The sequence below is a fragment of the Myxocyprinus asiaticus genome, chromosome 13, assembly GCF_019703515.2.
Source record: "Myxocyprinus asiaticus isolate MX2 ecotype Aquarium Trade chromosome 13, UBuf_Myxa_2, whole genome shotgun sequence".
Classification (NCBI taxonomy): domain Eukaryota; kingdom Metazoa; phylum Chordata; class Actinopteri; order Cypriniformes; family Catostomidae; genus Myxocyprinus; species Myxocyprinus asiaticus.
The window spans coordinates 44,957,844-45,029,932 of NC_059356.1; the positions used below are offsets into that span (position 1 = coordinate 44,957,844).

At 38.6% G+C, this 72,089-nt stretch overlaps 2 protein-coding genes across 3 annotated transcripts; both read right to left on the minus strand.

Annotated features, from left to right (window-relative positions):
• Positions 1-8,566: 8,566 nt before the first annotated feature.
• Positions 8,567-24,227, minus strand: LOC127450238 (uncharacterized). The gene is made up of 2 exons (XM_051714176.1): positions 23,970-24,227; positions 8,567-12,649 (listed from the first exon to the last, which is right to left on the minus strand). The coding sequence occupies exon 2, from the start codon at positions 12,000-12,002 to the stop codon at positions 10,326-10,328; it is 1,677 nt and encodes a 558-aa protein (XP_051570136.1). The 5' UTR covers positions 12,003-12,649; positions 23,970-24,227; the 3' UTR covers positions 8,567-10,325.
• Positions 24,228-27,841: 3,614 nt separating this feature from the next.
• On the minus strand, positions 27,842-31,900 carry LOC127450255 (nuclear factor interleukin-3-regulated protein-like). Of its 2 annotated transcripts, none has more exons than XM_051714207.1 (2): positions 31,686-31,900; positions 27,842-29,998 (listed from the first exon to the last, which is right to left on the minus strand). In XM_051714207.1, exon 2 carries the CDS (start codon positions 29,869-29,871, stop codon positions 28,705-28,707), a length of 1,167 nt encoding a protein of 388 aa, XP_051570167.1. In that variant the 5' UTR covers positions 29,872-29,998; positions 31,686-31,900; the 3' UTR covers positions 27,842-28,704. The 2 variants fall into 2 exon arrangements, with proteins under 2 accessions (XP_051570167.1, XP_051570166.1); XM_051714206.1 differs by having other exon boundaries at positions 31,501-31,900.
• Between the last annotated feature and the right edge of the window lie 40,189 nt (positions 31,901-72,089).

Here is a 72,089-nt window from a genome sequence, read left to right on the forward strand (position 1 = left end):
TCGATTATGAAATTTGGCTGACGATGAACTGTCAAACAAATAATTGCGATTATCACGATTAATTGTCTGTTTTAGGGCTGTCTCGATTATGAAATCTGGCTGACGATTAACTGTCAAACAAATAATTGCGATTATCACGATTAATTGTCTGTTTTAGGGCTGTCTCATTTTTGAAATTTGAATGATGATTAACTGTCAAACAAATAATTGCGATTATCACAATTAATTGTCTGTTTTAGGGCTCTCAATTATGAAATTTGGCTGACGATTAACTGTCAAACAAATAACTGCGATTATCACGATTAATTGTCTGTTTTAGGGCTGTCTCATTTTTGAAATTTGAATAACGATTAACTGTCAAACAAATAATTGTGATTATCACAATTAATTGTCTGTTTTAGGGCTGTCTTGATTATGACATTTGGCTGATGATTAACTGTCAAACAAATAATTGCGATTATCACAATTAATTGTCTGTTTTAGGGCTGTCTCATTTATGAAATCTGGCTGACGATTAACTGTCAAACAAATAATTGCGATTATCACGATTAATTGTCTGTTTTAGGGCTGTCTCGATTATGAAATTTGACTGACGATTAACTGTCAAACAAATAATTGCGATTATCACGATTAATTGTTTGTTTTAGGGCTGTCTCGCTTATGAAATCTGGCTGACGATTAACTGTCAAACAAATAATTGAGATTATTATGATTAATTGTCTGTTTTAGGGCTGTATCATTTATGAAATATTAATATTCTTAATGTGGATGTGTGCTTCATACACCTTAAGAAGTCCATTTTTTTTACATATTTAACTTCAAATATATAAATCAATCAAATAATAAAATAGGGATATATGATTCCCTGGCAATACTTTTAAAACTGAGTATTTAAACGTAAAACAAATTGGTCCCCATTCACTCCATTGTAAGTGCCACACTGTAGCCCAAATTTTTGCTTTTTTTTTTTTGTAAGAAAAATAGGGACAAGTCTACCTTAATAAAAATACAGTTTTGTGGTAACTAATATTATGCAACAAATGCCCTCGAATGAGCTTAACTTGTATTGAACCCGGAATATTCCTTTAAGTTTTCAGTTTCCTAATGTCATTCCTTTTTCCAAGTATACGGTTATGGAAAGTGTTTTCGAAAGTCTATCAGGGTTGTAAAAAGTACTCAGAAATTATACTTAAGTGAAAGTATGGATACTGAGTGAAAATTTTACTCAATTAAAAGTCCAAATATCTAGCCAGAAACATACTTGAGTGAAAGTAAAAAAGTATTCACATTAAATATTACTTAAGTATTAAAAAAGTAAGAAGTAATTTGCTAGAATGAAATCAAGAGAGGAGATTGTGTGAGAGAGGATGTTGTTAAATTCGATTGGTTTGTTAAGTCGCCTTTTTACTGTCTGTGACGACTGTCATATTCCTCACCCAGTAGCATTTGCAACCTGGTCATAAAATTATTTTGAGAGAATGAGTTTTATGTGGCCTGATGTCCATAACACGGCAATTTCCTGGTGGAATGAACTCTACAGGCGCTAAAACAACAATGACTTTTATCCCCTTTCACTCAAATCATGAGCAAAATGGCAGATTAAATAAACTCTTTTCACTCTTTTCCTATTTTATGGCATATAAACACTTTTACTATTGCGCATGACTCATTTTAACATTTGCTTTACATTACCAACTACATTTACAAGCTTGTTCAAGTGTGATCAAATTGCACTGTAGCTCAGCTGATAGAATGTTGCATATGCGATGCAAAGGAATGAGGTATGAGTCCTGAAGAGCATACGAACTGCGATGTCAGAGCACCCAACCCCTTGAGACATAGAGAAAAAAAATTCAAAGTAAGCTTTGAAGAAAGTTAGTAATGTTGTTGGTTTTGTGAGTCATTCTCTGAGGTTTGCTACCAAACCTACCTGTTGAGCAGATGGAAGAATTCAATCAAATTCATAATTAATATTTACTCAGATTCCATTATTTTTATTATCATTATTATCCTCATTAACATTGCTGGTTTTATAGTTATTATTATAATTAATAGTTTCCTAAGAAACGTAATGGAATATCAGTGACCGATGAATGCTATAAGCTGCCTGGTTTTACTTATCAGGTGAATGGATCTCAAATGTTTGCAGCTGGAATTTCAATTTTGCCATAATGGAAAGTCAAAAAAATGCACAAAATATGATGCAGATGTGTCATTTTTAACACAGTATCTCCATGAACGTTTTACCCAGAAACATGTACAAGGCATCCTAGAGTAATGATTAAACAAATATGATTAATGATGACAGAGGATTGTTAGTAGTGGAGATTGTTAAATTTCATTGTTGGTAAAAATGTAAGGTCAACAGCCAAAGGGGTGGTAGGGGTGTTGTCTATCATCCGTATTCATAGAGACATGTTTATTTGCCTATATGTGTGGGTGGAGTGCACACTGCGGCAGGTGAAACGGTTCTGTTTTGTAGCTGCATAACAAGGTGTTAAGGTGTTGGTATATGAATGGTTCAACGGTTTCAACCAACAACATCACTCAAATTCAAAATACTGTATATCGGACAAAAGGATAACCTCACATTATAGGGATAGTTCACCCAAAAATTTAAATTCTCTCATCATTAATTCACCCTCATGCCATCTCAGTTGTGTATGACTTAATTTTCTGCAGCAGAACACAAACAAAGATTTTTTGAAAAATATTTCACCTCCATAGATCCATACAATGCAAGTGAATGGTGATCAGACATTTGTAGCTCAAAAATCACATAAAGGTAACATAAAAGTAATCCATAAGACACCAGTGGTTCAATTCATATCTTCAGAAGCAATATAATAAGTGTGGGTGAGAAACAGATCAAACTTTAAGTCCTTTTTTCCTCTAAATCTCCACTTTAACTTTCACGTTCAGATGTGAAAGTGAAAATGAAAGTGGAGATTTAGAGTAAAAAAAGGACTTAAATTTTTATCATTTTTGACCCACATCTATCATATTGCTTCTTAAGATATGGATTTAACCACTGGAGTCTTCTGGATTACTTTTATGCTGCCGTTATGTCCTTTTTGGATCTACAGAGCTGAGATATTCTTCTAAAAATCTTTGTTTGTGTTCTGCTGAAGAAAGAAAGTCATACACATCTGGGATGGCATGAGGTTGATGAAATTATGAGAGAATTTTCATTTTTGAGTGAACGATCCCTTTAAAAAAATAACTATTGTACTAGCTTGTAGAGGTGTGTTTCAGACGATTTTCACCTAGCGGACCATTAAATGGCCAGAAATCCAAAAGACCTACATTGCCATATATTGGGACCAGGATATCATATAGAAACTTGAGGGTGAGCTCTGTTTTGGGACAGTTAGCAACCACCTCACAACTACCTAGAGCACCCTAGCAAGCTCATAGCAACATGCTAAAAAACACTCAGAACACCTTGGGAATCACATAGTAATATCCTAGCATCATTGTATGGGCAAGCACCACTCACATTTACTTATTTCTTTATCAGAAAAAGTAAAAATATAGTTTTATTTACATTTGACTTTTTTTTATATTGCTGTTGCAGAGGGCAAATGGTGCTGCTGTTGCAAACCTGACCAAGTGGAGGAAAGCTTACAGGAGGCCAAAACGCAGAGCACAATATTTCCGCACTGCAATCACACAAACACCCGCAGCAGTGGCCTGATTCGCTGACCCCATACTCTTAGCAGTTAGAAATAAGCCAGGTAACACGAGAGGCTTGTTTTCCCTCAGCTTACCATGCCCTGTCTCTCTCTCCCCCTCTCTTTTGTTTTTCTCGCAATACTCAGTTCTTTGTCCATCAGCATCACTCTCTCTCTCTCTCTCTCTCTCTCTCTCCCTCCCCTCAGTGTTGACCTACTTTTCCACTGACCTGTTTATGCAAGCTTCCATGCTCTCCGATCTCATAAGGGGAAAGGGGAAGCAAAGCAGAATGCATAGGAGACTGTGCTACCATTACCTTTGTCAGGGGGAATATTACCTTTACCATCTCAAAACCCCCACAGTTACTAGGGCAACCATTATAGCGGTGTTCTGTAGCTCACAAAAGAGGTTATGACACTGACTACAAAAACACAGGCGAACAAAAGAAATGCTGTTACTTGTGTTTATTAATGTAGGCACGAGGCTGCAGTCATCAACCTAAGAAGGTGGTTGCATTGACTGGCACTTGCCACACTGATTAGGGCTGTTCACACTGTAAGCAGCGCATATTTATCTTGACGGCCATATTCAGACTACATGTATAAGCAGCATAAAGCTTAGCTTATTTAAATTATCTTGTAAAAATTAGCTCATTTTTGTTGTGCATAGAGCGGAGAAAAGATCGTTGAAATGTGTTATACATTATTTCTTTTGCAATATACACTTTAATTGAACAGCATAAAATAATGGAGTGAGTTACTCACCTGTTTGAAAAAAAAAATAGACATCTGTGGCAGTTTTAATGCAAAATTACCAGCCTTATGGTTGAGTTACCATCTCATGAAAATTGAGATAGGGTTGGAGAAATGACATTATGTGGTTCCTTACACATTTCACGGCCAGTTACATTTTCTCCCAAACAGATGAGGCTTTTGAGGTTTGCTTTATCGAGTTTTAAATTAACAAACCTACCTACCTACCCTAAACCTAGACCTAACCGATAATGTCATAAAAAGCAAATGTGAGATGAAAAACGCAATTGATGAAGCAACCACGTAATTTTGTGGTGCTTCTGTGACACTTTTGGCTCATATGCCGACTTGTGTGTTTTTCAGGACTTGTACCCCAGTCCTTTGTGCTCTATCAGTTGAGCTACCACACCACTTGATTGCACTTGAATAAGCTTGTTAATGCAGTTGGTTATATAATGCAAATTTTAAAATGTATCGCCTTACAAGTCATGCACTATAGTAAAAGTGTTTTGATGTTATAAGATAGCATTGTGTCAGGAACAGGGTGAAAAATGTTCATGAACTCATTATGGGCTGTTTTATTTGTGATTTGTGTGAAAGGTAATAAAAGAAGTCATTGTTGTTGTAGCACCCCTAGTGCTCATTTCATCAGGGATCTGCGGCGATATGTTTCAAAGAGCCACATAAAAATCAGATATAAAAAATGTAGGTAAAGGAACATGATTTTATGAGACCAAGTTGCAAGTTACATATGCACAGACAGTAAGTCTGACTGAATTCAGACAATTTTAGCAGTTTATAGCGAACACCTTTGGGTTTGTGTTCTATATAAACTAATAAGAATTTGGATGTAAATGAGATGTCGTTATGATCAAGTTGTATTCTGAATGGCTCACTCCTGCAGTGCATCTTATGCAAGCCTTATGAAATGACATACACCTTGTTTACACTGCAAGTGAGCAACGTAACTCAACAAAACTAGAGCATTTTACAAGCTCGTGTGTAAACTGCTTCATTGATTATAATGGGAATGATCTAGTTTTGAAGTGTTGTATTGCTCACTCTTACAATAGATGGGGTCAGGTCAGGGCCGACCCATGGGTTTGTGGGGCCCTAGGCGAAATCATGAAAATGGCCCCCTGGTGTGAAAATTATCATAACTTTAAAACATCCATAGAACCACTGCAAACGTGATGAGCAGATGTTTTGAATAGAAAGCACTAAAAAAGAAGGACTATACTTTATAGCTTGGTAGATGACAAATAACGTGCCCAGTAGCTTTTTTTCCCAACATGAAGATGTTTGGTTAACATGCATGCATAAGGGAATATGTGTATTTTAGGTGCTGTGACAAGTCACCATTTTATCGCCTTATTTTGATCACCTTTCAACTTTTTTCTAGAAGTACAAATAAACCAGTGTCTCAATTAATATGAGGTCAGGGAAACTGCAAATATGATAATTACTGGGTAACATTGTACAATAAGGTTTGCATTAGGCATCATTAACAATGTATAATACCATTTTCCAGCATTTATTCATCTTGGCTAATGTCAATTTATAAAAAATACAATTGTTTATTGTTATGTTAGTTCATATTGTATTAACTAATGTTAACTTTTACAACCGTTCGTGTTGCGCATTAAAGTTACATAAAGTAAGAAAATGCTGTTTAAAATAGTATTAGATAGATTTAATTGTACAGGACACTGCTGACAATGCTTGAAATTCAATTTCAACCCACATAACTATGTGTAAAAGTTTATTTAGAGCAACAAAATCAATGAAAACAAAAAGTTAGAATGTGTGCAAAAGTGAATAAAAGTTCAAACAATTACATATTTTAAATAGGGCCATTGAACACAACATCTCGAAATACATATTTGTAAACAAATGTAAAGAATAAACACATCCCTCTTAGAGAGCAGATTTCTTTGCAGATAGGATGGTTTTGTTATTTTCCAGATTAATTGCTCATATGTTTACTCTATGTGATTTTTATATGTTTATATCCATAGTGTCTGAATTCCTAACCCAGCAGATTATTCTTGACAAAACGTGAAAAGCCCTAATGATTTGACAAGCGCTGTTTCTGCTATCCTTTACATAAAATAAGCCTCAAAGACTCATATAGCCACAAAGCAAAATTTTTCATAACTTATTTCCTATGTTTCTGTCAGACGTACGCATTATTCAGCAAGGTGTGCGATCTGTGTCTAATAATACTGTTATAAGAAGCCGCGCTCCAGTTCCCAGCAATGCTTTGCATTATGAATAAATTATGTAGATTAGTGTGTACTGCTTAGCTTTACGTCTTGCCGATTTTAGATATACTGCTGTTATTTTATTTGTTGTAACTTTCAGTTATTGTCTTCTCGTGATTATTCAGAGCTCATTTTATACTTACTATGCTGTTTTTAGTTTTCACTGTTTTTGCGAATTGTTTGTTAAATGATCAGTTCCACACGTGACGATCGTGTTCGAATGTGCGCTTTAGAAACAAATGAACTGCAGAGAATCTCAAAATAAAAGTCATTAATATTCCCAAATTTAATGACTTCTGCATTTACTTTGCTCGTGTCTGCGGGGACCCCCATGCACGTCGGGGCCCTAGGCGGCTGCCTGTATCGCCTGTTGGACAGGCCGGCCATGGGTCAGGGTGTTTCCGATCAGACAGACACGCACAGGGTTCAGTGTGTCTCAGGAGATTTCTAAATCCCGACGACCCAGTCCTTCATATTCCCCTGAGTTATCTCTCTCTCTCTCTCTCTTATGTCAGCTCTGTGTTTGGGACCTATCTGTCTGCATCTGTCCTCACACAAAGATTGTGTAACACCCCTCCCTTGCTGAAGTGTAATCAGAACAAGGAGTTCAGTTTTTTATGAGGATAATGGATTCAAACAATGCAATTCATTTCAAAGGAACCAGTCCTGCCCAATGCTCCAGGCAGGGTAATCTTTAAATATGTTCATGTGCATTTGGCTGAACTAAATCTTATATTTCCAGCATGTTGACTACTGTTTCGCTTATGTTGTTTTAATTGTAAACTGTATACAGAGTGGTATTCCATAAGTACTAAGCTAGTATTCCATTTGAAGGAGTATACGAGTTTGAGGTAGTTGCATAAAATGGGAAAAGACTTTCTTCTTCTCCTGTCGGGACATTCCATGTTGATTTAACTCACCCTGGATTTTTGCAAGACCTCCTTGGCTGGTATTAAAACTAAAACACCTGCAAGATCTGCTGTCCTTTACATGTTCTCACCAGCAAGCCAAACTGTCATGTACCCTTGCATACTGAAAACATGAAGGAACAATAAAAATAAAGGTTTTGTTTGCACTTTATCAAACAAAAAGTGAGATACAGATTGCTTAATCCTGTTTGACTGCATTGTTTGTTTGTTTTATGCAGTGCTAATCTCAAATATGCACATTGCAAAATAAGCAATGCACATCAGCGCATCACTGTGTCAGTATCTCATGATAGGCCAGATCAAGATATTCAACACTTCTGCCCTTGCAATGTTAAACCAGATTATGAAAACAGAGGAAATAGGCGGTTCAGTGGTTTTATGCAGTCCTTGCATTCTTGCCTTTGTTTAATAATCCATTTCAACCTGAGTGGAATTGAGTTTTTCTATTAGAAAGGAGGTCAAAGCTTCTTCACAATTGAAAACTTTCAGTATGTTTGTAGTCTGGTGTCAAATTCAATAAGACTAAATTCAATGAAGTTTTAAATCTAGATCACTCTTTTTTACTACAACAGGTATTTGAGTTGAAATATGACACTTTCAACATCAAGATTTTAGCTTAATTTATATGAAAATATAAAGTTAATATTTTAGGTGCTGTATTTGTCACTCTTTCATGTTTTTCTAAACTTTTAGTCACCATTTTGCCTATTTATAATAATTCATTTTAAAATGGCCCTGCGGTGTGACTAAAGCATTTCAGGCAAATATTCCATGAAGTCACTGAATTAAGAGTTCATAAAATTGCATGCATAATAATTATTTTAAAAAACTACCAAAATGCTGTTTAAAATTGTTATTAGCATAGTACTTCATGACAGCTACACAATTACATAATGCAATATATAATTATATATCAAGATATAAATAATGAAAAACAAACAAGAAATGCAACATCTTTTATTTTTATTTTTTTTATTTTTGAAATGCACCCAACCCTAGCATTGAATATTAGTGTTTTTACAATATGCATCCATTTTAGAACAACAGATCAGCAGCGTCACTGTCAACACAAAAACAAAAAAATATATATATATATATTTTTTTTATACTTTTCATTTTGATAAAAACATAAGAAAAACAAAAAACGAACATCAAACATCACTCGTCTGAAACACACTGAAGGACAAAAGGATAGGTGACATCATGATGAACAATTACATAATCACAGTAAACAGGAAGTAGACACAGCTAGTGATAAAGGACAACACTCGGCCACCAAACAGATTGTTTAAAAAAGCACAATACAGTGTCATGAGAAAATATTTTACATTTATACACAAGTGCCATAAATTGACCTGACATGTAGACTTGTTTTGAAAAAATATAAAAGGGGGTTTGTGACGAAATTGAGGCAAATGCGAAAGACTTACAAGCAGTCTTCAGATGGTTAAAGGGCATTGGGTCAAAGATACTACTGCAATCATCCATTAATACTGATGCAAGCAGGTTAGAGCTCTCCTATAAACCCCAAACACTCCTTTCATGTGAATTGACATGTTTTTACATCAGTGGATTCATAAAGAAATAAATAGGGAGGCTACATATAAGGGCAAGTGAATTAGTAGTTTTTCATTCTTTTGAAAGACTAAACATTATCTGAGAAAGACTTAGTAGTGTTGCAAGACCAGACATATCAATGAGCTATAAATGCAATGAAAACTTGTTTTTAGTATCTTTGACGTCAAACTTACATCAGCCTGCTAATGTATTTGTAAAGGCTTTGGGGCATTTTGTCATTTTCCTGTAAAAGGACAGTAAAAAAAAAAAAAAAAAGCAAAAATAAAATCGTTTATATTAAGTGACGCTTCAAACAGCAAACACATTGAAATTGTACAGTATTTTGACAGACAAATCCATTCGCAATTCTCTCTTTCCCTATTTTTTATTTTAAGTCTTTTTATGTAATCTTTTTGTTTTCTTAAAATATTTTTATATATAATAAGTATATCACACTTATATACAAATCAAGTGCTTTGACAAATAAAATAAAAAAAATTGGTAGCAGGGTCGTTGAGCATGGGAAAAGAAATGGAGCACTAGTTAGAAAAACAGAGGTAGGGAGCAGATAGAGGCATGAATTTAAGCCATGTTTCTTTGGTCTAGGGAACTTTCCCTGAATCTTCTAGAGTTTGGTATGTTTAAAGATGATGAATAGCCACCTGTAGATATTTTTTAGGTGTGTAGAAGTGGCCAAAAACAATAAGGGGCACTTGAAGTTGCCTATTTACAAGTAAGAATCTATTACAATGCCTCCCAAATGGTAGATATTGCTGTTGAATTCCATATACATTGTTCCATTGACATCTTGCTGCAGCACTGGAAATATGGGCAAGTGTGATCAAAAGCATTTACTCCAATTTAATTTATTTGTAAAAGTGCTGCTTAGGAGGAGATTAAAAGAAACAAACAAACCAAACAAATAAGGTGAGTCTATACATAGTGTACAATTCATCTAGAGGTTCTGCCATGATGATGTCCAGCCCTCTTATCTCAAGGCATCCAAGTGCAGGGTAGAGGATCAAGGTAGGACCTCGAGATAAAGGGAAAATGGGTACATAAAAAGTCTCTCAGGGCTTTATAGATAGCCTAGCAGGCATCTAATGTCTTCATATTGCCCTCAGTGAGTCCCACAGTCTCCCTTTAACTCAGTTTTGTCTCTTGTTACGTTCACTGGATTCCTTCTTTCCACATTCGATCCTTCCTCCGTCTGTTGAGGTGGCCTGCTTGTAAAACCCTACACTTGACTGGCTGTCTTTCTCTGTGCCAACCTGTTGTTGCTGGACAGGTTGAGACAATGCCAAGTAAGGGTGTTGAGGTAATGGCTGGACGTTAGAAGGTGGTGTCACTGGTGAGTCTTGAGATGTTGCGCTGCCATTAGTCTGAGCTCTGTGCTTAAGTCGCAGTTTGTGGGGCAGCGCCGTGCCTTTGATTTCCACTTGGCCATCTTTGCATTGGCTTGGTGAGAAGGAGCTCTGGGTCATGAATATGTGATGGCTGTAGCTGCCTGTGTCAGAGCAAGAGGAAGAGGGGGACTCATCATCAGTGGAGCCCTCTTTATCAGAGCTTCGAGGATATCCATCACTTGAGGAAGTGTCTTTTCCTGAGTGAGCCTGATAGTACCTTTCATGTCTCATGTCTTCTTCATAGGTCAACACTGGTGGCTCATCGTCCTCTGGGATGCCATTAGAATGATGACACATGTGTGTTTCATCTTCCTCCTCTGGTCTTAGCAGAAGGTCTGGAGCAGTAACATTAACCCTCTGGGTCTGTTGCTGGGCCCTGTAAGCTTGTCTCTCGGCTACATCATCTGTATAGTCGTAAGGAGGAGAGTTCAAAGTTTTTCTCTCTAGCTGTTTTGTCACCTCTGCTAAGCTTTTGGACATTCCTGTAGGCTGGGGAAGGTTCTGATGTTGTTTTGGAATCATTTCCTGAGTCCCGTGACTTTCAACAGGATATGAGGCACTGCTAGAACGGTAAAGGATGACACTTCTTTGAGCGGATTGAGGGACCACAGGACTTACAATCTTCTCCTGGCAGTGTTGTTTCTGTTGGTTGCTGGAATATCCGGTTTCAAATGATTGCTGGTGTAGTACTGCAGGCAACCTTGAATGGATGTTGAACATGATCTGTGTGGTGGTGCTACTGAAGTCCATCTCTAGTCCCACGCCTTCCTGCTTGATGTCATAACTCATTGGCTCTGGGCTGTCCCGGGAGGAGCCATCAGACATATCTGAGAGGGAACCCCGTGGGGAGTATTTTGCTAATTTCACATGCCCCTCCCCTCGACCCGACTGATCAGTTTCAGAAGAATCAGAGTTCATCAACACCTGAGAAATATTGGAGTAACCACTGGGGTAGAAACGATTGGTGGTAGAGGAAGATATGGAGTTGTCTCCAGAAGTTCCATTGACTGATCCACCAATCTGCTGACTCTTTTCCATGTAGGAAGCTGTGCTAATGAGACCAAACCTAAGCTTAAGCTGTAAAAGCTCAGTTTTCAGGCGCACATTCTCGTTGTTTAGTGCCATAACTCTGTTCTCTAGGACCATGTCATTCTGGCGGCGTTTTTCCCGGGAACGCTTGGCTGCCTCATTGTTCTTGCGTCGCTTTTCCCAGTAGGACTCATCCTTTTTCTCATTTGAGATGAATTCACGCTTGCGGCGGCAGCTCATGTTTGGCTTTGGCTTGAGAAGGCGGTTCTGGCGAGGGTTGTTTTGAGGTGAATGAAGAAGGTCGCTGTAGCCTGGAAAGCTTTGCAGGTTCTCTAAGGCTTTGCACTTTACACTGGAATTTGTTGAGATTCGTAAGTTTAAACTTTCCATTGTTCCTCAATGGAAGCCAGTTTGGGATCTTGGCTCCACCACTGGTAATGGAAATGAATGAAAAACGAGGGATGGGGTAAAGGGGAAAGGTGCCTACAAGAATCCCTGTGAGATCTCCCTACGTACAGTAGACTTGTGAATTTTCGACTAAGTTGTAGGATCAGCAAAAACTTGAGGTATTGTAGCTCCTGGAAAGCTAAACCTCATTGATTTTGTTGATGTGATTCTCAAGTTATTAGTTAATATTCCTTGATTATCAAGTGTCCAGGTTGGCTGAGAAAAGCAAGAAGATGTGCACCTCTATATGAGTCTCCAGCATTTAACAAACCAACAAATTCTTCAATGAGTAAAATACTCTGCCTCTCTTGCACTTTGTGATTTTGTCAGAGTCAGTCAAATCCAATCCAGTGACAGAAAGAGGGGAAATGCAATCCTGAAGTATGGAGAAGGTGACAAATCTAAGAATTCTGACCCCCTTTTTTGTTATTGTTGTTGTATTCCTTTACACAACAAGGCTCTATCAAGCTGAAAGAAGTGTCCCAGTGCCTCAGGCGTGTTGGAGGATATAGGTCACTCAGTCTGCTCCAGCTTGTCAGCCTACTGAGGAGGGGTGTCGCTCTCTAAGCCTTCAGCTGGCTGTTCGATGACTGCAAACATAAAAAGAAAAGAGAGAGAAAGATTTGTTAATCCTCAAGTGCTAAAGCAATTCACAGTTTGTCTCTAGGTACTTAAATTCATTTAATTTGTATTTTTGCTTGCTTTATCTTGTTTTAAATTAAACTTCCCATGCTTTTCTGCATGGCTGTGTAATCAGAAGAGTTAGAAGAGGAATGTTCAGCTGTGTGTCTCATTTTCTCTTGCTTCATCTACTCGACCCTAGCAACCACTGAATGTTTTGTGCTGCCCAGCAACCACCATCTGACCTCTTAACCCTGCTATTGATTTGTCTGTCTGTGACCCTTAACCTCTACTCTCTGACTAGACATTGGCACATCTTACGATGCAACAGGAACAAGGTTAAGAACAGCAGTTATTACCCAAGTTACACTTTCAACTCCAGTTGTGAAGAAATAGCTAAAATAAAAAACAGAATTACTTGGAGATTTGTACTAATTTTTTTCCATTTTGACACCAGTTTAAGTTTAACATTACACTTTGTACAAAATTCGCTGGCAGGACAACAGTGTACTGCAATCATAATTGCATGTATGGTAAACATTAGCAATGAACACTGATTTGTTTGAACAGTTTGCAATATTAGCCCATATTACATCTGCACTCAGGGAACCAATTCAATTGAGGTTTTGGCTTTTGAAACATTAACATCAATGTTACAACAGGAGTTTGCATGTTCTCCCCGTGTTCGCATGGGTTTCCCAGACAAGTCCAAAAACATGCAGGTTAAGTGAATTGGAGACTCTAAAGTGCCCCGTAGGTGTGAGTGAGAGCCCCCCAGCCACTGGGGGTTGCATCAGGAAGGGCATCTGGCGTAAAACCTATGCCAAGTCAAATATGTGGATCACGGATGGTCTGCTGTGGCGACCCTTAACGGGAGCAGCCGAAAGAAGAAGAACATCAATGTTACAACACATCTCCTTTTGGATGTAGAACCCACCATTCTGGTGCCAATGCAATGGGGCCAGGGACCAAATTCCAAAGCATTACTCATTTCTTAGAGTAGTTATTCACTAAAAGGCTTCCAATGTGAACTTTTTAAGCAAGCATGCATGAGCTAAACAATGAAGCCAAGGAAACCTAATAATCAATCATGAGAGATACACCGAGGTCAGAAAAAAAAGTTTTATGATCTGAGGATAGAGGGCTTTGTAATATAGGTCAGGTCTTTTAGAATAAAGGGTAACAGGAGAACATTTCATGGACATGACTTTAGATGCAGGGGGTAGTACCTGCTTCAGCCATCTAAAAGTGTGCACTAATGGAGGGGCAGAGTAACAAGTGATGATTAACTCAGCAGCCACTTGGCAATTCCACATTCCTGTGAACCTATCGTCAGTTGGAACCTACTCTACATGTCAGTTTGGCTGCAAAGATATGGTCTCATTGCTGATACCCGGTAGGTGGGCTCAGGAGACAGATGGGGTCCCAGAAAAATTGAGTTTATTTATTTAATTTGGTACTCTCTATATTTAATATTTGTTCTCACAGTGGTCTAGAATTCTAGAAACCAGGAGTTTTCATCTTTTACAGACTCCCCACCCAGACTCTGGACCCTCAAAATCTAGATTTTATTTAAGAACATAAAATTACTACATAATTTAATTCTTCAAAGATTGCAAGTTACTGTTCATTCAAATAATGAGAAATCTCATGAACATTTTAAACCAACAATACATTACTGAATCAGATGGAGTCCATCAGAATATAATGTTTTGAGAGTAGAAGCATTTCTATAGGCATATTTGTCAGTATCCATTAATAATAAGTAGCATGCAATGCTCAAAACGTTACCAAAACATGAAATATCTAAAATAGCACATGACTGAAATCTGTACCAGAAATTTCCCAATGGTTCTAATTCTAATCTTTCATCCATGATCTGGGCAGCTGAAATGAGTCAGGATTCTATCCAGAGATGAATGCAATGTAATCCCATGATCTGGCAGCCCTTTTTCTGGGTTATGTTCTCCTCGTCCCAGACATCTGAGGGAAAATTATGTAATGACAGACAGCTTAACCCTTCTCTGATGTGTTCAGTCAACACTTTTTGGCCTGTTCTGGTTTAGTCTGGCAATGCATAATCAACCCTGACCAAAACGGCAATATTTTCCAAATATTTTTCAAAGATAAATTAATGTAGGGCAATGTTAATTGTAAAAAAATTTTTAAACGGGTACAAGCAGAGTTGAATGAACCGTCGGTCATTTCACTGAGGTACAAAATGGACAACAAAAAGACCCCCTTGCTGAATGACCCACTGACCCAGAAACTAGGCAGATAACAAGAAATCATGGCTCTCTTCCCTTGTGCTCAAATGTAGGTCAGTAGTGCACCAAGGATCACAAGAGAGAGATAGAGCACTGGAAAGGGCAAGGGAATTAAAGTGTTTGCTTAAAATAGGGAGGTAAGCGATGGTTTGAAGATAAATGGAATGAAGGAGAGAAAGATCCAATCAGTTTAGAGAATGCCAGCTTCACAAACACAGCTCTCTAACACATCCCCACATTGAAACAACCACACTAGCACCAGTTCTCTGGGAAATCTGATAAAGACTGAAATGTCTTTGTAAAAATTCAGACTGCACTTGAACTATTTTTAAAGACTTATCTGTTGTGACCTGGCTAAGCACTTTGACAATATTCGCCTGGTATTCACAGCTATCCTAGGATTTTAAATTATTTTTAGAGGTTCTCATCGACTTCAGTCCCAGCCTTTGCAATTAATTTGCGCTCCATTTAACTTCCTCCCCCATGAATGCTATGAGATACATGCATCTTTTATTTTGAAGACCCAATGAAAATAAAATTGGGGTTTTGTGGACTTTAGTCCATGTCTAATAGCTTTAAGGTAATCTATTACTCATATATATATATATATATATATATATATATATAAAATAATAATAATAATAATTAAAAAATGTTTAGCAGATATATACACATCTAAAATGTACATTTTTCAGACAAAGGGGGACAAATGTCATGCCTCAGCTTTATGCTTCAGTGGGCCATACATCAACACAGAAAAAAAAGACTGTGTTTGTCAAGCAATTTCATTGGATCTTTATAGTAACTTAAGCGAGAAAGAATATGCTAGCAGGATAAACAAAAATACCAATTTTAACAACTGCAAGAAAAGGACTGATGTCACTTCCTCTCTTCTGCGGCTTCTATCTTGACCTGAGAGTCCCTTCCTAATCATTCTTTTATACAAAAAACGGTTAAAGGAAGATGATTAATAAGAACAGTCAGTAGATTATTTATTTAGCCTTTCAACCACACCCATAATTCAATAAAATGTCTTTATATCCTTGTATTGTCTCCTAACAACAATACAACTAATGATCCGAGTCATCAACATCGAGACAGCAACAACGCAACCATCCTAAACACTTCAGACATGACACACCTGTTTGTCTGTTATTTAAATCTGCTGTTGATTATCATGTGACATATAGATTAATATAATTGGTTTTTACTAATTTGACTTCATTTGATGGCCTGTCATTACCAAAGCTCAAAATTGTAATGTGCCCATAAAGCTCACTTTCACTTGCCCTATTTAAAATTGGGGTATATTTATCCATGTGGGCTTTCACTAGGGAAGAAATAGCATGTCTGGCCCACTGTAGTCTTAACTTGGGCGAGGCCTGGAAACTAAAACTCAGCTCAAATATTTAATCTGTTGCTTTAGAGCCGTTTAAGTAATGGAAATAAAGGGAGAAGGCGGGAGCTGAATTTCATTGCGGCCATAGTGGGAGAGAAAGCTGAACCAAAAGTGTATAATCATGTAATCATTATAACCTCACATAACCCAATGAACTCATGCATAGCCTCATGTGACCCAGAATGAGTGGAGAACAGTGAAAAATGATAGAAGGAATGTAAAGGGGGTTGACTGCGTTAGAGGCGGGGAGTAACCCATGCATATCCGCCAACCCCCACTTTATTAAAATAGATACAAGAAGCTGACCAGCGATAGTGGGAAAACAATGCTGTGATTATGATGACGCAGACAGTTTTTAGAAATATGCCAATCTAAGAAAGCAACAATAAGAAAGAGGGGCAACTAGACTATAAAAGATGAAGCCCCATAGCCTCATTGCTCTCAACTCGGTGTATTTGGTATATTGGACCTAACTCTACAATAAACCTATATTCTGCATTTACTACTGAAGCCCCCTGAGTCTTTGATAATACTTTGGCTGATTCTTTGTGTCGACTGACCCACGACATCAATTGGTGACAACGAAGGGACAGGTGTCATCTTGCAGCGGAGCGGCGGGAAACAGGAAGGGCTCACCGGATCAGGCGGAGGAGCTCCAAATTAAAACAAAGGTAAGCATACACCTTTTATAAAGCTCTGCCCGCCTGATAATCCGGGGTGCCCGGAAAAGCTAGAACACTGACTCCTCACCGTGAGTGAAGCCTTGTAAATTGATAAGCATAAAATAAGTAAAGTTGGAGGTGAAAAGTGTATAAATGCATGAATAACACAAAAGTGTGAATATTATCAAAACGTAGTGGTGTATAGAGACACAGCCTAAGAAAAATGTAGGGGTGTAGAGACACAGCCTAAAAGAAAAACCACGTCAGGGGTACTAGGTGTACAGCCTAAGAGAATAAGGAGGTGAGAGTGTCACAGCTCAAGAATAAGCGCAGTGAAGGCATATATGCAAATGAATGGTGTGTGAATGTGAGTGCGACAAAGAGAGTAAACTAAGAAAAGAAAATAGGAGATCGAGAAACAGAAGAGATGAATAAAAGACAAGAAATAAAAGGTTTAAAAGTATTATTTTATTTTATTTTCACATTACGAATAAGAGACAAAAATAAAAGGTTCAAAAATATTGTCATTTTTTATTATTCTGCATTTTATATTACTAGGAGGGATAATATGGAGATTATGTAAATATAAGGCAAACTAATGTATGGAGATAGTAGAAGATAGAACTGGTGAGTTGCTTTCAGAGAAGGAAGTGCTGTTAAAAGGAACTAAAGGATAATGAACCCACTTTTGGGGAGAAAGAACATTTTTGCCAGTATTGGGAAGAGAGGAATGGCAAACTGAAGAGCAAATAAGACAAATGATCTGAACTAACAAAATTTCATAACAATCAATTTAGAAGCAAGATATCCTGAAGCAACCTTAACAGCAAGGACAAAAAGGCTGTGGTCTCCAGGGTTCCTGGATGGTATATTAAGCAAAATATTTGAAGGCCACTATAACAGTGAACATAAGATGATGGTGGGAGCAGAGCAAGTGGTGATCGAAGTTTTACCCTTAATAAAGGGACCAAACGAAGAACAATTCTTCAGGTGGAGGGGTGAATCATACCTAGAAGAGCTGAAAATAAAACTAACAGCCTATTTCAGAACAGTAGTTGGAAAAAGGAGGGCTAGCAGCGTTACAATCAGGAGTAGATTTCAGGAAAAGGAAAATAAAAATATGAGGACTGACCATTAAGAGATTAGAAGCAGAAATACTAGTGAAAGAAAAGAAACTGCAACCTGTGGGTATTAGACATCAAGGGTGTTTAATAAATTAAAGAATGGAACCAGATGAGGATGTTATTGCAGCGCACCCCAGAGACAAGAAAGAAATAATGAAATTGATGATAAAATGGAAAAAGGGAACGAAAAAAAAACAAAAAAACACAGCCACCATGGCCAGCAAAAGGACGCTACGATGAAGATAAAATAAAAAGAGTAAAAGCATTACAAAAAGCAAAAATGCTGAAGAAGGGAAGAAAAAGAGAATCAAAGTAAAAAGCATATGGATATAGCAAAACAGTTTGAACAAGGGAAACATAAAGAGAAGAAAGAGCTGAAAAAGTGAAAGTGAAACCAAGAGGAAGAGGGAAAACAAAAAAGTTATATACCAAGCTACCAACAGCGCCCCCTCCCCCGACAGCCCCACCAGCATATAGTAAAATGGAAGCTTGTTTACAATGCCCACTTACTGAAAAATGGACAAATATTGAAATGGAGGAGAGAATAAGGAAAGAACAGCAAACAGGCAGCAATAATGGTAAGGGCTGGACTAGGGAATGATGGAAGCAGCAGAACAAGAAAGAGAGTGGCAGGAAGAGCACGACAGAGATGAAGAGGAAAGAGATACGAGTGATGAAAGTGAACAAGACCACCAGGAAAGGAATAAAGACAAAGGGAAGAGACCAAAAAGAATGATGTGCCAAGTGAACGAAAGCACTCCACAACCTGGAACATCAAGAACACCTATAATACAAAAAACCCCAACAGTACCAAGAAGAGTGCAGTGGAGCCCTGAAGAAAGGGAATCATTTGAAAGACAAAGAAGAGAGTAAGAGGAAGATGATATGTGGGATACAAGTGTACAAAAGGATGCTGGCAGGCAATAAAGAGCAGAAGGGACATTAACCCTAACACCTGCATTACAAGTGAACAAGAATTAGAACAAGACTGAAGATAGAGCAATGAGAACTAAAGGAAAAGTTAGATAAGGCACTGCAACAAATTAACGAACAAATAAATGTGACAGAACAACTAATATACACAGTAGAAGGAAGAGAAATGCCCTCTACATCCAGGGGAAGCACACAGCACAAGGGAGTAATCCAAGCACCAATGATAACTAAGGGAGCACGAATGGTCATTTACGGATGTACAAGGACTAAAGGATGGATTACCGCCTCTGCATTGAGGAGCACAAAAATGGATAACAGCATTTGAAGAAAGAACAGCAGGACACCAGTTGGTAGTAGGAGATCTAAAATACATATTATCACTGACAGTTGGGCAGCGACAAACACGGGATACAACAAATCCACAATTGGATGATAGACCATTTGGGGCTTACAGAAATAAAATATGGAAAACCCTAAGAGAAGCATTCCCTCAAACTAGAGACCCAGCAAAACTGGAGGGAATGAAAATGGGAGAAGACAAAAGCGCATCTCGCTACATACATCGGTTCCAAATAAAGTAGCTTGAAGAAACAGGAAGCCCATGGGACATTAACAGCACAACAAAAGGACTGTTTAAGGTGATGCTGATAAAAACCCTTACCGAAGGACAGCACCAGACAGCAATGGAACCGTTACTTTAGTGAACTACTGGTGGCTGTGTGGAGATACAATATATTCCAGACTACCTGGAAAATGGTCAGGAATTTGTACAATGGTACAAGTAGATACAGATATAACAGCAATAATGACAAAAACAGATCACAGACACCTGGTGTCAAAAAGAAGCACCTGGGTGTCAGTGGACGAAATTGGGGAACATAGGATAACTAATTGGGGAGAACGATTTTTCTCGTCCTTGGTACCAGTTGTGGGAGTGTATCTCCAATGGAACTGGGTAGCTAAAATACACTTCGAATTAAACTCACAACTAAACTCCACCGAATTGGCATTAGAAGGAATTAGGGAAGAACTTGGGGCGATGAGAGAGGTTCTAGTGACCCAGAACAGAATAGTGTTGGATGCTCTGACAGTAGAGAACAAAATGTTGTACTTACATACCAGCAAATGATAATGAAACTGGAACAATAGGGCAGGCAATAGATCAACTAAAGAAACTTCAAAGAGAAATTAATATGGATGAAGTACATGGATACGGACCATGGCTCTGGGGATGGTTTTGGGAAATGGACAGTATTATTCCAAACTATATTACCAATAGTAATTATAGGAATAATTGCACTACGCATGGGACCATGCATATGCCAGTATATACAAAATCAGGTAGCAAAGGTGACAGTGGCACACGGACGATTTGTAATGGAGGGAAAAAGCTTACTGGTAAGTGATTAGGAAAATGAGGACTTTAGGATGAGGACTTTACTGAAAAAGATTAATAAGAGCTATGCTGTCATAAAACTACCATTTGAACTCAGACAACAGGAGCTGCATGGATTAGAACCCATGCAACCAGGAACATCAGTTACCTGGATACCGGAGACAATTAAGATAAATATACTCTAACATAAGATAATACAGTGTAAAACATATAATCATCCAATAATCATACATCAACTTGATTGTATATTTAGGGTGCAGGGGGACTTTAAGTTTGTTGCCACCGATCATAAAAGCACCTGATATAAAAATATGATTTTTGTGCAACCATGTATAATAACCAAAGTATTCATTTATAATGGGCTAATATGGACAACATTCATTATAGAAGATTATTATCTGCAGCAAAGTGGTAAAAGAGTGAGACTTTTCAAAGTCTCAAAGGAGGGAAATGTGGGAGAGAAAGCTGAACCAAAAGTGTATAATCACGTGATCATTATAACCTCACATAACCCAATGACCTCATGCATAGCCTAATGTGACCCAGAATGAGTGGAGAACAGTGAACAATGATAGAAGGAATGTAAAGGGGGTTGACTGCGTAAGAGGCGGGGAGTAACCCACGCACATCCACCAACCCCCACTTTATTAAAATAGATACAAGAAGCTGACCTACGATAATGGGAAAACAATGCTGTGATTATGATGCCACAGACAGTTTTTAGAAATACGTCAATCTAAGAAAGCAACAATAAGAAAGAGGGGCAACTAGACTATAAAAGATGAAGCCCCATAACCACAGTTCAGTTGGTCTCGAGACCATCTAGCTGTATTGTGGTATATTGGACCTAACTCTACAATAAACTTATATTCTGCATTTACTACTGAAGCCCCCTGAGTCTTTGATAATACTTTGGCGGATTCTTTGTGTCGACTGACCCACGAAACCACGTAATTGACCCTGAGGCAGAATGTAATATTCGGCATGTGGGCAGGTTTTATTTCCCTCCCTGGATTCCACGCCTGGGTTTATCTACTCCAGTAGGAGGAGGGCAGGCCTTGAACAGGCAGGCGGAGTTACAGACAAACTCCTTCTATAAATGCACTCATATCATCCTCTTTTGAAAAAAATAAACGCTTTGACCAAGTCCATGTGTTTCACCAGTCACATGCACTCTCCTGCCCCACAAAACTAAACTGTAATTCGCCTCTCCCTTTCAGCCACATCGACACAATTATGGCATGCCCTATCTTTCTAATCTTGAGAAATTCACAATGAATATATTGAATATGCACAGAGCACGATAGAATCGTAACCACTATTAAACACTTAAAAACAATGCAATTGAGAAGCATTTTTGTTACCCATACAAATTACAAACATCCATGTGCACAATCTAATAAGAAGGAATTATCACTATCAATGTTCTCATTAATCTTATGGTATTGTTGCTGATACAGACTTTGCTGCACGAATCTGTAAAACTGGCCGAATCTTAGATTCTCTTTCAAGCAGAATCACTTTTGGATAGTGGTGTGTTTTCTCGAGGTTTATGCTGCTCTGATCTGTTCTTCAAATGATTATGACTACATTCAACGCTGGCACACACAAGCAGTTCACCTGATGCCTCCTTATGCATTCAAGACCCTGCGTTTCTTTCATTTGCAACTTCTCATTTCTTACCATTATGCAACTCTTAACTGTACAATGTCAAAAGAAAACTGCAAAGCTACTAGCCATGCAATCTCACATCCACAAATGTCAGGCTGTTCATGCAACCCTAGGGAAGCTTGACTTGATTCGAGAAAGCCTTGTCTTCTGTTTTCTGTTGTACCCTACACCGCATTGCTACATACTACGCTGCAGCTTCAACATTTGCAAAACGTATCTGTACGTAAGAAGATAAAACAGCATATTACCTCTTTGCCCACAGATAAAACACTATCTCACATACTTTCCCTGCAACTGATAGAAAACACTACTCTTTAAAGCTCTATGAAAGACCTGTAGACTGTTTTCAGAGCAGTTTAAATAAGTTATGCTGAATATGCAACAAAGACAGAACTTGTACATATACAATGTCATGTTGCACTTTTAATGAACTTTGTATACCATTATGTATTCTATGCGCACTATGCATACTACACTGTACGTCATGGGGCATTTCCTTTCTTAAAATACATTTAGTAACATAAACTTATGATTATGGAAAGGTAGCCTGGTGAACTGGTGGCGATTGTCAAGACAATAGCCATGCATACTTCATTGACATATGTAATCATTATGTTTACAAACCTTCAATATCATAAGCACATTTTACACACACCTTCCCATTAAATGATCACATAATAGATCTATCAAAACATTGGCGTTGTTCATATAAAACTCCACGATGATGATGAGTGAAGACATCTGACTATATTTTGTTGCGTTTCAACCAAAATATATTTTGCATTAGGGAAATTACATTTAGTTGCAATTTTCTGCTGAATGTATACCAGGAAAGGGTTAAGGAGTCTGACTCGTCTAACGTAAACACCCGCGTTAACCTTTACAGAGCACGACTGCACGTGACAGCGAGAAGCGTGTCCGCCAAGCGAAAGAGATTTTCCCTTCACAAATATCCGCATTAACTTCCTAACCCAACTGGATTTAACACATTATAATAACTTTCATTAGTCAACCACTGACAAACATCATAAAACATGCTTACAGACTAGAAGCTTTCAAATATTAATTTTAAAATCAAGATATTTCTAATTAGGTCCATATGCTGCAGTGTAGCCTAATAATGTTTGTCAGTGTTTTTAATTAAAATTATGATAAAGTGTTACGACCAGCTGGATTCAAGGTAAGACACTTTTATTATTCATGCATAATATATATATATATATATATATATATATATATATATATATATATATATATATATATTATGCATGCATAATATTTACATATATATATATATATATATATATATATATATATTATGCATGCATAATATTTACATTTAATTATATTTTAATATATATTATTCATGCATAATTATATAATATATATATATATATATATATATATATATATATATATATATATATATATTTTTATGCATGAATATATATATATATATATATGTAAAAAAAAAAAAAATTCTTTTTTTTTTTTTTTTTTTGCATAAGTGCCTAAATATTTCTTAAGGAATTCCATAATGTCCTACCACCAGATGGGTCCTGGGCTGGCTGGCCTCGCCTTAACACTGCGAACATGCATATTTAGTAACATCCGAATCGTTATCACGATCATGCGTAAACCCACAAAAGATAAACCAGACAACCACTGCCCTTATCCGTAAGTGTGTTGAATCCACTGCATTGCAAATTAACATTCTCGATTGTATTATTTTCAATAATCGCATTAAACAACCCCGTAAACATTTCGCATGATCGAGGTTCCAAACAATGTGCGTTTGTGTACCTAAAAGTAGCCAAGCAATTGCAAAAAAACGTACCGTTTATGGATTTTGTGCGTGCATCCAATTTATTTGCCGTCCGTTGGTTGTCTCGCCTTTGCATAAGCCTCAGTGAACTGGATAAAAACGGCGAAGTGTGATCCACACGCGCTTCAAGCTCTGCGGTTGCTGTTCAGTACGCAGCCCGTGTGTTTTTGCCCTGGTTCCTTAATGTGTTGGCGAAGCGCACCAGTATCCTGCCACTCGCTGCTTCTGTTTAGAAATGTATGTTAGTAGGTCAGCAGTTGCATAACAGGACGCTTCGGGTGCCTCGTCACGTTTTGTTACTCTCTTTTGCCCCCACCTACATCCCCACCTACCGCCTCTGAAAAGCCTTTGGCGACGTGAGCAGCGAATAACTGGGAGGGATCAGGCAGCCAGCCAGACCCCTCTCTCTCTCTCTCTCAGATGTAGGACGGAGATATTCATAATAAGGTCGACATTTAGAAAACAGACTGTGGACGAGACGTTTTCAGAAGCTGTTAAGCTTGCTGCAGACTGCTTATATCATGAAATGGGCACAGTGACCCTTGCAACTATGTCACCACTTTTAATAAGATCAAGAGATGTATAAAATAAGATCAGTAAATTGTGCATAGCATTCTGACCTTAAAGGGGTCATTTTTTTATTTTTATTATTTTAATATGTTCCTTAAGATTCCCTTATAATATAAGTAAAGTTTTTCCTGCATAAAAAAGTCATATAACCTGCATTCTGACCCTCGGTCTGAAACGCTCGGTTTTGGTGCTGCTTCTCCTTTAAGACTTGACCGTAAACGGGGCCTGGGTAGCTCAGCGAGTATTGACACTGACTACCACCCCTGGAGTCGCGTGTTCGAATCCAGGGTGTGCTGAGTGACTCCAGCCAGGTCTCCTAAGCAACCAAATTGGCCTGATTGCTAGGGAGGGTAGAGTCACATGGAGTAACCTCTTCGCGGTCGCGATTAGTGGTTCTCGCTCTCAATGGGGCGCGTGGTAAATTGTGCGTGGGTCGCGGAGATTAGCATGAGCCTCCACATGCGGAGTCTCCGCGGTGTCATGCACAACGAGCCACGTGATAAGATGCGTGGATTGGCGGTCTCAGAAGTGGAGGCAACTGAGACATGTCCTCCGCCACCTGGATTGAGCTGAGTAACCGCGCCACCACGAGGACCTACTAAGTAGTGGGAATTGGGCATTCCAAAACTGGGAGAAAAGGGGATAAAAAAAAAAGAAAAGACTTGACTGTAAAGGGCCACTGTTATGATTGGCTCTCTGCTCCTGACTGACTTGCTCTCTCCTTGCCATCTCACTGGTTACCGCTGTGGGACTTCGGAAGTGATAAGGTAAAGGTGATGTGTTGTTGGGGAGGCGGTCAGATGCAAATGTCTACCACAGTGTGACATCACAATGTGGAGGAAGTAGAGAGTCGCTTTGGCAACTTCGCTTGGTTTCAACAAATGCTCTTTTCGCTGTGAGGAAGTTTTGAGTTCTGAAACGTACAGTATGTTTTTATACTAATGACCTCTTATATATCAAAAGACCAAGGAAAATTGTCATGACCTCTTTAAGCATCAATCCTCTAGATGAAGATATTCTAAAGCCAGATTTTCTAAATATTATCCCATGTACATATCCGAGACATCTGTTTAAGTGCGTTTCATCTGGAAAGCATCACATTTTAATTGACATCTGCTAAACATCTTAAAAAGATCCCTGATAGCACATGCACACGCACATCATCCAGATCAGACGTCTACTTGATGTGCGTGTTTACATCTGGAAGATGTATTTCTTAGGTTGTTTGCTCATCTGCAATACGTCTAAAAGAAGTTTCCTCTCGGATGTCAATTAGACATTCAGCAGATATCTTTGAGACGTTTATGATTTATAATGTTTGTAAATCTGATCTTTTTAAGATGTTTAGCTGATGTTAATTAAAATATGATGCTTTCCAGATGAAACAGACATCTGGGAGATGTACGTGTGCAATCTGGGATCAGATTTACAAACTTTCTAAATCTTAAACGTCTTAAAGACATCCGCTGAATGTCTTATTGACATCAGACAGGAAACATCTTACAGACATGTTGCAGATTTGCTAACAACCTAAAAAATATGTCTTCCAGATGTAAACAAACACATCAAATAGATGTCTGGGGTGTGAGTTGTCAGGGATTGAAGCCACCTCAGATGACTAGTTAATTTGTTTAATTGACTGGACTCACTCCATATTTAGATACTTTTTCCTCTTGTAAATAAAGTAGATTAACTGGGAAAAAAAATCTATATTTTTCCCATGTGCCACATATTTCATTTCCCCTCAGTTATGGAAATCACAAACACTAGTATTTTGATGTTGACTAGTAGCCAACTATCCCCTCCCCCGACTCCTCCTTGCCTTCAACTCCCAATCCCACCCGCCCAGCATCTTCTGGAAGGAGGTTCCCATGGCAACATGGCCAGCCTCCGAACTTAATCGGCGGGAGTCATGTGGATTACTTTGATGCTGACTAAGTGTGCTTTTTGGACCGTCAATAATTGGTGTCCATTCACTTCCAATGGATGAAGCTAAAAACCTGGGATACTTTCCTAAAAATCATAAATCCAGTTCTGATGAAGAAAGAAGGTCATGTATATCTTGGATGGCCTGAGGGTGAGTAAATTATCAGGAAATTTTCATTTTTGGGGGAACTATTCCTTTAATACCAGGTGGAAACAGGGTCAAAGAAGTCCACAGCAGCATCATTACAACAAATTGTTTTGGCTGAGCCATAATGGTTAAAAAGCAGGGATGTGTTGAAGTGGAGAGGGCCTTTAAATAAACACTGCATCTCAATAAAGTCTTTGTATCGTGTTTTAGAGATTCGCTCCTTCAATAGAACATTAAAGCTATTTTTATTCACTTACGTCACCAGAGAGCCCACAGGGAATTAAGTTCTCAGGGGATTTTAGCCAATGCTTGGTGTGAGACGTTTATTAATGATAATGAGATATGTTTAGGGAATATAAATGGAAATACCAAGGTTTAATCTGATCTGGAATCAGGTGATATTGCAGCACAAATCTTTGTGAGTCACTCAATCTGAATATTATTATCAATGTGGCTCACAAGTGTTCATGCTCTGAATGGCAATGAAACAAAAAATATTTGAAACTTTCATATTTGCTGCCCTCTTGTGGATTACGCTAGTATTACTACAACAAACGTGGATTATTTGACGTTGTGGTTGGTATACAAAATTCAGTGCATAACAGTTTATCAGTTGAATAGTAATACATAAATGAGATTGTATATAATTCAAATAGACAAACATCTTCGCTGCTTTTAATTTACTTCACCGTTTAACCAGCAAGACCAGTGTTCATATACCCAAATTGTTCTTAGTACCTCAAATTGACTCTAATTTACTGTTTTCAAATTACTGTGTAAGTTATTCACCTCACCTTAGTGTAAAGGAGTTTAATTTGTACTTTCACAAAGCAACAGTGCTTTTACTGGAGAATTGATCCAACTTTCTTATTAGTAACATATTTCAAGGCCCCTTACCTCTTGCATAACAATACTGTATAGGAATTCCCCATACAGTTTTAATTACTAATCTGCACTCTCCTAAAGAACATCTGACCTTGATTTGCTTGTGCCTGTTAGAACTTGTATACCAAGCACATTGCAATGCATGCATGATCATTATGTTCATCTAGGAGATTTGGGGTGTTTAGCTCAACTTTAGGTTCTTGCATTTTAATGTGAGACAATGCAACGTTTGAAAAGAATATTACACAGCAAACCACTGTTCTGGAAAGGTAGTGGTGGCCTTTCAAGACGATTAACTAAAAAGAGACATGTATGCATCTATAAACCTATTCTAATAATAACTGAGGCAAACAAATGCTGTTCAAAGATTTATTCACAAGAACAGTATGCATATTTACTGTACAAATACATGAGAACTCACAAGACAACAGAGATTTCACCATCAAAATACAAATAACAGTGTATGTCTTTTAGATATTATCCTTGTCTGGACAATGGCAGTGATCTGAATGGAAATAAAGTATGCAGTCGTTCACTGTCATTGTGTGAGTTGCTACTGGTTCATGGTGGTGACAATATACAAGATTATTTCTAACAAGGAGAACTGCCACTTTGAATAAACCATATGATGTTAACAGATGTGAGGAATCTGCCCGTCCCTGGTGTTGCTTGTTCTATGTTAATCTGTGGCATATGTTGCAAAAAATGATCCAAGAGCATCAAACAAATCTACAAATCTGTTAAGCTGCAGAAGAAACATTACTTGTAAAGACTATCAGCCCACATATCACATCTTGCTATCTGATAAGTCTTTAAAAAATGTAACAGTAGTGTTGGCACCTAATAGACTAGAGGAATGATGCTATGAAGGAGGATCTACACTTTATGACAGACACATGGTTTTCCAGGAGCTTGAGGCATTTCTGAGCAAGTTCACAGTGTTTGATGCAAAGGAGGAACTGAATGAATGGAGGTGAGGTGTTGCCGTTTACAACAATGCAGTGATATGTGTTCTGATACAGTTGGGATGCTCTTGACAACTTCTTGCATCTTCCTGAAAGTGGGTTTTCTCTTGAGTTCTGAGACATTAGTCTAGGCCCAATTTGGTTATGACCACAGTGATGAGGTAGTGATGCACGTTGATTTTTCCATCTCTCCTTCCATCAGGATTAAATCGAAGAAGTAATGTGATATAATTGTGGCTGTTTTAAAATGTCTTCAATTCGTTTTGGTGAGCAGCTGCTCGGAGAAGAGCTTTTTGAGCTGGGCCACCTCCTCGCTGAGAGAGCTGAGCTGAGATTTGAGCATATTGTTCTCAACATGGTATTGCGATTCATTGGGACTCATGTTGTGGCTGTACCCGCTGGCGGTATTGCAGTGCTGCTGTGGCATCACTTTTCTGGTTTCCTCTCCATCCTGTTGTGGCCAGAAACCTGACACTTCACTTGCACCAGACAGGCTGTGAACTCTAGTGCTCCCCACAGGCAGGACAGGACTTTGTCGGTCTCCAGGACTGTCACCTTCGCCACAGCCTGGAGATTTGAATCGCAGTTTGTGCGGAAGACTCCTCATACCCTCCACCGACTCCATCCGACTGGATGACATGGTTACGTGTCCCACTGCTAAGGCGCCATCTGTATTTGGGGAGTGATGGTACTCATAGCCAAGCTCATCTGCTCGGTGTGGGGACAGTTTGCCATGGTCACTCAGTCTGTCCTCAAAGAAGACAGGACTACCAACGCTGGACCCACCAGGAGTGGAGAACCCTGAATCTTCAGACATACTGCTTGTGTCTCTAATACCTCGCCCAGATTGGGCTCCACCCTGGGCAGGCGACTGGTGGGACATCGTTGGACCAGCATGGTGGGTTCCATCCCCACGTGGAAGGTAGTAATGTGTTGTCGAAGACTGTGGGATGCAGGTTCCTGTCGTGAGTGGAAGAATTGAAGCGTTGGAAGGATCTTTAATCAAGCCGAAGCGGAACTTAAGGGCGAGCAGTTCCGCTCTCAGCCTGGCATTCTCCTCAAGCAACGCGAGCACGCGGTTTTCCAGCACCATATCATTAACTCTGCGTTTTTCGCGCGAGCGCTTTGCGGCTTCGTTGTTTTTCTTGCGCTTGTCCCAGTAGCCCTCGTCCTTCTTTTCGTGAGGAATGAACTCCCGCTTCCGTCTTATGGTGGCATTTCCTTGAGCAGTTTCTTTGCACTTTACTGCTGTTGTTCGGCCAAGGAGTGACCGTGCCAGCAAACTACTTGAGGTAAGAATGGACACAGCCTCGTCTGTGAAGGACATGGTGCCACTGGAAGCTGCCACATTTAACCCCAGCAACCCTGTGGTGACTCCAGCATTCTGCTCTCTCAGCTCCTGAGATGACTCTTCGAACATTCTTGGAGGTATTTATGACTCACTTGTGATGTGAAAAGCTTGTTTGGTTGTTCAACTTCCAAGTCCCGTTTCTGTGCGTGTATTTATTGGGCCAATGTCAAGTATATTGATGTATCAATGGCTCCACCTGGTGGCAAAAAGAATAACACAATATTCAATAAGTTACATAAGAGGGGTTATAACACAATGTTATGTAATTTAATTACCACCCAATGGCAAAGCACAGTATGTTCGTGTTACACACAGCATAAAATCAGGTTAACAATGGATCAGTTAAACAAAGCGACTGTCATTTAGCCCATCAAGGTGGTTATAATGCATTTGAATTTCATTCTCACAGAAGAGTCGTTTTTAAACAACAGTAAGTGATTCGTGTCGAGTCAGAAACGCCTGTATGAATTCCTGAGATGACCTGTTTGCGAAACAGCTTGTTCGTGAGTGAGACTTATCTTCTTCCTGTCCCAGTGAGACACTTTCAATAAAGTCTGAGGCAATACAACATGCTCTCCTTGCCACATTATTACAGATGTTTTACATAAATACCTCGCGCAGCTGTATGTTTTATAGGCAAAGCTTCGTGTCCAGTTGTCCCTTTTTACAAATAAAATAAAACAGTCTAATAAGCTAAATAAAGGAATTAATTCAACTTAATTCTGTTGTCTACAATATTCAAACAGTATTATAATAATAATAATATAGCGCCTTTCCACAGCTCAAGGACTTCTTTATATATATATATATATATATATATATATATATATATATATATATATATATATATATATATAAAATGTATATAATAATGTATATGTGTGTGTGAGAGAGAAATAAATTAGGAAAAAAATTCTCTCTCTCTATATATAAATTAGGGAGAAAAAAATAAATAAATATATATATATTTTTCCCCTAATTTATATATACATATGTTTTTTTCTCCCATATATATATATATATTTTTTTCTCCCATATATATATATATATATATTTTTTTCTCCTATATATATATATATATATATATATATATATATATATATATATATATATATATATATTTCCCCTAATGTATATATACATGTTTTTTTCTCCCATATATATATATACATATATATATATATATATATATATATATATATATATATATATATATCTCCATATATATATATATATATATATATATATATATATATATATATATATATATTTTTTTTTTTCCTCCCATATATATATATATATATATATATATATATATATATATATATATATATATATATATATATATATATATATTTTTTTTTTTCTCCCATATATATATATATATATATATATATATATATATATATATATATATATATACACACACACACGATGTTACTGTTATCGTCCCGTTACCGGAATTTTATTTAATACTCAGTAATATCCCCGTACAATATCATTTCCCCAATGTAAACATTTAATTAAACCTGTACAATACAAAAGACTAAGCCTAATCAAGTTCAGCTCTATGTTTAGCTTTAATTGCATAAATATATATATAATGATATATTTAGACTTTTTACACACTTTTGCCCCTCAATGTCCTAAAACAACTGAAATGCAAACATTATTAAACAAGACAAACGCGATAATTACCATTATAAATCGCCGCGTAATTCGGTCCAAAAATCGTCCGCTTTTTCTGTCGAAGGAAGCCTTCGCGCGACAGGTCGGTTCAAGACTTGATGTTTTTGCACACGCACACACACACACACGCAAAATAAATAAAACGTTATTCAGTTTTTTTTTTTATCCCCCTTTAAAGTACAACAGACTGTTACCGGTCGCGTTCTGTCGCCGTTCAATCGTCCCGAGTCTGTTTCCTCTGGAATCACGCGCAGCCCCTATTTGTGTCTTTGCTCCGTCAAGTTCAGTCGGGGACGCTTCATAACCCCGTCTGAACCACATGGCTCTGTGTTAAGAGTGGATGAACGGACCGCCCACCTCCGTACGCAGGAGCCTCCTCTTACCACTAATCTGTTTTCGTCAGAATAATCTTTTCGAAAGCAATAAGTAATATTGCTCAACCTACAGCGCCGCCCTCTCTCTTCCCGTGTCCTGACAACCGACTGCTGTCCTCAATAAATGTACAAAAACTATATTTAGACTCCCTGCCAGCTCTAGTGAAGTGAGACCAGCTCTCCCGCACTGTGGTTACAAAATAAATGCCATAATTGTGATCACATCAGATTACAGTGCTGTTTTGATAAAATGCCTTTGCTGAGCATCTTGAAAGAAAAACTATGTGCACTCTCTTAACAGCATGTTATGAGCTGCTGTTGTACACAACCAAAAAGTGACATAGTAACCTATTCTCTAGTATTGAGGTACCATGCAAATGTGAATATGTCAATCATTATGTAACATGGTATATATCAAAGTATGGATTTTAAACTAAATAAAATAATCAATTTGTGTCAAGTTTTGTTGTTGTTGAGAAATTCTGCTTAAAGGAATATTCCGGGTTCAATACAAGTTAAGCTCATTCGACAGCATTTGTGGCATAATGTTGATTACCACAAAAAATAATTTCGTCTCGTCCCTCCTTTTCTTAAAAAAAAAAAGCAAAAATCTTGGTTCCAGTGAGGCACTTATAATAGAAGTGAATGGGGGCCAATCCCTAAACATTAAAATACTCATTGTTTCAAAAGTGTAGCCACAAGATGTAAACAATATGTGTGTTAACATGATTTTAGTGCGATAAAATCACATACTAACCTTTTCTGTGTAAAGTTATATTCAATTTTACAACTTTGTTGCCATGATGATGTAACGCTGTAAACCCTAAAAGCCTAAAATGACCATAAAAACAAAAATGTAATCAATTTTACAGCTTAAATAATAAAGTTTTAACGGAAGAATTAATGGAAGTTCTTTTATAAAATTATAAGCTTCACATATCTGCCTTTAAACCCTCCAAAAATTGGCCCCATTCACCTCCATTGTAAGTATCTCACTGTAACTCGATTTTTGCTTCTTTTGTTTTTAAAGAAAAGGAGGGACAAGACAATTTTTTTTTTTTTTTTTTTTTTTTTTGTGGTAATCAACATTATGCGCAAATGCTGTCGCTTAACTTGATCCTGGAATATTCCTTTAATGCAGAAGTTATATACTAGCTAGTGAGCAACATAATGTAATTATTTATAACTTGGTGTAAATAAAGTGTAACCGGTCCTGCTCAACCCGCTCCGAGCGGGATTCGAACAGGCGTTGCCGGTATGGGAGGTGGGCGTGCTAAAGAGGAGGCTAAAGGCTACAACCTCTAGCATCAGTCGCTAGTGCACCTCTTGAGGCCTGGGAAGTGAGGTTTAAACATACCACACAGCTATCATGAACTAGCTGGCTCCCATTACACTCACCCCACTAAACCTCACTCCCATCTGGGTCATGGCACCACTGTAACTGGTCCTGCTCATGGCACCACTGTAACTGGTCCTGCTCGACCCTCTCTGAGCGGTATTTGAACCGGCATCGCCGGCATGGGAGGTGAGCATGCTAAAGAGGAGGCTAAAGGCCACAGCCTCTAGCGTCAGTCGCTAGTGCACCTCTTGAGGCCAAGGGAGTGAGATTTACACATACCGCACAGCTATCACGTACCAGTTGACTCCCATTACACTCACCCCCCTAAACCTGTCTCCCATCCGGGTCACAGCACCACTGTAACTGGTCCTGCTCAACCCTCTCTGAGCGGGATTTGAACCGGCATCGCCGGCATGGGAGGTGGGCACGCTAAAGAATAGGCTAAAGGCTACAGTCTCTAGCGTCAGTCGCTAGTGCACCTCTTGAGGCCAAGGGAGTCCAATTTACACATACCGCACAGCTATCACGTACCAGCTGGCTTCCGTTACACTCACCCCCCCGAACCTCACTTTCATCCAGGTCACGGCACCACTGTAATTGCTCAACCTGCTCAGATCGGGATTTGAACCGGCATCGCCGACATGGGAGGTGGGCACGCTAAAGAGGAGGCTAAAGGCTACAGCCTCTAGCGTCAGTCGCTAGTGCGCCTCTTGAGGCCAGGGGAGTGAGATTTACACATACCGCACAGCTATAACATACCAGCTGGCTCCCGTTACACTCACCCCCCCAAACCTCCCTCCCATCCGGGTCATGGCACCACTGTAACTGGTCCTGCTCATCCCTCTCCGAGTGGGATTTGAACCTGTGTCTCTGGCATGGGAGGTGGGCGCGCTAAAGAGGAGGCTCAAGGCTACAGCCTCTAGCGTCAGTCGCTAGTGCGCCTCTTGAGGCCAGGGGAGTGAGGTTTACACATACCGCACAGCTATCCCATACCAGCTGGCTCCCTTTACATAAGCATGAAACTACCTTGATTGAAGGAATCTCTATTTGCATCATCTTTTTCACCCATCTTATCACAAAATGTTTTTTAATTTTACTATTTAGCCTATTTAACATTGCCATCTTAATTGTTTAGTATACTGTATATTAATTAGAAATAGAATTAGGGTCTTTAGAGAGGCACGTTCTCATCTAGACAGTTCAAAAACAGTTGCTACATGAATTAGGTGAAAGGTAAGATGATGTCATTGGGTAACAGTCTGTCCTTCATAATTTAGATTCCTTTGTAATACCAGTGATTATACAATGCTAGTAAAGATTAGATTTTTAACCACACATTCTCTAAAGCTTTTTACATCTTACAAAACAAAACTGCAACTGGTTGTTAAATTCATATATATATCTGTTTGTTTTCCTTACATATGAACTGTTTGGCTATGTAAAGTTAGTCAAGTTCTTGACAATGTGTGTTTACAGAACAAGCTGGTCATCTGTTATGTATTACGGAACTAATACATAATCTTAATGCCTAAATGTCACCCTGGAACAATGTCTCCACGCTTTGTGCACTACCGATCAGACACTCTGTGCTTATACAACAGTTCATCTAGTACTGAGAAACTAGAGAGAAAGTAACAGCATGTGTGTTTGGTTTGCCCACCATGAGGAACAGCAGTATTTTCATCTTGCTCATGCAAACAAATAAACAACCTCACTATTTATAGCATGGCCTGGTATTCAAAGATGTGCGTAACCTCATGCACTTTCTCTGTCAGAAGCCACGAGTGTTTTCAATCTAAATTTGACTGATCAGATTTTTGGGCCATCTGTTGCAGCAGCTGACACAACTTGAGGCAGATGATAGAGTCTCCATGAGAATTTATGGTACCGTAACTTGTACTTGACATGGATTGATATGGGCTCTCATGCTCTCCATTTCTTAGTGTTTATTATTGTAACAAGCTGAACACTTGACTCAGGCCATGACTAAGGCATTTCATTCTTGTAAATACGATTTTGGTATTAGAAAGGTACCCTAGGTTTCCAATCACTGACATCAGTCTGTCCAACTTGATCACACTGGAAGTTGGCTTGTTATTTCCGAGAGTTTTGGTACCCTAGGATCAGCCACATTATGCCGACCAACAAGCACCATATTCCATCAGACATTTTTACATCAGTGCCAGCTGTGGCACAACTGAAAGTGCGTTGTGTCACAAGCGTGGGAGACTAAGGTTCTGATCCTGTGCTGAAACCAGGAAGTAATCGTGATTGCATAATCAATGACAAGTGCAATTCACAGGTTGCATTTTTGCCTCTAATATTACTTTTTTACTCCGCTGATGGTTAGGTGTAGGTTTGGGGTTTGGGTTGTGGAATGCATATTTTATACAATTTATAAATATGCATTCCTCTTCACTGTATTAAAGCCTGTACAGCTGAAAACAACTCGCTTCACAACTCGCTTTTGGCGCCCCCCAGTGGACATTACATCCGAAAAAAGCCACTCACGTCTGTCCATACACCCAACAACACTTACCGCTTTGGCCAGTTTGGGCAGTGTTTCACGTCTTGGTAAGCACAGACCGATTTTAACTAAAGAAATGTCAACCTACTGTTTCCAATTTCACTGTGAGATCAGTCTGGTCTGTCTGTATGTACCTGTGTGCACAAAATGCACACAAAATTTAGCAGATTAACCAGGCTGCTCCACACAATTAAAGTGAATGATTAGCCTACTGCGACAGTCGAACTCAAATACTGACACAAACACATTATAAAAGTACCACATAATTGGTCCATTTGACCTGTGCGCTATACTCAAATTCTTCTGAAGCCACATGAAGACACTTTGTGTGAGGTGTAGCTTGAGTTTAAGTCAATATAAGTCAATATCTTCTGAAAATCTTCCATTCTGCCATAGCTCTCAAATCTCATTCAGGCTTGTGCACATTAAAAGAGGTGTCTCGACAGATCAGACGTCAAAAATAAATGTTTTTTTTTTTTTACGTTTCTCGTGAAAAAGAGGGCCCTTTCTCAGAACTTTGATGACTTTTCATCAATTATCATTGATGAAGTCTCAGCCTTTCCTCAGTCTGTCCACCTGCCTCATCTTCTTTTGCACCTGGACCTACAGTGACATCAGGGCTGGATGTCCTTGCTCTGTTTACACAAAGGCAGATCTTTAGCACCTGGAACAGTGGAACAACACTAGCTCATGACTGTGAGGCAGTGACTAGAAAAACAGCCCTGGTTTGGGATTCAAGTAGTGCAGCCAAAACCGTTCATGGTACTGTCAAATGTTCATAGAACGGAGACATGGTCACCTCAGCTAGGGAAGTAGATAACAAACTCATGCTATTGAAACTTTCAACTAACATAAGCTATGTCTCCATCCAATAATATCTGCAAAAACTATTTGTGAATAACGCAGCGTTTCCATCCCATGTGTTTAAAAGCAAATGCCTTATATCTATGAGCGAAAGCGTGTCACAGAGTTCTGGGAAGTAACTGTAACTCAATCATTTTGATGATGGGATTTGGCTCTGACATTTCAGAATAACCAGAGCAACATTTCATATGCTATGCAAGGATATTGATGATATTCTCTGTGTAAATTATGTAGTCACATGACTTATGGCACTTGACTATTTTGATGTGCATGTGTATATACATTTTATAGAAATATATTCAGTAAATGTGTTTCCATCTGTGCATGTCTTCTTATCGGAAATTATAATAATAATAATAATAATAATAATTTAAAATGCATGTTTTAGAGATTTTATTTGCATCTTGGTGTTTCTATTCAAAAAAAAAAAATTAATGCAATTTTTTATGGATAGAAACCCAGCCATAGAGACACTGACACATTTTAAATGAACACTTTGTTTTGTTTTATTTCCTGCACAAATAAATAAATCAATAATAAAAAAAATAAAAAAAATCAGTGCACGTACTTTCAATGTTTATATGTTTTATATTCAAAGTATGAATAAGTTTTCCATTTTGTACTCTTGATAGTTTACTGTTCCCTGAGTTGTGTCTGTCCCTATTGCCATGGTTTGCCGTCACCGCCCTAACCAACAACAACCCTGTTCAGGCGGAGAAACTGGGGAAAAGTTCATCTGTCTTTTCCAGAGGTACAGTTACAGCAATGCAGGAATTCCAGTATCCTTAAATAACTTTTAACCTTATTGCATTCAGATTTTTACAATGGTAATTCATTTCTAATCCTGTGTCTTCTATCCGTGGGATGTCTCAGAATCAAAGTTCTAACTTGAATATTGAATGAGAGATCATAGTGTACTTGTACATGGCAAGAAAGCTAAAAAAAAAAAAAAAAAAAAAACTTAAGCGGATTCACTTTTGTTTTGTTTCTCTCTATGTGTGTGTGTCTGCATGTTTGCGATGTAGCAGGTGCACTGAGTTAATCCACATCAGCTCAGCTCAGGTATTAACACATTGACACACTTAGCTGCTTCACCTCAGAATACCCTTTAAACAAACAGAGTTAACACAAGGGCAGGGTTATCACTGTGATGAAAGAGGTGCAGTGAGATATGGCAAACAGTTCTGCGTATGTGATGTTCCTCAATCATTCAGGTGATCGCAGAAATAGATCCAGTTGTAGCGACTGCATTTCACATTACATTTTTTTAAAAACAGAAGGCCACTGTTCAGGGTGAGCTCTTACCTTTTTAGTGTGTGGGTGCTGGGTGAGGTGCTAGCTCCAAAATTTGGATAAACCCCATTTAAAATAGCTGTAAATTGAAGGAAATGGCCTGAAAAAGTTTATAGCATGTTTATATATTTATTTAACGCTATTTATTTATTTCAGTATTCTATATATTCCAATGCCATTTACGTGTTGTAACCACAGCACCCAATAAAGCTCTGCTATATATTCTGTTTGTGTTTACATTAAAGTAATATACCTGACCATTTGTGTCGACTGATTTGACTGCTGAGGTTTCGTATCCTTATGCCTACAAGTTACTGCATGATTACATTTTCAAGAGTCAGTAGCATTCACTAGATTTGCTGCTCTTTTAGGTGATTTCAGGGCACTGAATTAAATCTGCAAGAATAACAAAAATGCATCCTCATTTGACCTCTCGCGTGTGTTTACCAGTTCATGCAAGGGAACAGCTTAGCCGCACTCCCCCTCCTCTCTCTCTATCTCTCTCCTTCTGTTCTCTATCAGCTTAAATTTCCAATTTAATGTGCTTTATTGGGCATGGCAAAAATTTTACATTTGTAGTCAAAAAGTGTTTGCAGCATAGCTGTGCACAAAGAGAAATCATGCAAAATCAGTCAATAAAATAGCAGTAGTCACACTAATTGAATAAGAATAGAATAGAAGCCTTTATTTTGGTCACACATTATACATACATTTTTTGCATATATACAGTGAAATTTATTTGTTTTCACATATCCCAGCTAAGCTGGAGTCAGAGTGCAGGGTCAGCCATGATATGGTGCCCCTGGAGCAGATAGGGTCAAGGGCCTTGCTCAAGGGCCCAACAGTGGCATCTTGGCAGTGCTGGGGCTTGAGCCCCTGACCTTCTAGTCAGTAACCCAGAGCCTTAACCGCTGAGCAACCACTGCCCCCCCCTAAAATAAGCAAGTAATATTATCAATTAATATTAAAAATATAAAGTGCAAATTAAAACACTATACTATAGCTTGCAAAGCAGCAAAAGAACAGTGGTAAAGTTTTAAGTAAAAATGATTAGAAACATTGCACACCCAAATCAGGTGCAGTACTGTGCAAAAGTCTTAGGCACTTAAGATGTTTCACAAAAGCATTTGCCTTAAGATGGTTATTTATATTTTCAGCTTTAGTGTGTCAATAGGAAATATAAATGTTAGACTCCCAAACATTACTTTTGCAAATAGAAAAGATTAGAATAGAAGAACAGGGAGCCCTGCAACAGATAGCATGGCCCCCACAGAACCCCCCACTGAACATCGAGTCAGTCTGAGAGTACATAAAGAGACATTGAAGCAATTGAGACAGCTGAAATAGATAGAAGAACTGTGGTGAAATCTCCAAGAAGCTTGGTACATCCTATCTGCCAACAACCAATAAAAACTGTGTCCAGGTGTTCCTAGGAGAATTGGTGCTGTTTTAAAGGCAAAGTTGGTCACATCAAATATTGATTTAGCTTTTCTATGTTTACTGGACTTTGTATAACATTAAGTGATAAATGAAAACTATTTATGGCATTATTTTTGAAGACATCCTCACTATGCAATATTTTTCACAAGTGCCTAAAACTTTTGCATAGTACTGAATGTACACGAGTTATTGATTATTCGAGTGCTTGCTCAGTTTTCAATATTCAACTAGTAAAAACACTACTTGAATATTGCAATTTGATTTTCCTTTGTGCCTTTTGCCTGCCGTGGGGAACAATGAAAATGCTTCTCTCACCATGCTGAGGATGCATGACGTTGTTAAAGGAATAGTTCCTAAAAGTAACATATTAATTATTAAAGAGACTCGGAATGTATGTTTCTATGTGAGAGTGCAAATGTTTTTGTTTTGTTTTGTTTTTTAATCTAAATGTTGTTTATACATAGTGCTCTTTGTTCAATAAGAAAAATGGGTTCAAAGGTTAAAGGTTGAACTAAAATTCAACATTTCAAGTAATCGATTACTTTTTGATGTGTTCGAGTACTTGATAATAAAATTACTCAAAATGCCCATCCCTTACCCAAATACAGATAAAGAGAGACAGAGATTAATAATAATAAGCAATGTAGATGGAACAAAAGATGTAAGAAAATAATAATGCATTACACAAATGCAGACTTTTTTTAAGTTTATATATATATATATACTGTATATAGTATACAAAAAAGTTTTGAAATATGGAAAATAGATAGCACGCATAAAAAGATCTCTGCAAAAGTGAATTATCAACAAACATAGTTTGAGCAGAATCTGTATGTTAATTATTTACTGAAATTTGTGGTGAAGACGACATAAAACAGAATGTTTGAGGAATATTAATACAGTGCTGCCTTGCAAGCACTGTACAATTACCCCTATGGGCAAATTACATAGGTCCTAATGATAACACTAAAGTCTCTCAGCATGCCTGGCTGTACAAACAAATTCACACAGAGCCGCCTGTACTGAGCTCTGCATTATCTCAGTTTATGTAACAGCTTAAAAACAATTTGTTTAATTCAGCTTGCCACTGAAAGGCAGTGTTAAGATCTATTGTTCTTCAAAGAAAGGATGAATCACTGATTTGTTTTCCTCCCTATTGTATTTCTCATTAGACACATTTACAACCATTAAATCAGCACATCTGCAGCTCAAAGATACCAGGGATCTGTCCTTTGAAATAAAGTTTCTCTTTACAAAGCTGCAATACTATGAATTAAAATGAAAACTACAGTCATTAGATCTGATTCGGAATTTGGACACTTATGACACACTTAAAAATGTTTGAATTTCATTGCATTGAAGAACAAAATATCAAACCAATGGGGAGTTTAGGACGAAAAACAATCTGAAGAGTTGAAATAACTTGGTGATGTGAAGCAGGAGATGTTAAACAGGTGAGGCAATCGTGTTATAGTACTGTATACAGTATAAGGAGCCTCCAAAATCAGCCTAGACCTTCAAGAGCAAAGATGGGTTGAGGCTCGCCAAATTGCCAACAGATGCCTCAGCAAATAATCCAGCGCTTTGAGAACAATGTTCCCCAAAGACAAATTGGAAATATTTTAGGCATTTCACCCTCTACAGTACACAATATAGTTAAAAGATTGAAGGAATCTGGTCAAATCTTGGTCGGTAATGGGCAAGGCCAAAAACTACTTCTGAATGCGATTGATCACCGATCCATCAGACGTCACTGTCTTAAAACCATCATGCATCTGTAATATCATGACATGGGCACAGGAATACTTAAATACGTAAACCTTTGTCAGTCAACACCATTCGCTGCTGCATCCACAGATGCAAGTTAAGGCTTTACTATGCAAAGTAGAAGATACAGTATACTGTTACTGTTAGAAATGCAAGTGGAACATGTCCATATGTGGTAAACTACTACTGAGAAAAATAGCTAAGAAAAGTAAAGTTTGTTCTGAGAAAATGCATTGATGCAGATGCCATTTAACTTTATATTTTTTATCTAATGCAGTGACATTCATACTGCACGTTTCTCAATGTGTTTCATGCATTCAAATGTTTTTGGGGCCACTGTATGTGTACATTATGTACAGAAATCTTATTTAAACATTTGCATTTACATTTATGCATTTGTCAGATGCTTTTATCCAAAGCGACTTATTCAACATATACAGGTGCATCTCAATAAATTAGAATGTCATGGAAAAGTTCATTGATTTCAGTAATTCAACTCAAATTGTGAAACTCGTGTATTAAATAAATTCAGTGCACACAGACTGAAGTAGTTTAAGTCTTTGGTTCTTTTAATTGTGATGATTTTGGCTCACAATTAACAAAAACCCACCAATTCACTATCTCAAAAAATTAGAATATGGTGACATGCCAATCAGCTAATCAACTCAAAACACCTGCAAAGGTTTCCTGAGCCTTCAAAATGGTCTCTCAGTTTGGTTCACTAGGCTACACAATCATGGAGAAGACTGCTGATCTGACAGTTGTCCAGAAGACAATCACTGACACCCTTCACAAGGAGGGTAAGCCACAAACATTCATTGCCAAAGAAGCTGGCTGTTCACAGAGTGCTGTATCCAAGCATGTTAACAGAAAGTTGAGTGGAAGGGAAAAGTGTGGAAGAAAAAGATGCACAACCAACTGAGAGAACCGCAGCCTTATGATTGTCAAGCAAAATTGATTCAAGAATTTGGGTGAACTTCACAAGGAATGGACTGAGGCTGGGGTCAAGGCATCAAGAGCCACCACACACAGACATGTCAAGGAATTTGGCTACAGTTGTCGTATTCCTCTTGTTAAGCCACTCCTGAACCACAGACAACGTCAGAGGCGTCTTACCTGGGCTAAGGAGAAGAAGAACTGGACTGTTGCCCAGTGGTCCAAAGTCCTCTTTTCAGATGAGAGCAAATTTTGTATTTCATTTGGAAACCAAGGTCCTAGAGTCTGGAGGAAGGGTGGAGAAGCTTATGGCCCAAGTTGCTTGAAGTCCAGTGTTAAGTTTCCACAGTCTGTGATGATTTGGGGTGCAATGTCATCTGCTGGTGTTGGTCCATTGTGTTTTTTGAAAACCAAAGTCACTGCACCCGTTTACCAAGAAATTTTGGAGCACTTCAGGCTTCCTTCTGCTGACCAGCTTTTTAAAGATGCTGATTTCATTTTCCAGCAGGATTTGGCACCTGCCCACACTGCCAAAAGCACCAAAAGTTGGTTAAATGACCATGGTGTTGGTGTGCTTGACTGGCCAGCAAACTCACCAGACCTGAACCCCATAGAGAATCTATGGGGTATTGTCAAGAGGAAAATGAGAAACAAGAGACCAAAAAATGCAGATGAGCTGAAGGCCACTGTCAAAGAAACCTGGGCTTCCATACCACCTCAGCAGTGCCACAAACTGATCACCTCCATGCCACGCCAAATTGAGGCAGTAATTAAAGCAAAAGGAGCCCCTACCAAGTATTGAGTACATATACAGTAAATGAACATACTTTCCAGAAGGCCAACAATTCACTAAAAATGTTTTTTTTATTGGTCTTATGATGTATTCTAATTTTTTGAGATAGTGAATTGGTGGGTTTTTGTTAAATGTGAGCCAAAATCATCACAATTAAAAGAACCAAAGACTTAAACTACTTCAGTCTGTGTGCACTGAATTTATTTAATACACGAGTTTCACAATTTGAGTTGAATTACTGAAATAAATGAACTTTTCCACGACATTCTAATTTATTGAGATGCACCTGTACATTTTTGCAGTTTGTGTGTTCCCTGGGAAACGAGCCCATGATCTTGGCGTTGCTAGCGCCCCCATACCAGTTGAGTTACAGCACCCTAGAGTTCCTGTAGAATTTAAAGAGTGAGTAGAGAGTTATATTTATAGCAACTTGTACCCTGTATATTTTCTTATTTATGACCGTTCTCTGCAGGGCTTGAGTTGCATTTCTCTACTATGAATAGAGTCTGACTCAATCTGTTGTGTTCAACTTGTAAAACAAGTTCTTATTGCTCCTCTCATGTTGTAGAGAGACAGTGTGTCCATGCACACAGACATGCCAAGACATTGAAATACTTTCGCTTTGCACCGTTCCATGATCTGTACATCTGTACTTGTTATATCATAATATACTTTAACATAATATCATCATACACACATGCACAATGCAAAAATGGCACACAATGCTCTAAAAAGCTATTTCTTCCTAGACATTTAATCAGGTTAAGTGTGGATACTGCACCCTAAATAAAAGAAAGTTTTCTACCCTGAGGAGTACACACGGCCTGGGATAACTTTTTTCCTATATCTTTCTATTTTTGGATCCCAAAATACGCCAACATGTTGCTGTGGTAACCATTACCAGTTGCTAGGAACAAGGAACGTGGAGCGTTATGAAATAATTATAAACAACTCAAAGGAGACATCAGTAACTGCGTGCATAAATTTAAGTGGAACTAATAAAGTACTCTTGATAACACAACAGTTGATATGAAAAGTATATCATGACTACATATATACACTTCAACTACATGTAAAATAATGTATGTTATGTTCTTTAGGTATCTCACGATCAAAGCTCACTTTCTCAAAATCAATGCAAAGACACGGAAGAAAATCACTAAAACCACATACTAAAAATAAACTACAAAAGGACAGTTGCCAAGTCAAACTTTTAATGTTGCACTCAAAAAATAGTTTAGCCTATGTTTAAGATTTATGCATTTAAATTTCAAAACAAAATCCCTTAAAAATTGAATTGTGTAAAAAAAAAAAAAATATATATATATATATATATATATATATATATATATATATATATATATATATAATCTTCAAATTATTTTGTAAATGTGTGGCTTTACATCGCTTGGCTGGAAGTTTAAAACAGTCTAAAGGCCTCGTAGTTTACGTAAATACTTTTAAACAATACAAATTTTTAATAATTATAAAAAAAATTATAACAGTTTGAAGGTAGATTTAAAGTAGGAAGGGATGTAGGCCTTGCTAGGTGGTTGCAAAAGGTGTTTAGAGTGGTTGCTAGGTGGTTGCTAGGTAGTTGCTATGGTGTTCTGACTGGTTACTAAGGCATTGCTAGGAGGTTGCTTGGGTGTTCTGGGTGGTTGCCAGGGCACAGAAAGAAAGAAAATCGGTGTGAAACAAACAGTGAAACATACACAGTTAGTGCTTTTGAAACACTACTTGTCCAAACAAATGTATTATTGCATGAAGATAGAACAAACTGTTGATGCATGATTTGTCTAAATTATATCGTATTTTAAGATAATGAAACTTTTCCTTACATTACAAGGATAAGCAGTAAAACGTTTTCCCATAATCCTCTCATCTTTCACACCACTTTAAACTTAGAATACCTGAGCTTTTCATCACACATGAAGTAAATCATGCGTGGAATGTCTGCTTATGATTAAAGATGCTTGTTTTTCCTCATATGGCTTTCTTCTACCATGAAATACTAGTCTTTTTGTTGGAGTCCAATGGCATATTGGGTTATGGAAGGTATTGTTGCTGCTTTTGGGCGTAAAAGGCTGTCCAAAGCTTATAACCCTCTTGCAGTTGGGAAAGAGAGAGGGGGAGGGGGAATAAAAGAGAGAGAGAGAGGACCATGAGTACATGACTGCGGTTATGTAACAGGCACTGTGTAACTTGCATAATACATTCATAATCAGTGGGGTAGGACACATATAGATGGCCTAATTTTCCTGCATGCGTATTCATGTCCGGAGGGCTCAGAACATTTTGTTCGAGTCTGATGCAATTAACTGGTTTCTTTTCATTACAATGAATCTTTTTATAACAGATTTGCACTACCCACCATGATCCCCATATACAACGATAAAACAGAGATATCTTACTGAGTATATGATTCATTTTAAATTGTTTTACAATGCAGAAGATGAATTGTGTGAGTGGTGACGTTTGGCTGAATATAGTAAAATGGTAATAAATAATTGTTTCGCTTTGGAAAATGTGGGTGAAAATACCTGATTATGATGAAAAACAAAATATGATTATGATGAAATCTCTTTGTTAAATCTCATCAGTCATGTTAAGTACATGCAGTAAACTAAAAGTATTACTTTATAGTAACTTAGTAATAATAACATGTAGAAAAATGTAGCTTCCATGCTTGATAAGTGTATAGGCACAGTATTTATTTACAGACAAAATGTATGTTTTTATTCAACTTTATTAATTACATTTATGCATTTGGCAGATGCTTTTATCCAAAGCAACTTACAGTGATCGATTACAGGGGCAATCCCCCTGGAGTAACCTGGAGTTAAGTGCCTTGCTCAAGGACACAATGGTGGTGGCTGTGGGGATTGAACCAACAACCTTCTACTTACCTGTTTAGTGCTTTAGTCCACTACCACCACCACCACCATCCAGCTTGTATACTTAAAGACATGCTGTCTCAGAAGTTTCCTGGGAGTGTTTAACTCAGAGTGGCACTTGGCCCTGATCCAGCCAGCCCATCAAATTCCAGAGCCTTCAGCTAATTCACATTTCAGGCTTTGACTGGTCCACACTCGTCAATGTCCCAAAATGCTCCGTGCTCAGAGCAGCTGACCTTACCTCACATTACCCAAACTGCACTTCTTTGTTCCCTCTTGTGATTGTCGTTCAGCCTTTTTAGATTGTGCCAGTGTAAACCACAGATTCTTACTGCAATAGCCCCCTCTTTCCTCAACTCAAGCTCTTAGAATTTAATGTCTGTGAAGACTAAATATATGGTTGTTATGGTTAGGACTGCAAGAAAGGAAAGTGTAAATGCAGCCTAATAGAACTGCTCTCCTCAACCACCACCAGTTACAAGTATATTATAGTATGATTACACTATGTAACACAATTTTTGTTCCTGGGTAGTAAGTGTTATTTCCTAATTGCTTATGCCTCAAAAGTATAGAAAATGGCTATTATTCCCCACAAACTTTGCTTTTGTGACCAGGACAGTGATATTTTGAAATGTACCTATTTCCAGTGAGAAAACGGGCGAATTTATGTCTTTTCGTTCACAAAGTCAGAAAAACAACAACATATGAATCCAAAATCCTTCTTTATCTGTGGTCCGACGAAGACACCGGCTTTGACCTTTGGCTCAGACAGCTTAGGGAAGAAGTCTTGAAGGTACTTGAAGGCTGCCGACTCCTTATCTAGAGCTCTGACAAACTGTTTCATAATGCCCAATTTGATGTGTAGTGGTGGCATCAGCACCTTCCGGGGGTCCAACAGTGGCTCCCACTTGACGTTGTTCCTCCCCACAGAGAACTCGGTCCGCTGTGGCCAGTCCCACCTGTGGTAGTGCACCTTGGTGTCCCTGCTGTCCCAAAGGCAAAGATAGCAGGGAAACTTGGTAAAACCGCCTTGGAGACTCATCAGGAATGCCACCATTTTTAAGTCTCCTATGACCTCCCAGCCGTACTCATCATACTTCAAGGCATCCAGCAAAGTCTTGATGCTGTTGTAATCCTCTTTGAGGTGCACCGAGTGAGCCAGGGGAAGAGACGGGTACTTGTTACCATTATGGAGCAGCACGGCTTTGAATATTACTTTAGTATAAATACATGTTAATTTGGATTCATATGTTGTTTTTTTCTGACTTTATGTGAACAAAAAGACACAAATTCACCCGTTTTCTCATTGGAAATAGGTAAATTTCAAAATATCACTGTCCTGGTCACAAAAGCAAAGTTTGTAGGGAATAATAGCCATTTTCTATACTTTTGAGGCATAAGCAATTAGGAAATAACACTTACTACCCAAAAAAAATAAAAAAATAAAATTAAAATAAAAAATTTGTTACACAGTGTTATTCAAGTGTTTTGTCAAATATTAATGTTTGTATTGTATTGTATTATCAATTTAAGAGGTAAAACTCTTGATACTGCTGATTCGAGTTCAGTGTAAGACTTCATTATTTTTACATTATTAATCTTGTCAAAGAAATCATGATGAAAACGTTTGTTGACTAAAGGTTTTTTGATTTCGTCAACGATAACGAGACGAAAAAGGCGCATATAATGACGCTAATTACATGGTTTTATTAAAGCGTACTGTTGACGAAAATATGACTGCAAGATTGTAACAAGTTCACAGGAATGAGGAAGTGGGAGATCTTTTAATCAGGAGACACGCTTGCTTAACAGCAAAAAAGAAAACCAATGCAAATAACAATAAATCCAAAAGGGGGAATTAAATCAGGGCAGCGTTCAGTATAAAGGCAACGGCCAACAGTTTTTCAGCTGGGCTCTCTCCCTCACACTTTGAGGACTAGCCCTTTTATTTCCCCCATCTCTCACTGCGAACACAGAAACAAGCAATTACCAGCAACTCATCTCAGGTGAGAACCCTTACCGTTTACTCTCTTCCAGACGAACGCTCGACCATGCCCTTGCCACCACATACCCCCACCGCCCAACTCAGGCCGGGGAACCATCCGGACTTGTGTTGTGTAACTTGCGTTGTGAATTTGCGGTTTCCATAAGAAACATGCTACACGCAGTGTCCTTTCACGGAAAATGAATACGTCTCTAACGCTTGAATAATTCATATTACAGGCTAACTTCAAAAAAAAAAAAAAAAGCTAATACTTCCATCTATACATTATTATTTCAGGAGCTCAGGTTTTTCACAAGGACAGAAAGCCTTTGTACATTTATACTGTATGTTTCATACATGTTTACATTAGAAAATGTTTATACATTTTTTTTTTCTAAATATTTGAATATTTAATAGAAGTTTGATCTGTTACAGTTTGACACTTTTTTGTCCATTTTGCACGTCATCAAGTAAAAGATATTATTTTTGTTGACTAAAAGTTTGTCATTTTTGTCAGAGTAAAACTGACTGAAATTTATGAATATGACATGACAAAATATGAACTATTTTTAAAGGACATTTTGGTCAAAAGACTAAAACTGTGACTAAAATCGTGATCTCTCATGATCAATATACATCAGCACTGCACTTTATTAATCTTATTATCTCTTATTACACTGGACTGTCATAAATTATATTCTCTCTTAACAACACACTGGCAACTTACTATCAACCGACAGCTTGAATGTCAATACAGTACAATACAACCTACTGTACATTTTATATATACTATATATACTATTTGTATTGTGTACTGTGTATTCTATATTGTGTGTATTGTATACTGTACATTGTATATTATTATTGTATATTGTGTTGTGTGTAATTATGTGTATATTAGATATGTAAATTGTGTTGTGTAAATCTGATGTTTATTGTAAACTGGTATATGTCTCATCACTGTCATGACTGCTGTGTTGCTCGGATCTGCACCCAAGACTTTCACCCACTGTTGCACTTGTGTATATGGTTGTGTGACAATAAAGGGATTTAATTTGATTTGATAAAACGAAAAACTGAAAAATGAACAGGGCAGTTGATAAAGCAAGTGAAACTGTAGGCCTAATAACACTGTAAACTAAAAACATAAAACAAGCAATAATGGGAATAAAACATATTTTATTAAACATGAAAATAATATGTACAAGAAGTCAATTTCAGAAGTTGTACGTACTAGTAAACATGCACAGTAACTTCCCCTGACAACGTAGATCGCGATCGGTAAACACACAAGTAATGTTAGATTCATAAAAGCATGACCCTACCAGACAACATACTGTATCCAATTCCATGCATTATAGCAGGTAAACATTTTTGCCAAATGGATCACAGATAAATATCCAGCCAGACTGCAGCGATGCCATCCTGAACTGTGACTGACGGAAGTGAACAGCGTTCTCAGCCAGAACACGTGACAGCCGGCACTTCTTCCCTGTGTTTACAGACATGACGTCATGACACAAAGAGGAACGACATAAGCCAGCGATTTCTATCGGTATTTTTTTTACAAATATTTCACTGGTATCAACAGTGTTGGTATCAACTATGGAAGTTTTGGCTTGGTACCATGACATCCCTAGTTAGCCTATTACAAAGGGAGCCATGCTGTGTTCAATATATTTTTCATGTAAAGAATAAAACGGTCGCTTTTTGTGTCATAAAATATTATCTGTATACATAAATGCATTGAATTGAATTACATTGTTGAACTAAGCAGGTGGGGCGTGCAAGATAACAGTGTTTTGTAGTGGTGAGGATTTGATTCATCCCAGTGAGTAGAGTCTTTTGAATCATTCACCAAAAAGATTCGTTCAGTCATGAGATCTGCAGATGACATTTTTATGTCAATAGGTGGTCTTTTATGTGTTATGTCAGCCAATGAATCACTGATTCAACTGATTCGTTAAAAACACAGACGCTTTGCTCGAATTTCCATACTTCCCTTCTACATAGTATGCCAAAAACAGTATGCCAGTAGAGTAGTATCTCCGAATCCTCAGTATGCCAGAAATACCAGAATGAACTACTATTTCCGGCAAGATTCTGAAGTGCGGCTCGACTGGACACTTAACGATCCCATAATCTCTCGGGAGCTAAGGAGACATCACCTTCAAAACGCTGGATTTAAAAGAACGGCTGTGAATCGTGAATCGGACAGCTCTTCTCAACTGTGACATATATACCAAGAAATTTGTTTCTTGTGCTTAAATGGTGCTTGTTTAACAAAACCAGAGTAGATTATATAGTTGTAGTTGTTGTTCTTACATAATATATTCTGGTCACGGTTCAAGTATTTCTGGAATCTATTCATATTCATGAAAAGAACATACTGTATTTCCAGCTGAGTGAGTCCTTTATCAAATACAGTTCATACTGTGACATTAAGCAATTTCAGTCATTCAGGACAGAAACAATGGAATTGAATGAGAATGATTTGTTTACTTAAAAGGTTTGTTCAAAAACACTGATTCGTTCACTAACTAAACACTAGTGTTTGAGGCTCGGCTACTCAAGTGAAGTGAAAAAGATTGAACAATATGGTTGAAGTGTCATGAACAGTAGGCCTATATAACATACGGCACACTGTGTCAGCTATTATTGAACCACAGATTGACATCACGTACTCTTGAACAGGCTCAACGTCACACTGAATCTGGTAAAGGCCAAAGTATACTTCGGTTGTCCGCATTGTTGATTGCTCCATGCACAGTATTCGTGATACAAATTTCGTCATCAGCACAGTCCTTGTGGACTGTCCGCAATTTTCTCAGCACGCAGACAGTCCTCATCTGTGTGTACTGTCAGCGCTTGCACCTGTCATTGACTTTACTAAAAGAGTATCACAAAGCAGTCGTAGTGGGCAGCGTTGAATGCATTCATATTCGCTCGCGGTCTGAAGAGTATACTTTGAAAGGCAATGCGGTCGACCGGTGCGATCCGATCGGAAGCGCAGAAAAATTTAGTATACCTGGGCTCTTAGTGTACAAACTTATATAAATAGTTTGTCAAGGGTGTTAGCACGCTTGACAATGATTTTGGGTGTAAGCTCATAGTAGACAAATGGAGTGGAGTGCATGAAAACAACAGAATTAGATGAGATCAGATACTTCATGTTATGGAATTGTTTGTTTCATGTTGAAGCAGTGTTGTAGACAGAGAGTAAAAATTTAATGTTTCATATTTCGGTTCATTCTGAGCAGAAACAGTATATTTTCGTTCCGGTTCAGAAGTTCTGCATTCTTCTTTCCAAATGGTAACCAGTTTGAACAAAATAAAAGAACGGTTAATAACGTTCTTTTTAAAACGACAGGTCTCTGTGCTAAGAGTGGGTGATATACCATTTGCATTGTTTCCACATCTCACGAGAGAAACAAGTCATCTGTTTCGGAAAAAACAAGAGCAAAATAAGGGACTTGCCTCACTCAAAATAAGCAAAAACAAGTGATGCGCATGCTTATGATCTACTAAAAAGAGAGAGGCCTCATGGAAGGGCATAGCGAGAAAACGTCATGGTTACTTTCGTAACCTCCGTTCCCTGATGGAGGGAAAGAGACGTTGTGTCAATGTAGTGACACTAGAAGTGACCCCTAGTGTCACTACATCGACACAACATCGAGTGAGTGGCAGATAGGGAACGCCATGGTTACTTTCGTAACCTCCGTTCCCTGATGTAGGGAACGAGACGTTGTGTCGATGTAGTGACACTAGGAGTGACTGAGTGACACTAGGAGTGACTGAGTGAGTGACAGATAGGGAATAGCTTTTGGGTGGGCCTCAATAAAAATGGATGGGCCAGGTTTTCAGCCATGATTTTTGTTGTTGTTGTTTTTTTGTTTTTTTTTACCAAATTTTCCTTAACAACAGAGAAGTGGCACATTCAAACAGTTCTTGCACACTTTCAGAAATCAGAAATTATGCATTTTTTAAACTATTTTATAAATATATATTTGAAGTCAAAGAATAATCTCTAATATTCTGACTAGGCCTGGGTATAATTTGGGTGGGCCTAGGCTCACCCTGGCCCATCCTTGGCTACGCCACTGATTTTGAGTCTGTGTATGGATCTGTGCATATGCAGTAGGGGATTATGCTTGTGCCGATTAGCGAAGAAAGAAAAGAGGAAACTCAGATGAGAGAGAAAATATATTACAAAACATCTCAAACAGAATCTGAGCTGCTCTAGGCCAGTGGGCAAAATAAACCCCTGAGTTCTTGTCAGTACCTATTTAATTCAGATATGGCTGAGTCTTGAGGATGCTTGTGCTAGTCACACATATACCCACACAATTGAGTTTTGTTGTGCAAGGCAAAACATGAAAGGCAGATGGAAAGTTAGGAAAACAGTGAGGGGAACAACAAGGACAGTGGTTCACATGAGGGGCTGTTAGGACTGTTTCTATAGTTCTCTAGGCCCATGCTTGTTTATTCATCCAGCTTCACTTTGTATTCAGATCATACATGTTCATGTATTTGGCAGATTGTTATGTTTTAGGTAGGGATGACCAGTCCTTCAGGTAAATAGGATGAAAAATAGCACAAGTATTATTGCTTGCAAGCCTACTGCAGACAACAAAAATTTGGGAAATTAATTTTCTTTCTAAAAATAGCCAAATGTATTGATATTTCGCTTAATTTGCTCCCTTAAAAATGTTTTAGGAGTATACGGTTCGCTAAACCATGCCTACAGGCTATAACTGATGAAGTCCTATTACGGATTTATTACAAGTTAAGAATTTATAATTATATTTACTTTATTACTATACTATTACATGCTGTTTAAACATAAAACGCATAAAATAGAAACATACGTAAAAAGCCGCGGTGTCAGACTTTGGATTAGATGATTGGTTGAAATGTTTTCTCATGAAATACATTGGTTGAGAAACTGTAGTGAAGTACCTTGATTGGCTGAAACGTTCTCGTGAAGTGTTTGCGGCAAATTAACTCGTCTCCTAGTGACGCACTGAGAGAACTTTCGGACCCACTAAAAACTTTAGGTGCAACGGTTTAAAAGACGTTATTTTTCTAGAAGATAATGTTTGGCAAGACTAGTGCTTGCTAGATAGGTTGTCAAATGCTAGCTATAATCAACACAACTTGTTGTAGCTCATGTCAAAATATTTGTGATTCTAACAGTTAGGAGCAAGGACGGATTAAGAACTGAGAGGCCCATGGGCCGGTACACCATGGATGCGCCACAGGACGCTTGCCAGGTTTGGTTGGATTTTTCAAATTGACGGAAGAAAAGTTTGAAGCAATGTCTTACATGGCCAGTTATATGTACTTTTTAGTTATCCAAAATCATGTGTTATTAAAAGGGATGTGCATGGTATTCAAATACCAAAATCACTATTCAGTTATTCTGCACGTGTTTAGAGGTCTTTAACCTGATCTGAGTCCAATGGTACCTGACAAACCTACAGGTTTTGGGCCAGGTTCGGGTCAGTTTTTCAAGCAGGCTATAGGGCGAGTTACGTGCTGTTCAACCATGTGTCGAGGCCATGTAAACATGCACTGGACGGACGTCTTTGATCGTTGTGCCACAACTCACTGTAAAGTTTAAAAGAACTTTCATATTTATAAACACTTCTCGAGACACTTGTGTTCTGTTTCACCATTTGTTGCTCTGCATCAAGATTTTTCAGCGCTGGTGTCTCAAATCGACATTCTGATGAAGTTCAGGTTGCAAAGAGGACTTAATGTGACGGTTACACATGATTCCAGATTGTTTTTCACCTGGCAAAGTTTCAGCACTTGATAAACGTTAAGCCAATGTTCCCCCCTTTTTGCTCTGGTGTGCAGATAATAATTACACAAGTTAAATGCTGAATCATTTAAAAACCAAAGCATCCCGAAGAAGTTTATAAACCGGAGTATTCACTGCCTCATGGAAAGTGAAACTGCCTGGGCAGATTTACGCATTTTCCATCGGTTAAGAATAGGCCTACTATGTTGCAGGCAGTGACGGAGATTAATTTTGTTCGACTTTAATGTAATTTTATAATTTGAAGATCAATGTATTGTGCTATTTATCTTTGTGCTATTTAGGCTCATAGCTCACTGTGCACTTTATTCCCAATCTGAGATTGTGTTTGACGCATCCATGGCAATAAACGTTCTTTATTCCCGAATCCCGACTTCCGACAAATAACACAATAACCGTTCGTGAACTCTCGCGGTTAACCAAATAATACAAAAGGTTACCGTGCAAATATTTAGGGTGTAAAGGCACCTTCCTCTTTATCATTAAACATTAAATGCATGCAGGACTTAAACATTTTTAAATCCTCTATACTGTTGCATGAATTCTGTCGCTTATATGAATTGAAACCATCAGCTTTGTATACAGCCAGGGTAAACTGCACCTTATCTTTGTGTTTGGAAGAGTTTTGTAAATCAGACGCTGTTCTCTGTAGTCCTTTAAATAAATGTGCTGCACCTGTGAGAGGCAGATTCGTTGAGCGCACACTCAAGTGCCTGTTCATGCGCTGCTGTCCTCCAGCAAGCATTCCGCCAAACAAATGATACTTCATAAGGCTGACATTTACGTGGATTTATAATAGATATCGCAAAAATAAATAAATAATTGATTTAGAGCTCAGGGCCCTTTGGGTTTAGAGGCCCCAGGGCAATGTCCCAATCGGCCCGGTGGTTAATCTGTCCCTGGTTAGGAGTAAGTATTTCAGCCATTGAAAATGTCCTGAATAAAATTAAATAAATAAACAAAAAACCACGCACAAGACAGATTTTAGGCCTTTCACTGAAAAAGCGCCACATACAAATGTAAGTAACTTAAAAAATGTTATTTGGTTTACAATTTGGTTAGTTTTGGAATATAATCGTTACATTACTAACAAATATTTGCTATTTATTGTAATCAGGTCAGAGAGAGAGAGAGAGAGAGAGAGAGAGAGAGAGAGAGAGAGAGTGTGTGCAGGAGGATGGAAACAATGTACATTAGGATTGACAGGTGACATGGAGGTGAGTGAGAAGCAAAAGTTGGGTTTTTTCTTTATGTCATTCTTTTATAGTAACCAAGTCTACAAGTACAATAATTTCTTAGTCTTATCATGTAGTAATTAATAAACAGATAGGCTGCTTATGATTCTGCATGGTTCACACAATTTAGGTAGATTTAATATCTTGTAAAATTAACTCCTTTGTCCTTTCACACCTATATGTCCTTACATGTATATTCATAAACTATTACAATAAACATGTTAATTAGCAAAGCTAATTAAGAAGTCAAAATTAAAAAGTTTAACATTTATAGTAATGTAAGGGAAAGTGTATAAACTTTTTTCATCATTTTTAATCACTATTTGCCTTCATTTCTTTAAATGATATTGCAGTGTGACAAATTAAAAAATACAAATATTCCATGTAGTCAGTCTCTCAATGAATATGCATTGAAAAAAAAATAAAAATAAAATTAATTGCATGCATAAAATTTATAAATGTACAAATGCTGTTTAAAATTGTTATAGGTGGAGTGTAGCAACTTAAAGGGATAGTTCACCCTAAAATTAAAATTCTCTCATCATTTATTCACCCTCATGCCATCCCAGATGTTTATGACTTTCTTTCTTCAACAGAACACAAAGATTTTTAGAAGAATATCTCAGCTCTGTAGGTCCATACAATGCAAGTGAATGGTGACCAGAACTCAGAAGGTCCAAAAAGTATGTTAAGGCAGCATAAAAGTAATCCATATGACTCCAGTGGTTAAATCCATATCTTAAGAAGTGATATGATAGGATGGGTGAGAAACAGATCAATATTTAAGTCCTTTTTTCTTTTCATATAAATCTTCACCTTTGACCAGCCTCAACCAGTAGGTGGCTGAATGTGGAAGTGAAAGTGTAGATTTACAGTAAAAAAAGACAAAGAAATAGTTCACCCAAATATGAAAATATTCTCATCATTCATTTCTTCAGTAGAACACAAATTAAGATTTTTAGAAGAATTTATCAGCTCTTTTGGTGAATAGGTGCGAAAAATTTAAAGCTCCAAAAATGACACAAGTCAGCATTAAAGTAATTCATTTTGGGTGAACTATTCCTTTAAATATTGATCAGTTTCTCACCACACTTATCATCAGGGCCTTATTAAGGTGCTCCGGGTTAATGTTTCGCTGGGCCTCTGTCAGCTGTCAGAGCATAGGTGGTGAACATTTGCATTTTATCACTATGCGCTACACGGACGGATTTTACTTTGCACCTTCTCCATGTTTACATCAGCGTCTCCCTCTGAGCGTGTTTTCATGCGTGCCTTCCCGAGAATGACGATGGGGGAGAATACGGTGGAGGATGCCGCAACTACCCCTGGGAGTTCGGGGCCCCCTGCTGCTGTGGGCCCCGGGCTTAAGCCCCGGTAAGCCCATGCATTAATACAGCCCTGCCTATCATATAGCTTCTGAAGATATGGATTAAACCACTAGAGTCTTATGGATTACTTTTATGTTTCCTTTATATCCTTTTTAGACCTTTTGACTTCTGGCCACCATTCATTTGCATTGTGAGGACCAACAGAGCTGAAATATTCTTCTAAAAATCTTCAATGGTGTTCTGCTCAAGAAAGAAAGTCATACACATCTGGGATGGTATGAGGGTGAGTAAATGATGAGAGAATTTTCATTTTTGGGTAAACAGAACAATCCCTTTAACAAAAGTATTTCATGTCATCACGTTCCGGTTGCTAAACTGAATACATGATGAGTTTGATTTCCAGGGAATGCACATTCTGATAAGATTTTATTGCTTGAATGCACTGTAAGCCACTTTGGATAAAAGCATTTGCCAAATGGGTGAAAATAGATGTAAGCTACCAATATGCAGTTTTCACTGTGAGCCGGCCAAGAGTAGCTCTGCATCTATAACTGTCCTCTTCACTAATCAATGAGTGGTTAATACAGCTAAAATCTTCTAATAAAGTCTTCAGGTGTACTCTGCCTCTACATTGAGAAATGCTCTTTTAAGTACTGTAATTTGATTTGTCTGCATTAGTGAGGAATAAAAGAGAGGCGAGAAGAGAGGGTCTGTTGTGGTCAGCTTTGATCTCTACAGACCGAAAGCAAAATGACTCATCTCTGTTTCTCACACAAATAGACACAAACAAACACAGGCAGTAAGCTCATGTTTGTTGCTTGTCCCCATCTGCCCTTTTCTGTTTATTTTAAATGGCCTTTCCATTCTTAAATTGTTCTTGGAAGACTTCGTGCGCATGATTATTTAAAGCAGGGGTGGGGAACCTTTTTCCCGTTAAGGGCTATTCGAATATTTACTAAATTATTTGCAGGTCATACAGTTGCTTGCAATTTCTGATTGTGGGTTGAAATTAACACAAGTATTCCGTTACGTGCTCAAGCATCAAGAAAAAGACGCTAAAAGGTCCGTCTATTATACAGTATTTTGTGTTGTTATCATTTAAAAATATTTTAAATCATTATTTTTATATCATATAATTTTTTCAGTTTACCTAAAATCAAGGCAATTTTTTTGCTTTTCAAATTATTTCTCAAATGGCCTCTCGGACTGAGTAAAATGGTCTTGCGGGCCTTATAAGGCCCTGATGTCTGACGTTCCCCGCTCTTGATTTATAGGAACATTCTGGGTTCAATACTATTTAAGCCAAAGTCTTTTTAGCAAGTCAGTCCACTGTCGGCCATCTTTGGAACGCTGCCGGGAGACTATTTCCAGTCATGCCAGTGCAGCTCCTATCTACTTGAATGAGGGAACACCGAAATCTCAAAGAAGGTTGGTCAAGATTAAGATCAAACAACATACACTATATTGCCAAAAGTATTCGCTCACCCATCCAAATAATTGAATTCAGGTGTTCCAATCACTTCCATTGCCACAGGTGTATAAAATGAAGCACTTAGGCATGCAGACTACTTCTACAAACATTTGTGAAAGAATGGGCCGCTCTCAGGAGCTCAGTGAATTCCAGCGTGGTACTGTGATAGGATGCCACCTGTGCAACAAGTCCAGTCGTGAAATTTCCTCGCTACTAAATATTCCACAGTCAACTGTCAGTGGTATTATAAAAAGTGGAAGCGATTGGGAATGACAGCAACTCAGCCACGAAGTGGTAGGCCACGTAAAATGACAGAGCGGGGTCAGCGGATGTTGAGGCGCATAGTGCGCAGAGGTCGCCAACTTTCTGCAGAGTCAATCGCTACAGACCTCCAAAGTTCATGTGGCCTTCAGATTAGCTCAAGAACAGTGCGTAGAGAGCTTCATGGAATGGGTTTCCATGGCCAAGCAGCTGCATCCAAGCCATACATCACCAAGTGCAATGCAAAGCGTCGGATGCAGTGGTGTAAAGCATGCCGCCACTGGACTCTAGAGCAGTGGAGACGCGTTCTCTGGAGTGACGAATCACGCTTCTCCATCTGGCAATTTGATGGACAAGTCTGGGTTTGGCAGTTGCCAGGAGAACGGTACTTGTCTGACTGCATTGTGCCAACTGTGAAGTTTGGTGGAGGGGGGATTATGGTGTGGGGTTGTTTTTCAGGAGCTGGGCTTGGCCCCTTAGTTCCAGTGAGCATACCAAGAGATTTTGGACAATTCCATGCTCCCGACTTTGTGGGAACAGTTTGGGGATGGCCCCTTCCTGTTCCAACATGACTGCGCACCAGTGCACAAAGCAAGGTCCATAAAGACATGGATGAGCGAGTTTGGTGTGGAAGAACTTGACTGGCCTGCACAGAGTCCAGACCTCAACCCGATAGAGCACCTTTGGGATGAATTAGAGCGAAGACTGCGAGCCAGGCCTTCTCGTCCAACATCAGTGTTTGACCTCACAAATGCGCTTCTGGAAGAATGGTCAAAAATTCCCATAAACACACTCCTAAACCTTGTGGAAAGCCTTCCCAGAAGAGTTGAAGCTGTTATAGCTGCAAAGGGTGGGCCGACGTCATATTAAACCCTATTGATTAAGAATGGGATGTCACTTAAGTTCATATGCGTCTAAACGCAGATGAGCGAATACTTTTGGCAATATAGTGTATTTCAAATCAGCAATAAAATCTGACAACACTGGAATCATAAATTGTGATTTTCCCGGCTTGTGTCACTGATGTGCATATGCGTTAGCGAGTTGATTGACAGTTGATGTCTGTATCTAAAAGGTGATTGGCTCTTTTAACTGTAAGGCGGGACTTCCTTTCTACATCCTTTAGAGCTTCTTGGTTGGGTGTTCCAATTTCTCCCATTCATTTAAATAGAAGTGACCCATCTCTGCTCAATTGACAGCATTTGTGGAATAACAATAAAAATGTATTACCACAATAAATAAATAAATAAATAAAAATGATAATAATTTGACTCGTTCCACCTTTAAAGAAAGAGCAAAAAAATTGAGGTTATAGTGAGGCACTGAAAGTGAATGGGGCCAATTTTTGGAGGGTTTAAAAGCAGAAATGTGAAGTGTATACTTTTATAAATAAATTGTTGTTTTTATGCTCATTTTGGAGTTTTAAGGTTTAGAGTGTTACGTTGACATGGCAGCAAAGTTGTAAAATTGGAAATAACTTTACACAGAAAAGTTATCACACTAAAATCATGTTAACATGCATGTTGTTTACATTTTGTGACTATTTTTTTTAAACAGTGTGTATTTTAACATTTATGGATTGGCCCCATTCACTTCCAATGTAAGTGCCTCACTGTAACCGGAATCCTCTAACACAGATAAAAATGACCAATGAAGATCAGGGCATTTGGATATGGGAAAGCGAGAGGAATAAAGAAAGTTATTAAAAGACATTGAAATGGCAGGAAAACAGGATAGCCTTTGTTTATTGTTACAAGTTTTTAAAAGCTTTTGGCTACCTTCCTTCAGGTCACTAAACAATACCGTATATAATACAGGAAGAGATGGCAGGCAACAAGATGACTCAGTTCTGGAGGCTGGTGAAGGAACGATTCTAATTTTAAACTCTTTAATGTGCGTAAGAGAGGACTGATCAATCACAAAATGTTCTCTCTCCAGATGTATCACACATGACTCATCCATCACTCAATAGAGTTACATAAGACGGCCCGTTTTCATCATCTGTTGACAACACCCCACATTCTTGCTGTCCTTGCGTTGACTTTGAAGAACTGTGTCAAGTGTTCACTGGCCAGTGTTGCCAACTATTTCTCATGGGAAGTCACCAAAGGCTTAAAGAAATGTTGCTAAAAGTAGCTAAATCACGTGATGACGTCATTTATTACGTAATATGTCAAATTTACACATGTAAATTAATTGGTGTAAAGAGCTACAGCAATTCTTTAAAGGTGTAGAACCACATGTGGGTAGGCAGCGGTGCAGTGCTGGGATTGTTTTTTTAATGGTTTTTTTATCCCCTTTTCTCCCAATTTGGAATGCCCAATTCCCACTACTTAGTAGGTCCTCGTGGTGGCGCAGTCCGCACCTCAGTCGGGTGGCAGAGGACAAGTCTCAGTTGCCTCCACTTCTGAGACAGTCAATCCACGCATCTTATCACGTGGCTCGCTGTGCATGACACCGCGGAGACTCACAGCATGTGGAGACTCATGCTACTCTCCGCGATCCACACACAACTTACCACGCACCCCATTGAGAGCGAGAACCACTAATTGCGACCACGAGGAGGTTACCCCATGTGACTCTACCCTCCCTAGCAAGTGGGCCAATTTGGTTGCTTAGGAAACCTGGCTGGAGTCACTCAGCACACCCTGGATTCAAACTCAGGACTCCAGGGGTGGTAGTCAGCATCAATACTCGCTGAGCTACCCAGGCCTCCCCGGGGATGTTTTTTTTTTTATTATTTATTTTTAAACATGGATCTATATGCCTTATAATACCTCACATGGAGCTGTTTTGGAGATAAAATGTAATATATATATATATATATATATATTTTTTTACATATCTGTTGTGTGATGCTGAACCATCAGTGTGTACTACTTATGCCAGTGTTATTGTGTCACAATGACTTTTTGACAGTGACACCTCATCTGTTCATATCACCAGAGGCAGCACTAGGGAAGGGCTAGCATGTGCTTCAGCCTCCCCAAGAAAGTCCATAGCACCCCCGTAGCACCCCCAGCAAATGTTTGTAACAGCCAGCAGATTATCCTCTGTATGAAGATTGTGTAAAGAGACATTTTCCATGACAATATTTTAGCAATCATGTCGTGTGTCTCATATTTCTGTCACCTGTTTAGAATCAGAACTAGTGATGCCCAATTTACAAAAGAATTACTCATTTGAGTTGATTCCTTTGAAGAATAAGTAAATCGGTTTAACAAAATGGTCAGAATTGTACTCACGCACTGTATCGTTTGGAGCATTTCTCACTCCGTAAAAATAGAAATGAAATAAATAGAACAGAAAACAATCAAGTGGAATATTACACTGTGTCATAATACACAGAGCAGGTGAGGAGGTAAACTTAACTGTTGAAGCTTTATTAAGTGCGCTCACTCCAACTGCATGTCTCACAACAACTCTCTCTCAGTAATGGTGGAGCAGTCCCCGTAACCTAGCAGCCCCAGACCCTGCTTTGTAACCAGTGTTGGGAAAGTTACTCTAAAAATGTAATTAATTAATAACTACTAATTACATCGTATACAGTGTAATTAGATTACTGTACTAATTACTCTTTCTGAAAAGTAATTGCATTACTTATTATTAATTACTTTCTAAGTAGAAAACCGAGAAAAATGAGACAGCCGATGTTTTTTGTGTCGCCAGAAAGCGTTTGAGTTACTTTTCAAAAGATGCTAAAAGTTCCAAATACATTTTAAAAGTAGCTACTTTTGATGCTAGGCGCTTTTTGAAAATAAAAATAAAAAAAGTTGCCAGGGTGGTCTGAAAAGTTGCTAAATCTAGCAACAAAATTGCTAAGTTGGCATCTCTGTCATTGGCATGTCTTGTATAGCTGGCACCTTCTATTGGTGAGATGTAAGAATAGAGCGTCTGCTTAGTACTTCTGTCATACATGTACAGAGAGTAAAAGTGCATCTGGTGCAGTAGAGCCCTTTTAATGAAGGTGTACTCTATTACTTAACCTTAAGTCCATTTTGTATATGACTTCATATCAATAAATGCCAAATTTAGAGAAATGCCCAGACATGTCTGATGAAGCTGTGATGTCATAATTTAAATTCTCTGACTGACAAGTGATGCATCCTCCCAGAACTTTTTATTAGGCTTTATATAGTGATGAATAACCAAGTTTGTGTTCTGGTTATTTATCACATCTGTTTTGTGCTGAGGGACCTGGTTTGTCTTTGCATTCAGTTTAAAGAAGCTGAATTTTATGTTGAATTAAATTTTCATGTCGCTCATTTTGGTAGCAAGACACCATTCACGTTTCCCAGCAATGCCAAAGGTCAAGTTACTTCCTCACTACCTTTTGAGGTCTAGTCCCGTGAAAGTACAGACATACAGTACATACAGTTACTCGAGACAAAGCTGATGAAATAATAAACATTATCATAACACCACTGCAGTCCTTCATTAAAGCTCTTACACTGTGAAGTGTACCAGTTTGTGTTAAATAATTTTCATGTTTGCATTAAATTAAAGGCTTCTGTTTATCTCAACATAGTTAGGACATTCTACAGTAGTGTCACATGACTTTAGCATGCAATGACTGATTATGCAGTATAAGTTGATGATGCAATATATAAAATGAAGTAGGCTGGCTGTTAGAATAAAGAAGTGTACGTAAAAAATGATCTGTTATTATATAACATACATGTACATTTACAGAATAAATTGACACAGGACAGAACCTATAATCAATCACCCACTGAGAAGCGTGCTTGTTCATTTCCATGTTTTAGTCATAAATTTGTCCCTACAGCAAGAAAAAAGCATTGAATACCTTTTCATCATGCCTGTCTAGATGCCATTCTGTACACTGTAATGAATTTGGGTAATATAAGTGACATTTACCAGTACATGACTGGTTATTTCATCTGAACTGATTGGAGAGATTTCGTCACGCTTTAACTTGCCCCTCAGCCTTTGCCTGTGGTGTCATTTTTGTTTGGTCCTGTGGGTTTTAGGTTAAAAAATATATGTGTAGAAAAGACACAAATGCACTCACCTGTCTTTTTGAACAGGGTTCCTTGTGCCCTATGTAAGCAGTGTCGTTCTAGCGGGAAGACTAGCAGCTGTACATCATCGCACCATTAGCTAGGTAACTCCTAGCCAATCACATGTAAGCCAATGCTTTATAAGTCTGCTCACAATCTATCACATGGCTGTTTCAGTGTGCTAACACGGCAAATATTTATGGCCCCTTTCATTTGGTAGTTTTTAAACAAATCCAGACTCTGGGTGATTAAGTGTTGATACAAAAGGTAAGATGTCCCCCTTGGCTTCAGTGTTGGCAGAGGAAGAGAGTTTCCTACATCTGGTAGTGATCTGAGTCTTCATGTTATTGCTCTGCTGGAGGACCTCAAAAAGCCTTATTCTCTCTCGTAGTGATCGTACATTTCCAGGTTTATCTTGAGAAATCTTTTTTTGCGAGAAAGTTCTCCCGGTGGCATTTTTCTGTGTGCATTTCTTTTGGAATTTGCATCTGGATTTCTATTAACCTCTTTGATTGACTCTAGTCGTAACCTGTTATGAGGATCTTGTGTTGTTTTGTGGGTCATCTCCATATTTACAGTGTTTTATGGCTTTGGCTCACTTCTCAATAGATGTATGGTATCAGCTGCATCCAATATAAATGATAGAGCAGCAACTCGCCCTGCTGGATGTCTTGTGCTACCACTCTTTTTAGGGAGGTATTGGTATCTATTAAAGGTATGAGGTTGGGCAAATGCAAATTGCAAATTGCAAAAAAAAAAAAAAGAACAAAAAAAAAAAAAGAAAAGAAAGTTCTAAACTTGGTCAATTATTTTTGTTTAGTAATTCAAAGGACAAGCAGTGCCTGCCCCAAATGTGGATACAGAACTCTTCATTACATTATGTATATATATATATATTTTTTTTTTTTTTTTACTTCAAATATATATTTATAAAATAGTAATAAATAAATACAGAATAAATTCTGAGTTCTCAACATGTGTTCTCAAGCAAGTCTGAAGAAATTTGTGAAACTGAAAAGAAAAATGAATAAATTACAGTTTGATTTAATTAACTGCGGCCCTGTCAATCAACCCCTCTAGAAATGTCAACAGTGTGGTCAGTGACAGTGTGAGGGTGGCAAACAAACAAAAGTTTTGAGTTATTTTTTAATAATAAGCAACTGGACAACAGAATTAGTAAAACTGGTAATCAACAAAGCCATGATGTGCACAAAAATCTCCCATCAATGGCACATAGAAACTGGTGAGGATGGAACAGAGGTAAACTAATGGAAGTATTTAAAATCATTGCGAGATGACCACAACATTAAAAACAGACTCCTAAAAATGCTACTGAGCTCCAAAATCCAGAAGGAATTTCTTGAAAGCGCTGCTTCTTTGTTGTGGAATTAAAGCGGAGCTGCATGAATCTCTGTTCACTCCGTTAACCTCTCTCTGTTATATCTGGACTGGAACTTGCTTGACTCCTTAGACAGTGATGAAATGATCACTAAAGTACATTTCAAGCCCTGATGCCTGATGTTGGCCCCCTTAACAAATTAAAGATGCATCAGGTTGGCCCAAGGTTATTAGGCTATTATTATTATTCCTTCCAAGTCATTTGTTTTTAAACATACAGTATGGTGGATAACAGCCAGCTGGACTTTTATATACTTTATAGGTTTATGTATTGTAAAAATTTTTTGCATGTTTTAAGTTATGTAGTTTAGTGCTTTCCAGCAAACAAGTGCTGCAATTAGTGAGTTGCTAAAATTTTGCTCACCCATTATTAAGCCCAAACAAGTCATTTTTTGGCTACTCCACTTAGGACAAGGAGTTTGTGTAACAATGTAGACACCGAAAACAACAACAACAACTTGGCATCATTGAGTGATCTGTGCTGTGGTATTCATAATCTTGGGAAATCACGATAATTCCCCCATGACCTGGCCATCACTTTGTCAGTCACATTGATGGAGTCAACCATTTGATGACTCACTAATAATACCACTAAGCCATGAACATGTGCTCTGGACCACATCATTTTAATTTATGCCTACAATTATAAGTATTTGCCACATATGCTGAATACTGATTACTTAATATTGCAGTTGCCTAAAAAGGATTTGAGAAAAAAAAAAAAAAAAAGAGGAAAAAAACAAACAAAAAAAGATTGTAATCAAGTGAGCCCTAAAAGGTCATTATGGAAAACACTGTAAGAATGAGGTATTCACTGCGAAAGTCTGCTGTGTTTGTATAGAGAATTTTTCTGAACTGTGTTGTGTAGTAATATTTTTAAAGTTCTGTTATCTTAAAAACATTTACTGTACTGACTGGATTCACCTCTAAGATGATTATGTATGAATACAATTAAAAGAATTAAAAAAAAAATTAAGACGATTTATTGTCTTTATATTAATAAGGACTTTATTTAACTTGACTACACCACTATTTCATATGTTTATATGTACACACACACACACACACACACACACAAACGCACACACGCACACAACTACTTTTGATAAGCAAGATCGGGGGACAGCCTCCTTAGGACATTCGACTGAAGAGGCGAGAGGACCTCTAAAACCTTTTCAGCGGCAATCAATATTGTGGCAAGGCTACAAAATGTCTCGTTCCCTTCCTTTCAGGGAACCGGGGTTACCAGAGTAACCTAGACGTTCCCTTTCAAGTCAGTTCTCTCTGCATTACATCAGAAACTGATGCTAGGGGTCCGTACACCACAGTGCCACAATATTGATTTGGCTGTGCTTGCTACCAAATCTTGTGGTAGAAATTTTGCAGAAAACCCGCTTCCACACCTGAGTGAGGAAGAGTCCGGGACAGCCAGTGACACGACCGTGACACCTATAACTTGCATGAAAGGAGAAAGATAATAGCCTGACGGTATTCAATTTTTTCCCACAGACCTCACATCAGATGATATGACGATCTGTTTGGAGGAGAGAATGATTTATCACCATTCACTGATCATTATTAAAAAGGGGCCACCAGCTGGGGCACCTTGAACCAACTGATGGAAGAGAATCTTCCTATATGTAATCTAGGAGTACATCACTAGATTAACGACCACAATAACTGTTTTACCATTATTGGGAAACAATTAAAAGAAAGGGAAAAGGCTCGCCTATGGGGGAACACTTTAAATAATAAATAGGAAGAGAATCCTTCCTATATAAATCACTAGATTAAATGGTCATAATAACTGTTTTATCATTGTTAGGAAGCAGTTAACGTGATAGAGAAAGGCTCCCCAATGGGGGAGCACTTTTAAATATGACAGACAGGAAAATAATTCTTTATAGGCCTAAAAAATGGCTTTTGAAATGCCTAGACTAAATTCAAAGCAAGAACTTTTCTGTTCACTGATAGAACTTGGAAATCCCCCATGCGCTTCACTGAAGTGAGGGCCCATAATAATGCGGTCTTTAACGAGAAAGTGCACAATTCTACTGTTTTCAGTGGCTCGAATAAAGAACTGTATAGTGCTTGAATCACCAAAGACAGGTCCAACACCGGGACTGTAACGGGGCGAGAAGGTCTGAGACGTCTCACACCACGTAAAAACAATTGTGAAAAGATCGTGCTTGCTCACTGAAATGCTGCCGCTAGAGGCGTGGTTCGCTACAATAGTTGCACCATGTACCTTTAGTGTTGATGGGGGAAAAACCCACATCCAAGCACTCTTGCAGGAAGTGAAGCATCACTTTTACAGAGAAATAATGCTGAGTTTTCATCCTGTGATGAACACCAGTCTTGCTACTTTAGTACGTAAATTGCCTTATTGAAGGGGCTTTTGGCTTGCGAGATGGTGTCAAGCCTTGTGTGTGACAGTCCATCTAATTTTCATGAGTACCTTTCAGGCAATGTGTAGATTTCCCAGCTCTGTCTGAGGGTTTCACCCGTGCCTATTGGATTTTTTAAGGTGGGGCTTTCTGCCTTTCCACCAACTTTGGAAACCATGGCTGGTTGGGCCGTTTCCTGATCTATTTTGATTTTGCACAACACATGTTGTTCCAGATTATAGGGGAAACACATTCTTGAATTTTGTCATTTGTGAGTTAAGGTGTCTGAACCCGGTGAAGCCTGACTCATAGGCGAACGCCTTGATGCGAAAGCAGATCAGCTCCGCAATTCAGCCAGCCATGAAGGTTTAAACTGCCTGGACCGACTTGAGGTGTTTTGACACCACAGGAGAAGACAACATTCAATTAACAATTTCAACATTGGACACCACCATTCTCTTCTCTGGTGTATTTATATAGGTCACCACTGTCGTGTTGTTTGTCTGAATCAGCACATTATTATACTGGAGTTTTTGTTGGAATGTTTTTGGAGCCAGAAACACTGCCAGTGATTTTAGGCAATGTACTGTACATGCCATGATGATATATTTGGTCATTCGACCAAGTGCTCTAATGCTCTTTTGATAAAATGAGGTCTTTTTCAGGTAGACAGTGGCTAGACAGCGGCTAAACAACAGCGTGTCATCAAAAGACACAGATGGCCTTTTGTGACGTCACGCGTTCCATAGCACTCTCACACTGACCCAACATTTAGGGGATATGTGCAATGTTGTGGCAGCAGCTGAGGCGGCCATCAAAATGAGTGCTCTCTGAAATGTTTTCAGAGGAACCATTCTCCCCAGCTTGAAGCCTTGCAAGTGGAGGAGAAAGGATTAACTGCATGTGTCTGTCAAACATGCTCGCATTGTGACTTGAGTCTATCTCCATTCCCAAGAAGGGGACTTTCTGAGTCGGTGTGAGTAAACTTTTTACCCAGTTGACTCTCATCCCCAGATGCTGCAGGTGTGCAAGCAAGATGTTTTTGTGCCTGTAACAGTGCACCTCAGGCTAAAATTAGCCAGTCATCCAAGTTATTCAAGATGCGGATGCCCTGCATTTTGATGGGGGCAAGTACTGCATCTGCACATTTCATGAATGTGTGTGGAGCCAAGGAAAACCTGAACAGGAGGACCTTGAACTGATATGAGATCCCCTCTAAGGCAAATTTTAGAAACTGACTGTGTTGAGGGGAAATGTGAACATGAAAGTACACGTCTTTCAGGTCCAGGGACATAAACCAATCGTTCTCACCAGAATCTCGCGCCAAATGTCACCACCGTGCCGCTGGTAAAGCCACGCAAGCAAGCCCTGCGCAGCAAAGTACTCATGACACACAATACTGTTTCCCTCTTCCCCAGTGCTGTTTGTCGGGAAAGTAATTTTGTTGTTCAAAATGTTATTCAATATGTTGTTTTCCGTGTCGCACATTAATCACAGGCAACAAAGTTTGCAGATTATGCACAACTGCTTCCCAATGGTGAGCAGCCCATTATTATTATTGTACATCATGTACCAATTGCACTGCGTTACAGGCGGCTTTTTAGATTCGCATTCGAGGGAACTAAAACAGGTCGGTGACCACTATCAATTGAAAATTCATGTCTGGAGTTTAGCCCCAGTCTTTCAAAAGCCACTGTCAAACCCAGAAAAGGCTATGTGCCTAAGGTTATAACCATCCCCTTCAGAGCACAGGTGGTTCATTCAAGCCTTCTTCCCTCCTCCATTTAATTCGGATGAGGAACAATCCTTGCATTTGTTATGCCCTGTGCGGGCACTACACGCATACGTTGAGCTCGCCAGTTCAGACTGTCTGATCAGCTCTTTGTGTGCTATTAAGGATACATGAAAGGAATGTCCGTCTCCAAGCAAAGACTTTCTCACTGGATCGTTGATGCGATTGCCCTGGCTTATGAGTCGAGGCATGACCTCCTCATGGGCATGGACGAACTGTGTGTTTTTACAAGACATATGTTTTGCAGAAGGATGGTCTTCTTAAAACACATTCGCAAGGTTTTACGACCTAGAAGTAGTGTCTCTCTCTTTATAAGTCCTCTCTGTTTAGAGTGCTTGCTATTTCGTTTGCCAAACATATACTTATGCCCCTCCCTTTAAGTATGGGCTCCCCATCATTTTACACAGCCACCTGCATTCAGGCCGTTGTAATTTACCATAAAGTCACAAGCACTTTCATTATAAATAAACTTTCTTCCCGACTGGGTTCGTGAAGGTGTTAATTCATACTATATGTCTATAGTTCATATATCCATTCTGAGTGCTCCCCTCCTGGCCCAACATTAGGGTCACTCACTGCGGCATACTCATGTCGGTCATGTCTCGGTTATGTACGTAACCTCGGTTCCCTGAGACGAACGAGACATTGCAAATGCTGGCCGGACCACAAGACTCAAGAGTTCTTTGCGATGCGCTCTTTGTCCCTGAGTCAGAAAATTCTGAGGAATGGTGTTTGCACGCATGCTTTAATAGCTGACAGCTTTGCACCTAAAAGGGCGGGGCTCAAACACCATAGCCAATATTCGAATATTGGCGTTATTGCAGAGATGTTTCAACTAAGTCATATGGAAGGACACTCCCCATATGCGTTAGCAGAATGCAATGTCTCATTCCCTTCATCTCAGGGAACCGAGGTTAATTGCGTAACCGTGACATTCTCAAATTCAAATCTACAGTAAAAGCTCTCCAGATTTGCAGCACTTACACTGGGGGCCAAAAGTTTGGAATAATGTACAGATTTTCAGGAGGAAATTGGTTCTTTAATTCACAAAAGTGGCATTCAACTGATCACAAAGTGTAGTCAGGACATTACTGATGTAAAAAACAGCACCATCACTATTTGAGTCTAGACAGGCCCCATTTCCAGCAGCCATCACTCCATACCCTTATCCTTGAGTAATCATGCTAAATTGCTAATTTGGTACTGTAGCAAGTGCTACAAGCAAGCGTGGGGTGAAATGTCACCTGAGTATCTGAACAAACTGACAGCTAGAATGCCAAGGATCTGCAAAGCTGTCATTGCTGCACATGGAGGATTATTTGATGAGAACTCTTTGAAGTAGTTTCATTTTTTTTTATTATTTTATTTTTATTGTAATAGTAATTTTTCACATTATTAATGTCCTGACTATACATTGTGATCAGTTGAATGCCCCTTGAATAAAAGTACCAATTTCTTTCCATAAGAGCAAAATCTGTACATTATTCCAAACTTTTGGCCACCAATGTACCTTCTAACAGACATCCAACAGGTTATTGGTTCATGCTTTAATACGGATGTTGTGGAAATAGTCCGGAGAAAGGTTCTTACCAAAGTCAGAGTTGGCATTGTGAAATGCAATGTCAGTGCCATTTCACGGCTGAACTAAAGCGATGGTGACAGAGTGATCACTACAGATCCGGACCAACTGCAGCCAAATAAGGTCAATTTCCTTCAGGGCGCACGCTCACGAGACACAACACACTGTAAAAGACAAGGCTGAATCCAGTTTCTTAATCAACAGTTTCTTATTCAGTAAAAGGATCGCAGCGCTCATGTTCTTCTTCGTCACTACACACCTCAATCTATTAAAATACATATTTTAGTTGCATAGAGCAAAATTTGGTCGCATATGCAAGTGATTTACTCGCTATGTAGAGGGCTGCTTGAAAGGGAACACAAAGTTTTAGAACTGAAAGATTCCTTCCCAGTCTGTAAAGACTATTGAAACATCTGAAATCCAACAAATGACACACGATCGCGGTCTTCGGTGGTGGCTGACGTACACGATCATCCACATGCACGAAGTTGGTTTATTACATAACTGCAATTAATAATTTATGTAATTATGTATTTACATTTCATGTTTTTATTGGATACAAGATTTTTTTTTTGATTGTCTAAGCATCTGGAACCATTATAATTCAACAGAGTTTTTACTACAAGGTGCTGTGGTCAGTAAGATTAAACTCATTTAACACTTTATTTTTATAGGGTTTGTTATAATTTTCCATAAGTAGACCACTTTACTAAGTTGGTTGGGGGAAGAAGGCTTGTAGGCAAATGACCTGGGCCCTGAAGTGTGTGGATAATACCTTAAGCATGTAGCCTTTTCTGGGTTTGAGAGTGGCCTTCAAGAGACCCGGCCCAAATAACAGACATGAGCTGTCGACCAACAATGCTTGCATATCACCCACCTGTTTAACTGAGGCTAGAGCCAGCAGGAGTGCAATATTTAGAGAGAGTACACGTAACTCAGCAGATTATAAAGGCTCGATCGGGGGGGGGTTTGTGAGTGCATTCAGCACCAGGTTGAGGTCCCAGGTTGGGAATGTAGCAGGTTGAGGCACCTCGCTCCCTTGAGGAACTTTATAATTAGATCATGTCTTCCTATAGAGGAGCCATCCTCCGGGGCATGGTATGCCGAGATGGTCACTACATAAACCTTAAGCACCAATGGGATGAGACCTGCATCCAGTCGCTCTTGAAGGAACGTGAGGATCTCGGATTTGGAGCAACTCATTGGTTCTTTGCCACGTGAAGAGCACCAATTTGCAAACACACTACATTTTAGCGCATAGAAGTGGCTCGTGGATGGTGCTCTAGCCTGCATGATGGTGTTCATAACTGATAAAGCTAATCCTGGCATGTTTGGCGGGCTCCATTCAGGGGCCAAACATGCAGTTTTCAGAGCTCCGGCTGGGGATGCCGAATCGTGCCCAGCGCTTGAGAGAGAAGAACCCTCCTCAGCAGTATTTCCCAAGGATGGCCTACCAGGACCTCCAGAAACCATGACTGATTGGCCCATTTCGGCACAACCAGTAGAACCCCTTCCCTGTCCTCTCGGATTTTGCAGGTGACAGAATGGAGGTGGTGCACTGGAGCGAAACCCTGGAGGTGGTGCACTGGGGGGAAACCCATTCTTGCATTTCACGGGCCATTTGTGAGCCATGGCATCCACCCCTACCAGGGATTGTGACATGGAGTACCAGAGGGGACAGTGGGTGGTCTCCACGGAAGCAAACAGGTCCACTTCTGCTTTGCTGAATATGCCCCAAATCCTAAGGACTGTCTGAGGATGAAGCCTGATGATTTATGTGCCATGCCTGCTTTGTGCCTGTCCAGGTGCCGAAAGCCGGGCGTCCCTTAGAACGATGGCGATTTTAGAGTGGAGCGTCCTGAGACTCATGCCCTCACAGTGAGGGCTGTCTGTCTCCATGAGAGCCGCTTTGGCATATATATATATATATATATATATATATATATATATATATATATATATATATATATATATACACACACATTACAATATATTATGACAATAACAAAAGGATACAAATGTCTCTGCCGGAACACTGCAGGGGAGCGGGTCAGTCATCTTGCTGCAAGTCGTGACAAGTCGTCTTGC

Bases quoted from the DNA above. Each gene is read 5' to 3' on its own strand.
- LOC127450255 (XM_051714207.1), bottom strand. From the start codon at position 29,871: ATGTTCGAAGAGTCATCTCAGGAGCTGAGAGAGCAGAATGCTGGAGTC.
- LOC127450238 (XM_051714176.1), bottom strand. From the start codon at position 12,002: ATGGAAAGTTTAAACTTACGAATCTCAACAAATTCCAGTGTAAAGTGC.